General features: G+C 47.5%; 3 protein-coding genes and 1 long non-coding RNA gene across 4 annotated transcripts; all 4 read right to left on the bottom strand.

Annotated features, from left to right (window-relative positions):
* Window positions 1-13,754: 13,754 nt before the first annotated feature.
* On the bottom strand, window positions 13,755-15,122 carry ACTL9 (actin like 9). Its single transcript, XM_038384248.2, has one exon. It carries the CDS (start codon window positions 15,120-15,122, stop codon window positions 13,755-13,757), a length of 1,368 nt encoding a protein of 455 aa, XP_038240176.2.
* Window positions 15,123-48,157: 33,035 nt separating this feature from the next.
* On the bottom strand, window positions 48,158-51,081 carry LOC122457484. The gene is made up of 4 exons (XR_006277025.1): window positions 50,941-51,081; window positions 50,773-50,817; window positions 49,648-49,724; window positions 48,158-48,323 (listed from the first exon to the last, which is right to left on the bottom strand). It is a non-coding gene; the product is annotated as an uncharacterized LOC122457484 (long non-coding RNA).
* Window positions 51,082-51,829: 748 nt separating this feature from the next.
* LOC122457483 (mucin-16-like) lies at window positions 51,830-62,655 on the bottom strand. Its single transcript, XM_043502689.1, is given in 14 exon segments — window positions 51,830-51,897; window positions 52,052-52,213; window positions 52,730-52,884; window positions 54,338-54,405; window positions 55,138-55,299; window positions 55,650-55,819; window positions 56,226-56,293; window positions 56,417-56,559; window positions 56,731-56,757; window positions 59,496-59,585; window positions 59,588-59,667; window positions 60,061-60,125; window positions 60,218-60,354; window positions 62,184-62,655. Coding segments are annotated over 11 exon segments (993 nt in total). The 5' UTR covers window positions 60,072-60,125; window positions 60,218-60,354; window positions 62,184-62,655; the 3' UTR covers window positions 51,830-51,897; window positions 52,052-52,194.
* A 3,132-nt stretch (window positions 62,656-65,787) lies between these two features.
* LOC122457513 (mucin-5AC-like) lies at window positions 65,788-67,569 on the bottom strand. Its single transcript, XM_043502887.1, has one exon. It carries the CDS (start codon window positions 67,384-67,386, stop codon window positions 65,788-65,790), a length of 1,599 nt encoding a protein of 532 aa, XP_043358822.1. The 5' UTR covers window positions 67,387-67,569.
* Between the last annotated feature and the right edge of the window lie 3,470 nt (window positions 67,570-71,039).

Below are 71,039 nucleotides of genomic sequence, written 5' to 3'. Positions count from 1 at the left end.
ACCCCTTTCACACAGCAAGCCTCTGAGTGCGACACCGCCCCTCATACATTAAAAACCCTTTTTAATATATTTAACACCATTATAAATGCTGGAGGCAAAGCAGGGTTTGGGATGGAGGCTGACAGCTCGCGACCCCCCAAGTAATAACCTCACACTCCCTGAAGGGTCCCGACCCCCAGTTTGAGAACCCCTACTCTAGAAGGCAGAAAGTAGTCCAGTGGGTTAAACATCTTGAGTTGAAAACTTTTTTAAAAAAACAAAACAAAACTGACTTTTTGACAGGATGAACATTTTGATGTCAATTTTTTTCAATGATATGGTTTGGACTGAAATGAAAATGTTTGTTTCACTTTCAATTTGTTTTGTTTTATTATGGGTCTCCCCCCCCCAACTTCCTCTGATTTCATTACTCTTTATCCACCATGGGGAGAAAGTTTAAATGTGAGGCGGGTGGGAGCCCTCAAAAAAGAAACAAAAAATTTTCAAAATATTTTTCATTTTGATTGGAAAAAAGGCATTGAACATTAAAAAACAACCTGAAATTTCATTTTTTTCTGAACTTTTCCATGAAAATAAAGTTTAAAATATTGACCAGCCCCATCTCCAGCTAACTATGGTTTGCTTTCGCCTCAAGCAGAAGAAGCCGGTGCTACTGGAGCGTGAAGATCTGAATTTCATCCCCACTGTTCTTGTGACATTCTGAATAACCACAATGTGCAATTTACACTCAGCCATGAAGTCCCAGGTGGTCACATATTTGTTACAAGAGAATTAACTACACACACAACATAACCTCAGGAAAAATCCTATTTGTTTTAAGACTGCAGCACCGCAGATTTTGAAATGCTACAGAATCTCCCGACACACTTAGGTGAGGTGTGTGATTTCATTTAAAAAAACATTTAATTTATTTTACTGGTTTGGGGAGAATTTAGTGACCCATGACAATGAAGGGTGAATAGAATTGGCTAGTCCCCACACTAAATTCTATCCACGCACCTCAATCCGAACTCCCTAAAGGCTCAGAAACCAACAGCAGATCAAAAGAACCTAACATGTTGGACCTAAAAAAGCATGAGATTAAAACAATCTCATGATTTTGGGTGGCCTGATGTTCTCTGAGATTGTACGGGGTTGGCACTAGCGAATCAGTCCTTATAAAGCTGTTCCACAATCTCAGTTTGAGCACAAGGCTGTAAGGTTTTTGCACTGATGTATCAGCCCCATTGGTACCCACCAGCCTTCCTGTCAGGAAGCGTTGGTGGAGCTGTGAAACAGAAGTTATACAACTGACTTCCACATCTTAAAGGTGCCGATGTTTCTCTCTACTTATTAAAGTGCTGGCCTTTCGTCTCTTTGACTTCAGGTTGCATTATAAAGTCAGTTGCAGGCTGCTGGGTGCACCCCCTCTACACACTTACATTAAACACAGTTTAAGAGAAAGTTATCTCCTGGGCCATGCACCATCCTTGCCTGGGGGAGTGTCCCTTATGTCATTGCACCACTGCCCTCTAGTGGCTACAATGCCAGAGGTGCCAAAGCATGGCCCTGTCTAATGGCCAAAGCCTTGAGAGGACACAGCGGCCGCTAATGCAGATTCTTGTGGTTTAAATAGTAGGATTCCCCCATGAGCCTAGATGGAAGGGACACATTCCCCCCCCCCCCCCGCCACAGCGCTTCGAGGCACAGGCTGCAGGGCCTAGGGCTACATGGGAAGCTAGGCTCCAAGCCAGGGATTCTTTGACCGTTGCTCTGAGAGTCCGGTTGGGTGGTTGGAGAGCTAGCTTGGGAGACCTGGGCTCAATTGCCGGCTCTGCCAAAGACTTCCTTTGTGAACGGGGGCAAGTCATTTTGTGCCTCAGTTCCTGTCTGTACAATGGGGGATAATAGCACTGCACTGCCTCCTTGAGGTGGGTGTAGCGGGGCAGTTACCCCGCTCCTAGGGGAAAAGGGAGGCTCACTGGGGAGGCGGCCACAGGCCACAGCTGGCCCTGATCTGAGGCCTTGTTAAAGGCCTAAGAAGGAACTGGGGCTGTGGAGGGGCAGCCTGGGGATAGGCAGAGGCAGCTGGTTCAACCCCCTTGCCAGTGATGAGTGGCCATTACAGACTGCAGTGTGCCCCAGAGAATGGGGAGGGTAGATGATGACTGGCAGTAGCCACTGAGGCAAGGTGGGCATAGAGGGTTGGGGGTTCCCCTAGGAAGGGAGACCCAGAGTATGGGGGCACTGCTGTGGGGCACCATCCCAAGGTAAGGGGCACTGGGGTCTGGGAGGGACACGGGGGCCTGAGGCAGGAGAGACACTGGCCAGCAGGAGGCGCTCCAAGTGCTGGAATTGAGCTAATTCCTGGATGACCAGCAGGAGGTGCCCCACCCCCATTCCAACCCCTTCCCCAAAGTCCCCGCCCCAACTCCACCCCCTCTCTGCCCCTATTGGACTCCTTCCCCAAATCCCGGCCCCGGCCCGGCCTCTTCCCCACCTCCTCCCCTGAGCGTGCCGTGTTCCCGCTCCTCCCCCCTCCCTCCCACAGCTTGTTATGCCGCGTAACAGCTGTTTCGCGGCAGCAAGCGCTGAGAGGAGAAGCAGGGACAGCGTGCTCAGGGAGGAGGCGGAGGCGAGCTGGGGCGGGACAGGGAGCTTGGCTGCCGGTGGGTGCAGAGCACCCACTGATTTTTCCCCATGGGTGCTCCAGCCCCAGAGCACCCATGGAGTCGGCACCGATGGACTCAGGCATAGGGCAGTCAGGAGCTGTGTAAACTTCCTGGCTGGGGCTGGAGTCCAGGCTTCAGGGCCCTGCAGGGTGGGAGTGACACAGTGAGTGACCCAAAGTGATTCTCTCCTCTTTATAGTCTAGAAGGCCAGAGGACCACACTGATCATCTAGTCTCACCTCCTGTATAACAGAGACCAGGGGACTTCCCCCCAATTAATTCCTGTTTGAACTAGAGTGGAGAAATTGTTACACCCGTGGCATCTATTGACAAAGGGCCCAAGTCTTTACCCACTTTTTCCTCCTAATTTCGTATGCAACTACTCCCCTTCCACAGGTCTTCAGCACCCAGGACCCTGAGTTCTCTAGACCAGAGTCTCTCAACCTTTCCAGACTCCTGTACCCCTTTCAGGAGACTGATTTCACCTCATTTAAAAATGACTTGCTTACACAATCAGACATAAGAACACATAAATGTCACAGCATGCTATTCCTGAGAAAATGGCTGACTTTCTCATTTTTACCATATAGTTATAAAATAAATCAGTCAGAAAAGAAATGTTGTACTGACATTTCAGTGTATGGGGGGGATAGCTCAGTGGTTTGAGCATTGGCCTGCATAAACCCAGGGTTGTAAGTTCAAGCCTTGAGGGGGCCATTTAGGGATCTGGGACAGAAATTGGGGATTGGTCCTTGTGACAAAGTTCCTGCTCTACCTTGGTGGGTCTTGCACTTATTGGCGGATTTGCTCGCCTTGGAGCTTCACGGCAGCCCTCAGCTTGGCCGTTTTTCTGAACCCACAGTCCAGGTCAACGACTCCTGTGTCTGACCAGGAGTTGGGAGGATTTGGGGGGAACCCAGGCCTGCCCTCTACTCCGGGTTCCAGTCCAGGGCCATGTGGAATGCAGCTGTCTAGAGAGCCTCCTGGAACAGCTGTGCAACAGCTACAACTCCCTGAGCTACTTCCCTATGGCCTCCTCCCAACACCTTCTTTATCCTCCCCATAGGACCTTCCTCCTGGTGTCTGATAATGCTTGTACACCTCAGTCCTCCAACAGTCCACGTTCTCACTCTCAGCTCCTAGTGCCTCTTGCTCCCAGCTCCTCACACACACACACCACAAACTGAAGTGAGCTCCTTTTTAAAACCCAGGTGCCCTCATTAGCCTGCCTTAATTGATTCTAGCAGCTTCTTGATTGGCTGCAGTTGTTCTATTCAGCCTGTCTTAATTGTCTCCAGAAGGTTCCTGATTGTTCTGGAACCTTCCCTGTTACCTTACCCAGGGAAAAGGGACCTACTTAGCCTGGGGTTAATATATCTGCCTTCTATTACTCTCCTATAGCCATCTGGCCTGACCCTGTCACAGTCCTGCTTTGAGCAGGGGGCTGGACTAGATGACCTCCTGAGATCCCTTCCAACCCTGTGATTCAAAACAGAGCAGTATAAACAAGTCACAGTGTCTGTATGAAATTTTAGTTTGTAGTGACTTGGCTAGTGCTTTTTATGTCGCTTGTTTAAAACAAAGCAAATATCTAGATGAATTGATGGACCCCCTGGAAGACCTCTGTGTACCCCCACTATAGTACAGTCTCCTCCTCACTATAGCTATATGAGCAACTGCTCAGTAGCCCCCGGGAAGGGAATGGGGGGGCAGGCTTTTTTCTCGGGGGCCGATGTTCAAGCTGCCGTTGGGAGGAACTGGGCTTTCTCATGATGACTAAGAGATGCCAGGATTGCGTGGGTCATGGAAGCTGAAATGACCTCCCCGACCTGGGCCGCCGTAGGGTTATGCAGTTCCCTGCTCTGTGGCTGAAGGGAGGGTGTTTTCAGAGCTGCTAGTCTAAGATGATCCCTTTCACCATTTTGCACTGGTGTAAATGACAACCCTGTGGTGCAGGGCAATGGAGAGTCAAGGCCACTCAATGTAACGTAGGGGAGACTTTGGGCTCGGGGCGAGGGAGGAGTAGAGCAGCTTCGTGGCATTGAAATATGCTTCAGGCCTGAGCAGTCTTTCTCCCACCTGCAGTAGCTCTTTGCAGCCTCCCTGGCTTTGCAGGGCAGCTCTGAAGAGCCTGGTCAGCGGGGAGGCTTCGGTAACTGCATGTAGTTCTCTGGAAAATAAAGAGTTGCAGTTTCCCCGTCCTGTGTGGCGACTGATCTTGCTGAGAGTTGCCACGTTGCAGAGCTCGGCTCCGGTTATTTTTAGCCTGCCTGTGGCCGGGCAGCACAGGAAGTGATCTGTGTAGCTGGGAGACTCTCTTGCCCCCAGAAGAGGTCACGCAGCATCCTGGCAGCCCCAGAGACACCTCTGCATCTCACGTCACTCTGTGTGGTTAGGAGGCAGGGCAGGCCTAGGCAACTGAGTCCTGGCACAGGCACTGGCCAGGCGAGAACTTTCCAAGCAGGGCTGCAGCTCTGCCCAGCAAACAAAAGTGCCAGACAAGGGGTGGTGCAAAAGGCCATTGTGGGATGGTGTTAGTGACAACGGGCCTGACCAGAGCCGTCTGATCTGGACGCCAAAGGCCCCCTCCGTGCATGGATCATACCCCATGATGTGGCAGTTGCTACACCCCACCTCACCCCACCCCACCCCAAAAGGCCTGCTGACTGGCAGAGGGGCAGAGTCTGGGCAACACACATCCCCTTGTTGGCTGTGCAGAGATGAAAGCACTCGTATGATAGGATTGCCCCAGGCTGGAGCCTGGGTTCCTGGGGCAGCTGCTGCCAGCAGAAACCCTGGTAGTGTGGTTCCAGTGGAACTGGACTGTCCAGAAGCAGGAGAGGCCCTGGGGTCCCAGTGCCAGCCTGGAGGCAGAGAGGTTCCCCACCCAGTAAGCCAATCCCCACAGTGTCTGCAGGGTTAATGAGCAGGCCTGGCCTATAATAGCCATGGAGCGGGGCTGCAAATATCCTCTGGGCTCTGATCATCCAGCCATGGTCTTTTATCTCCTCTGTCAGGGGAAGGAGATAGACCTGTGAATCAGGATCTGTGTGTTCTGGCCCTGGCTCTGCCTTCAGTAGCCTTGGCACTAAATTCAGCCCTGCCGTGACTGCCCTGGACTTTGGGGTGTTCAAAATCCAGGGACACATTTTTCAGTATAAGCCCATTGCCCTCAGGTAACATCAACTATTATGTCCATTACAATAGAACCTGGAAAGCCCAACCAAGATCAGGGTCACCTCATGCTAGGTTAAGAGACAGTCCCTGCCCTAAATAGCCCAGACTGGCAAACAGTGATAGGGGAAAGGGAGGGGGGAAAGGATTTTTTCCCCTGCTCAGTGTCAGAGCCAAGAATGGAATCCTGCTCTCCGGGTTCCCATTCCAGTGCACTGGCCCCTATTGTTAAGCGCTCTGCAACCATGTCTGGACACACAGTCCCCACCCCAGAGAGCTCACAATCTAGCTAATCGGAGCTGAGTGCTGATTTCGGGAATTGCACTCGCGAAAGCTTGTTAGAGAGCATGCTAGGTTGGGGAAGACATGACAGAAGGAGAAGGGAATGGAGCAAAATGCTTGTGTCTGAAAGTGAATGTTTTGCCCTCGGGCTATAGAGGCCGCAGAGAGAGCAAATACCTTTGCTTTTGAATAACATTTGCTGATGGGTTTAATGGTACAGGTTTTTTTTTTAAGATTAATTCTCCTTAATATTTTCCACTTTCCTGGCCCACCCCCTGTCAAATACGAAGGCCAACAAGCATCATTGCGAGACCTCAAGTAGGCGTCATCTTTCCAGTGTAGTATCATCCGTTCACACATCCCACGTTTGTCGCCTCTGTCCTAGGCAGCAAAAGATGCCTGCTGATGGCATCAAAACAAGATTACAGTAGAGAAATACTTTCCATTAGGTTACCACAGGACTTTGACTAACCTCAAACTCTCTCTATTCTCTCTCCTACGTCCTTCTAATTTCTTTGAGATACATACATGGAGAGACATTTTTCTTCAGAGCACTTACTGACAGACTCCCCCCCCACACACACACACACACCATGTGAGGCTGTGGGCTAAAAACCTTTTATTGGCATGATTGCAGGCTTGTCTCACATGGAGTGTGTTCTGCAGATCAACCCCAATGAATATCATGCATTCTTCAGGTGCTACCTCTATTGCCAAGGGAGTGGTAGCTCACCAGACTGGGAGAACTGGGTTCTATTTCTGGGGCGTCGTCGCTCCATGCCTCAGTTTCCCCATTTGCAAAATGATCATCTTGACCTCTTTTGTAAAGTGCTTTGAGATCTTCTGATGAAAAGTGCTATTTAAGCAATAGGGATTAATATTGTTATTTGTAGTGGGGGAGGATTTTCAAAGTCATTATGGCATTTGGAGACCAAATTCCCATTCCTTTTTAATGGGAAATGAGTATCCGTATCTCTTAGGCAGCTTAGCAAATCTCACCCAGAGTATTTAAGAGATTTTAAAATATTTGGACTCTTTTTTTTTTCCCCATTTCTGCCCTGTAGAGCCAGGGGCTTTAGTTACAAGAAGCTCAACTATACAGGTTTCAGAGAAAGATTAAAAACGCTACGTCAAACCCCTCCAGCAATGACCTAATCTTGCTCTTTTAGGAATAAACATTCAATGTCTAGGCCTTTCCAGGGCTTAATGCCAGAAGCACAAAAGTAGCTTACTAAAAGTCTTTTCCATGAACGTTTGGGTTAAGGAGTTTTTGCTGGTGAGCATGTTCATGAAAGCAAAACTGCAGGAGTGAATAACCACTTCCAAGACCACAGCTGATAATGAAGTGTTGACGCGGCCAGTTTGAAAAATCTCTTGCTGCTTTTTTTTTTTTTTTTTTTACTGGGCCAAGACACTCCACAGCCAATTCTAATTCGTGAAGAAGGGAGTAAAACTGGCTCCCTCTTTTGTACAGGGGATAGGCCAGCCAACTAGAAAACACACCCATGCACAGGGCAGATAAGCCATTCACACTGACTCAATGGGCAACCACTGGGGGATTGTGTGAGTCAGGGAGAGAGCAGAGGGCATTAGCTTCCCCTTTTTTGTTGGTGCCTCTCCGCTATGATGGCCTCACGGGGAGCCTTAGACATTGGAGAGGGAAAATATCCTGACCTGCACCATTCGCTTCTCTTCCAGTGGTGTGGCCAAGGCGGCTGCTGTTTAAACAGAGCCATGTGCACCCATCTCTCCTGCTCAGTGGGAAGCCCCTGGGAAAACACAGCACTGAAGAATGTTGTCCTGCAGGCACGGGGGAGTAACTAAGCTTCACAACCTGCTGCCAAGGGCCCCAAGGTAGGACAACGAGCTGAGATCAGAGACTGCCTCTAAAGAATATCTGACCACCTCCTTGAGGAGAATGCCTTGCCCTTTTCATCCACACAGCTGAAAGGATGTTACAGGAGAGGTTATATCAGAACCTTTATTTCACAGGTGGGGAAACTGAGGCACCAATACTTGCCCATAATCACCCAACAGGTACATGCCAGAGCCAGTCCCAGCACGCTGGCCCTTTTCATATGAGGCCAAGGCCCTGTCCGCTTGACCACATCATCTCTCCTGCAGGGCTTGTCACTTTTACTGTTAAAGCCTTTAGGATCAGCTTGTGAGCTGGGCTGGATGCCGAGAGCATTCCTCCCGCCCCAGGCACCATTGCTGTCCCTGCTAGTACCCCCTGGGACACAGAAGGCATGTTTCTGCTTGCCCCGGTGCTGCCCTGAAGCACCACCCGTAGCTTCTGGGGCAGCCCCTGGGTGGGACCACACCCCAGCTTTGCTTTGGCCAGGGTGGACTCTGATTTCTTCCGGGCATATCATGCACCACGATGTGGTGCTGTGACCCACCTGTGATTAATTCCATCCTCCCAGCTGCGGGGCCCAGTCCCGCCTGCCTCCTGCAAGTTGGAAATCTCAGCTCGTGTGGGCCTCCGGCTGCTCAACAGGGAGGGGAAAACACCACTGGCCAAAGGATTTGGGGATTTAGGGTGACCCCACATGGTGATGCTTCCCCCCATTTCAGCTTTTCTTTATCCTTGGGAAGTCCAGGGAGGCCCCCACCCATCCCCAAGCATGTAAACCCCACATCCTTGGTGGGGGGCCACATGATTTAATAGAAAGAACAAAATTATGTAGAGAAAATGACCACTAGGGGGAGCCAAGTTGCTTGATATTTCGGTAGCAGTCGCTTGGTTTGGGAGCTTGCCAGCAATAAAAGCCTGCAGCCAATCGGCTTTGTCCTGCCCTTCGGGCCGAGGGAGGGGGCAGCCACATTTAGGCCGCTTGGTCTTTTGGGTGCACTTTTGCCAACCCTGGTGTTTTGCCTCTATCGTTCAGGTGTGTATCGCTTTAAGAGCAACCAGGGTCTGCCATTTACATGGGATCAGATTTTGAGAAGGGCTCAGCACGTGGGGTGCATGGGGGTGCCGAGCCCTTGCTTCATTCATAGCAGAAGCTGCAAGTGCAGATTTGCCTTTTTGGAACCTCTTAACTCCAGTGTGGTCGTGCCTTTAACTCAACCTGGCTGGCCCGAGATGGGGTATAGGCTGAAACTCCAGTGAGCACACCTCAGCAGCTGCTCACATAACCACGCTACAGTGTGGACACAGGCTTGAGGCTAGTCCTCACCCTTACCACCATACCTCCCCCCCCGCCCCGCCCTGGAAAGGACAGACAAGATCTCCCACAATTCACAGGGAAGAAATTGGTAGAGCTGCCCACCTTACTGCATTCCAAGGGGTTCACGGGATGCGACCCCCCCCCCCCGCCAGTCTGAGTGCCACGTATGAGTGAGTGCAGGACCCAGCAGCCCGAGGTTTATTTCACAGCACAGCCGCTCTCCCTCGAGCTTGGCTGACTCCAGAGGAGCAGGAGCGAGGGTAGCTTGCTCAGCCATGGAGACAGACCCTGGGGCTGCAAAGCCAGCAGGGCTCCTAAGCTCAGGCACTGATCCACTGTAGCCAGCTCTGCTTGCCGTAGTGAGAACAGATGGGGAGGAGGCAGCTGCATGTGTTCCAAGACGAGCTTGGTGATGTGGGTGTTGTCCTTTCACAAGAGCTACAAACCCGCCTGCTCTCTCTCGCCTTCCACCTGGGGCTTAGATTTCTAGAGAAATAAGAACTTGTTTCCTCTGGAAAGTTTTGGGGGAAATGAAAAGGTGCTAGTTTGACTCAATCTGAGAGCCCGAGAGGCTGTGTTAGGTGAGGAAAATTAAACATGAAGCAGTTATGCCAACCGAACCAAAGTCAGGCCAATAAAGGTTGCTGGGAAAGTCTCTGAACGAGATAAGTAGCATGAAGGAATACTTGTTTAAGTTGCAGGGAGTGAGAAAAAAAGGGGAGGACTGCGTTTCTGCATTTTTCTACCAGATGTTTTGGGAACGGTTTGTTGAGATAGGGGGGCACTGTTTTCCACTCCCTGTTCTTGTGTTATGTCTGTTCTTAACTCCTCGTCTCCTGGTTGACACCCATACCGATAAGAAAGTTAGTGAAGCATTACAATTTGCTAAAAGTTATCTACAATAAGGGGGTAGACATGCATGCATAATACAGAAAGAGGATTTTAACTAACATGGGGGGGGTGGGTGGGCTGCTTCATGAATAAATCTGTGACGCGACGGAACTGTCTATAAAAACCTATTAGTTTTACCTAGAGGCTGCTGGTTCTCTTTGGAGACGGGCTGCTCTCTATTGTAGTGTTCACTCTTCAATAAAGAGCTTTGTGTTCAGACCTTGCCTGTCTCTCTCCGGTCAGATAACGAACCGTGCCTTCTGGGGTTCGAGTCCTCAACAGCTGGATCCCATGGGCAGCCAGTGCACTTTGCTCGTCAGAAGCTTCCCGTGGGATTCTTGCTGCTCACTGCACCTCCCCACTCAGCTGGGTGTCACGAACCTCCTCCAACCCAAATATAACCACAACCAAAGCAAGCTGAGATAGGGTGCAGGGGAGGTCACAGAGGGGGAGCCTCAAAAGTCACAGCATCGAGAGGTCACGCGGGCTCAGCAACTCTGGCGTGAATAGCCAGGGGGGTGCCTTTGGCCAACGTTCGCCGTCGAGTTTGGGACGTTTTGAGACATTTTCCCTCTGCTTCCCCCCTGTTTGCAGTGAGAACTGAGTGTGTGTATGTGTGTGTCTGTGCCTGCCTGTCCATGTGTGTGGCATGTGTCCGCAGGAGGGGTGTGCATAGAGGGCTAGGTAATGTAGGGGGGTATCTGTGGGTGCTGATAGACATGCTGTGCATTACACACAGAGATTATGTTAAAAGAGCTTGAAGCTTGCAAAAGCAAGCGCCAGCTGTCCAGAAATGCCAAGGTGAAACCTGCTTACACAACTGTCACGCTGCCCTCTCCAGAAGATGCACTGAGTGTGTGCAACCCTCCCTCCCCACACCGACACACTGGACCTCCTGAGCCCAGGACCCCAAACCAGGCTTTCCCTGCCCTCCTCCTGGGACTGAGAAGGAAGTGGGGTCAGCAGAAGAAGGGGGCAGGTGGGGGGACATGAGGCAAAAACTGAGAAGGAAAAGGGAACCATTGGCCCCAGGATTGAAGGGAAGGGGTGCAGGAGGGGATAGGAGTGCAAGGGATGGCTTAGGACGGAGGGCCAGGGGCTTCTTACCCCTTGTTGCTGCAAACCCCCTCATGAGGTACCGGAGGGTCCCGCAGGGGTAGATTTGAGAGCGACAGAGCCCCTGACTCCAACTCTGCAGGAGTGTGGGGGGAGGAGTCTGGCTGGCTCTTCCCCCCCCTTTCCCTGTTCCTGGCCCCCTGATTCCCCCAGCTGCCCCTGCTGAGGTGAGGACTCTCCCACTCAGATCCAGCAGGGGGAGGTGGCAACCGTTGTTTTTCACCCTCTTTTCTGAGCTGGGAATGACAAATCAGGGAGCAGACAGAACTTCTCCTGCTCCCCAATCCAGGGGTCCATGTGGCCCCCAATCCCAGCTCCTTCCATTGCTCCTGGGGGGCGGGTTCCCCCCCCCCAGCGCTTCATTCCCCTCAGGCTGGGCAGAGGGAGAGGTCACTGATCCGTGGTGCTCAGAGACACAATCTCCCAGGGTAGCAGAGGGTTAGAAACCCCCCGGCTCCATTCCCAAGGGCAATGGACAGGACCCAACCCCACAGGTGCTTGCTGGATGGATCCTGCATATGGCAATGGGAGCGTCATGGATGAACAAGCCCCGAGAAGGGAGTGGAGGGGGAGCTGGGGCCTTCCCCTGGGGAGGGGCAGGAAGGGGAAGGTCCCCGGGCTCTCTGGGTCCCAGAACTGGCTGGCAGGAGAGACAAAACCAAGTCTCTTGTTCCCGCTGGGATCCTTTACCAGGTTTTCTCTCTTGCATGCTGCCATTAAGCCCTGCCTCCAGGCCACTTGGGAGCGGGTGGGGATTCCCTATATCTAGGCGAGTCCATAGCTCAGCTGTAGGCTAGTGCTTGGGTGGTGGCCAGGTTCACCTGTGTCTGTAGAAATAACCCCGGTGCCATCCGCCCTTTGTCTCCCTCCCCGTGAGGGAAGCAGGTGGTAATTCCTTGCCAGTGAGGCAGCGAGGAGGCTACGGGGCTCCTGGCTTCCCAGGCGTATGATCTCAGCTGGGGGAGCCCCTTTAATGCCCTGGGAGCCTGTGGCAGAGGCTGGGGAAGGGGAGTGAGCTAAGTGCAGTGGGGCTCGGGGGCAGAGCGGAGCGGCTCCCTGCCCAATCTGGGAGCTCACTGCTGACCCTCGGGCTCCGGATGCTGGGTTGCGTTCCTGGGTCTGCGGCTGGGTGACCGAGCAGGAGTCCTTTCCCCTATCTGTAACCTCTGTTTATGTACTATGGGGATAATGCTGCCTGTGTACAGATGGAAAGAGCCATGTAAGAGCTCAGCATTGTTATTTAATCCCTCCCCTGCTGCTGTGTCAACAACTGTTCACTTCCTGTCCCATACTGTTGTGTCGCACTGCTGTTAAACCGCCAGCCTGTCCCACCCCAGTTGCAGCTGCATTCTAATAGGTGAGAGAAGCTATCACAGTTGGCAAAGGCTGTGGGGCCAGAGAGAGGCTGGGGGAGCAGAGATGGTCATGGTTATCCCTTCGTGTAGCTACTCCAGAGACCACACGGGGGTTTGGGACAGGAAGGGCAGGGGGAGATAGGCATCATACAGCAGCCTGCATATCCCACCAGGATGTGCCGGGGCAGGGGGAGTAGCGGGGATAGCCAGAGACAGAGGGGGGAAATAATGCACCATGTACATTAGGGGCGGTGTTTGCTAGGAGATGGCAGCATGGCTTGAATACTAAAAGGCATGAATGAGGCAGCAGTGACTTCAGGGACAGCAAGTGGCTGACAGTTTGCCTGGAGGACTGGCTGGCTCGGGGACTGGGATATGGGGCCTTTCCCTTGTAGAAGGTTTTAGTTCTTAGCTAGCATCTGGTCAGACGGGTGCTGGCTCCATGCATAGGGAAGGGGAAGTGAGACACTTTCTGCTTTCAGAGGTGCTGGGTCCAATCTAGCCCCAGGGCAGGGGATTGGCTGGTTCTGGAGGTCTGGGAATTGAATATGACGCCTTTCCCCTTCAGAGGGAGCCAGTTCCAATTCAGCCTCAGCACCTGAATGTCATTCTGATCTGACATCCATTCAGCGGCCCCATCTGAAACAAGGCGTTGGGTCTTCACCTGGGCAGGACAAGCACCCATATCTCACACATACCCCCATCTCCATTGGGATGAACTGCCTCTCCTTGTTGGCAGCCTTAGTGGAGAGGCCAAGGGTGGACAGAACCAGGGAGATGGAGCACCCTTCTCCTCTGTAAAGGGGAGCCCTCCCCAGAGCAGTGCTAAGGCCTAGGGTGTGGTGGGATGCTGTGTGTCAAGGTGATGCTTGCCCTGCCATCGAGCCCATATTTGCTACTGGAATTCAATGAGATTTGGGCTCCCGAACTTGTTAAGGCTCCTCTGAAAATTCCAGCCTGGACTGTCCTTAGATCCTTGAATGGATGGCACCATCTAAGACAAAGACATTTATTAATTGTATGACTGTCCACTGCCCAAACAGGAACCAAGAGCAAATTACAATTTCGGTACAAACTCACTTCTCCTGATGGCTCCAGTGTCTGCAGTTTAACTCAGTAGCACTTCCGATGGACAATGTACGGCCCATGCTCTTTGTACTGCTCCTTTCGAATCCAACATGACTGGAAGTTCTTCAAGGAAGCCAGGATGGAGCCTCCTGTCCAAGCAGCATAGTTCCTCAGCGGGATGGAGGAAACTCTCAGCTTGGTGTTAGCTGGCACTTTCTGAAGGAGCTCACTGGAAAACCTCTTCTCCAGCCCCTCAAAGAGAGAGGAACCTCCACAGAGAAGTACATTTTGGTACATGTCTCTCCTGGCTTCTTTAGGGACTTTCTTTAAGCTTCTCTGGGCCATGCTGTGGATGCCCACAAGGGAAACACCGGGCAAGTTGGGGGGGTTGAATAATCTCTCTGGGCACTGGAATCGCTCTTTCCCTAGGCTGATGATCTGGCCATCCGGCAGCTGGAAATCTACCATGTATTCCTCCTTGGGAAGATTGCACTCACTTTCAAAGTCAGCAGCGACGTAGCAGAACTTATGCTTGATGTCTTCCACAATATGCATCATCCTCTCATTAAACACATGCCCAGTGTCCTTGAGAAGCTGTAGCAGAAAGGAAGTCAAGTCAGATCCGGCAATATCCATTCTCTCAGTGGCATGTGGCAAGTTGTAACCTTCAAGGACCGGCACACTGTGGGTCACTGCATAACCCGTATCTACCACCAAGCCACTGATTTTCCCATGGGCATATACTGACAAGACAGAGTGATAGGCAATGTACATGCCAGGAGAGTTCAGAGATTCAAACACCACTTCCACCATCTTCTCTCTGTTGGTGGTAGGGCTGAGGGGTGGATCTGACATCAATAGAGCATGCTCTTCTGGAGGAACCTTAAGGTCATGATAGAACATGTGTCTCCAGAGGACTTCTGCTGCCTCCCAATCAATGATGATGCCATTCCTCACAGGCTCAATGATCTCCACATTGGGTTGCACTCGGGCTCTTTCTCCTATAAAAGTGTCTGGTCCAGTCCTTCCCGACTTTATTGACCTCTCCGAAAGATGGCCAACCAAAGTACCAACAATGGATTTGGGTTTCTGCTGCCCAGCAAATCCTGCTTTACAGCTCCCAGTACCCGTTTCTATCACAACGGCTCCTGTCTTCTTCACAACAGGGTGGTCTTTCACAGGGGAGCTAGACCTCTCTCTAGTGAACCTGCTTTCTTCTGCTGTTCCTTTAGCCTTGAGGTACTGATCTGGAGAATGGGCTCCAGATCTTAGAGAGGGGCTCCTTGTCCATAGACTGCCTGATTGTGGTTTCATTGACCTTGAAGTCTCCCTTCCCTCGTTCATCATTCTTGGAGTCATGGGGTCTGGACTGGATAGTCTTGAGCTAACTGTCCTTGGACTGTCTGAAGACATTCTAGCGGAGGCAGGAACGGCCTCCCTAGAGGTAAAATGGGGAGTGGCTTTTAGGGGAGTTACCTTAGGTACAGGACAGGTTTGATCACTGTTGTCATAGCGAGAATTATGACATCATTCCAGCTTCCTCATTGAAGCTGTTTCAACAGGATACGCTGATCACAATGGATGATGCATTTCCCCAACCTGGTGGTTTGGCTGACTGTGTTAGCATTCCATTCCCTTCTGGATCCTGTTTGCCTTCAATCTCTGCCTTTCTTCCATTCCTGCCCCTCTGATCTAAAACAAGACTTTTTTTGGTTGTTCGTTTTCATGGGCCCAACTCCCATGAAACCTGGGCATCTAACTCCCTTTACCTCTGCTGACAATCCCAGGCCAGCTCTCTGCCACTTGAGCCAACTGAGAACTCCTCTAGTTGTGAGAAAGTAGCCGGCTATCCCCATCCCTAGGACTGCCAACTGGAGGGAGACCTGGGCAGAGGCACCAATGTCAGCTTTTAAAGGTGTTTAGGTGTCTAAAGATGTAGATAGACACCTAGTGGGATATTCAAAATCACTTAGGTGCCTTTAAAAATCAGTCCCTAAAACAATGGATTCTTCTATTCAACCTTTAAAAAGAGAATGGAACCTGATTTTGCCACCTGCCCCTTATAACTGGACACAAGTGACACTGCACAGAGCTTGGGAGAGACATCTGCCATGGGCTGTGTGGGGGAGGAACCTCCTGAGAAACAGTGTCTTGCAAAGGAAGCTGTTTTGAGCGTCCGATGAAGTGAGCTGTAGCTCACGAAAGCTTATGCTCAAATAAATTTGTTAGTCTCTAAGGCGCCACAAGTCCTCCTTTTCTTTTTGCGAATACAGACTAACACGGCTGCTACTCTGAAACCTGTTTTGAGCTCGGCAGACTGTGGACACCCTAGACACGCGTTGCTGATCACCATGACCACCAGGTGTCACTACTGCACCGCAAACAGTAGCAGCTATAGCAGAAAGTGACGGGTGTCAAGCGACCAGCACCACTGGCCTTTTTCATGATTTCTTTTAAATATTGCAAGTGTATCGAAGGCTTGTAAAGAGCGACAGCTCTGGAGACAGGGTTATTTAGTATTATGACAGCAGCACCCAGAAGCCATGTGCTAGGTGCTGTACAAAAAACGAGGCGAAAGAGAATCGCTGCTCTGATGAGCTTACAATTGAAATCGGCAAGGCGGGACACACAGAGATAGGAGGGGGAAACAGAGGATGTGACTTGCCCTAGGTCACACAGCAGCTCAGTGGCAGGGCAGGAAACAGAGTCCAGACCAAGGCATTGTCTGCTGGACCGTGCTGCCTTTGAGAACAGTTTTCTGTTAAACCACAGTAAGGCACATCCCGGGCAGCAGCATTGCAAGCTTCCTTTAGGCCCCCAGTCCTGGCCTGGGTGGCGGGGCTCAGGCTACAGGCACTGGTGCTGAAGCTCTTGGGCTTCCCAGCGGGGCTCAGGCTTCGGTCCCCCTACTGGGGATCGTGTAGTAATTTTTGTTGTCAGAAGGGGGTCGTGGTGTAATGAAGTTTGAGAAGCCCTGCTCTAATGCAACAAAATCCCTGGCACGTCTCCGCAGAAGAGTGAGCAGCTCTCAGGCTGCAAGGCAAACACGTGGGCTGCAGCCACTCTGCCCCATGGGTCCTTGGACCCAACTCCATGCTCTTCCCTACATGTGTCATTGCACCCTGGAGGCCTTGTCTCAGTTAAGGGTGGCATGCCTTGTATTTGCCTTCCCAAAGGCATATCAGAGAGGGTTTTCCTGTGCTCTTTTGACATCAGTCCTGTCTGAAGTCAACCCTGGACTCTAGAGAGAGTGTGTTTACAAGCTTGGGATCACCTTGGGCAAGTCACTTCCCTGGGATCACCTTGGGCAAGTCACTTCTCTGCATAGCCTTGGTTTCCCCATTCTGTAAAATGGGGATAATGCTGCTGACCTCCTTTGGAAAGCCAGGTGATATCTACTGATGGAAAGTACAACGTAAGAGGTAGGCATTATTATTTCACAGGCTCCCATGAATCTGGAGCACACGTTAGTGCATGCCCAACGCAGGGTCTCCTGTTTTGTCCATTGCATTTCTTTGTCGGCACAATTGTGGGCTAGCAGCTGTTGGGATCTGTTGCCATGGTGAAGGAGTGTCACGATGATGTCACGAAAGCATTTGCAATCAGCAAGGTGCTGAATTACTCAGGACTCAAGCTCGGTGGCTGGCAGGGGAGGAGGGGTCAGAAAGCTGTAGCTCAAGCAAGGCTGCCCTCTGCGTCCGTCCCGTGTCCTGAGAACCATGTGGTTGTGTGCTGAGATGGGTCAGGTGTACTGCAGCCTGTGCAACTCGAGGCTACAGCATAACTGAAACTAGGATCTTGTCACATCAGGGCTATGTGAGTTGGGCTGTGTCGACACTGCAGCCTTTGTCGGCACAACGTATGAAAACACCACCCGCCTGAGCGACAGAAGTTACAGTGACATCAACGCTCGTGTGCACAGGAGCACCATACGGAAATCATCTGGGACACGGTGGTTAATTTCTCAAATGGATGTAGCCAATTGGCTACAGGATTCGGTGAAATGGGCGAGGCTTGAGTTTTTGCAAGCCAGCTAGGGGAGGGGTGGCGCACATGGGCTTTGCCATCTCTAATTGCTCTGGGTTGCCTGAGCCAGCTCCTACAATGTGTAACTCTTTGAACACTCACTAAAGATTATTGGTACTGAGCTCCCCCTGGAGATGCAGGTCCCATCTGGGAAGGCGGTGGGGCCTAGTGGGCAAGTCACTTCCCCGCTCGGTGCCTCAGTTTTCCCACCTGCAAAATGGATGCTGGTTTCCTTTGTAAAAGGCTTTCCGACTTATGGATGTAAGGGCTACGTACCATTATTGTGGTGCTAGGTGCAGTACAGTCACAAAGCGGGAGATATGTCCTGCCCCAAAGAGTTTACAATTTACATAGTCAAAACAGACAGTAGGTGGGAGGGGAAACAGAGGCACAGAGCTTTGCCCAATATCACGGAACTGAGGAGTGATAGCATCAGGAGCAGAACCCAGGTGTCCTGGCTTGCAAGCCAGCACCCCGTGGCCCAGCCTGCCACCTGCTACCCTTTTGTCTGCAGCGTTCATTGTCTCCATTACCTTTATTTACTTCTCCCATTTGTTCTGCGGGCTGACACGCTCTGAATAGCAGAGATTATAGTGACAGACAAAGAAATGTCAGCACCAACAAGCAGTAAACCAGGGCGGGGTTCGGACCAAATACCCTGGAAAGGGCAAGTGTTGCAATAGGTTCTTATCTCAGATTCACATTTCCTTGATGCCCGCTGAGGAATGGTTGATCCCTTTGACGGGATCTGAGGCTCTGGAATGGAGCAAGGCCGTTCTAACGAGTGGGGAAACAGTAAAATGCTCAGACCTCTACACTACATGCCCTGTTATCCTGGCTCTGGCGGTGGCCAATAGCCAATGATTCAGAAGAAGAAAAAATAATCCCATAATGCACCTGACCAGCTGTGCAGTTCTGTAAACAGAGGTTGGAGGAGGGCCTTCCTGATCCCTCAGGCTGTCAGTTTAAGCCCTGAAGCATGAGGCTTAATTAGCACCCTGAACTCTATCAATGACTGTGCTGGGTTCTCCTTGCCCCACTAGCTGGGCTGCAGGTTGGAGGGCATGGTAGAGACAAACGGAGGGAATGGCTAGGGGAAGTGGTCTGGGGGGTGGTACGGCCTCTAGACAGTGCTGAGGGAGCGGGCACTCCTGGGTGAGGATTCTGGCTTCCTGGGAAAGGACTGCTGGATTTTAAGCCAATGTGGTCTCTTCCCCCACACTCAGTAGCCCTGGCGTTTCGTTCATCTTGATTAGAAACCTAGGGCAGCCGGGTTCCAACCCCCTGCATTCAGCTGTTGCAATGCAAGACGTGAGCTGAAGGTGTTCGCCACCGCTGGACCACAGAGCAGGCAGGAGGAGGAGGAAGGGGATCAGAAGAGTCCAGGTCCTTGGAAAAAAGTGGTGCTTAAAACCTTTCCCCCAGATCATTTCCTGTTAGGAACTTGGGAAGGGCTGTGCCACAGGGGCAGTGAAAGGGTTAACTGGAGCCAGGGAGCAATTAGTGCAGCTAGTTGCCCTTGGAGGGTGGGCCAGGCCTGGTTCAGAATGAGTGCTAGCTGCGGTGGGGGTGGGCAGGGAGTGAAGGGAGCCATAGCCCTTGGGCTCCTTTCCTGAGAAGGGCACATGGGAGAGAGGGGTCCGGTGCTCCTGGAGTGAGCCCCGACGGGAGTGGACAAGCTGCCTCTCTGGGTCACAGCCCTGGGAAGTGTCCCTCAGTGCAAGGAGCTGCAAGGGACTCAGCAGAGCTTGGAAAGGGCTGAGGCAGGATGTAATCCAGGAGGCTGAGGGGAGCGAGGACTGCAGGCAGCCCTAGGGGAAGAGGGGGGACGAGGACAGCCCAGAGTGGGGACTAAAGTTGTGGCCTTAGGCTATTAGATAGTTGTTTGCAGGGAGAGTTTTGACACCATTGAAAGGCTGGGCCTGCACGGAGCTATGAAAAGAAGCAGACCCTGGCCTGGGACATAGCAGCTGTCCGCCAGGTGCACCAGAGGAGGACAGCCAACTACGCCAGACCCAGCCATTGGGGGGGGGGGCATGCTGGCTGGCAAGTCACTATTTTTCTCAGCGGAAGGCTACATTACTAAAAACACTCTGAATGCTGGCTTCCCGGCCATCGAGGGAATCGAAGTTTGAAATCCAGAGGCATGGCTGGAAAGACCCACATTACAATATTTCTTTGCTTACCAAAGCCCGTGGGAAGCACTTGTGAGTTCAAGTAGGAAGCAAAAAGAAAGGATGGTCCAGTGGTTAAGGCACTGCTAAGGGTTTGGCAAATTTGGCTCCAAGTCCTTGCTCTGCCACTGACTCCCTGTCTGACCTTGGGTGAGTCACCTAGTCTCTCTGTGCTTTAGTCCCCCCTCTGTAAAAAGGGGATAATAAGCATTTCTGGACTGCACAGAGGTGTTGTGAGAATAAAAATGCTCAAGTGAGAGGGCTGTATACGTGCCTGAAATAGAACTGCCCTAAAGCTGCTTTAATTTACACGGGAAGATGGGCAGACTCCTGCGAGACCCAGAAACAGGGGCCCTCTGTGCCCATTGTGAGCACAGAGAATCATCAGCCCTTATACATTTTGTTCTGTGGCTCGAAACACCAGGCAGGCACCAATGGCTTATTGCTTAATCCAGCCCAGATGCCAGCCAGTCCCTTTGGAACTCTGTCCATCCAGACGGGAGTTTTCTCCAGATACAGAGCGTGGAATGCAATCCCTGTAACTCAGCACTGCCATCCAGTTTCATTACCTGCCCGTCCACCCTGCGCCCCGCTGAGCCAGTCAGAGTAGTAGTGACTGATGCCACCAGGTGAGTTTTTAAACCCTTGTTTCCTCCAGCTTAAACCTTTTTTGCTTATACATAACTCAGAACACACTGAGCTTTCACCATTTGACATTGTCATAGAATCATAGAAGATCAGGGCTGGAAGAGACCTCAGGAGGTCATCTAGTCCAACCCCTGGCTCAAAGCAGGACCAACCCCAACTAAATCATCCCAGCCAAGGCTTTGTCAAGTCAGGCCTTAAAAACCTCTAAGGATGGAGATTCCACCACCTCCCTAGGGAACCCATTCCAGTGCTTCACCACCCTCCTAATGAAATAGTTTTTTCCTAATATCCTACCTAGACCTCCCCCACTGCAACTTGAGAGCATTATTCCTTGTTCTGTCATCTGCCACCACTGAGAACAGCCGAGCTCCATCCTCTTTGGAACCTCCTGTGATGTTGCACTCCATATAATTTTATGAAAATATTCTAATGAGTGTGAATATAATGTAACTGGAATATGCTTCATGCAAAAGGTCTCTTGTAAGCTATCATTACAAAGCTTATAATCCGCTGAGTGCGGTCATCCTATTTGTATAAATGTATCCTTGTATCTGAAACTAAAAATATAACTCTAAGGTCCTATTGTAATTGTGCAAATTGTGGGCCATTAATGGTGGTTTGGAATCTTGATGGCTCCCATCACCTAGGACAATTGGTTGTAAATGGCTCTGTTTACTTGCAAGCCTTCCTGTGAGTCAGGCCAGGAAGAATGAAGGCTTGGGGTCTCACAGGACATGTGACCATGCCGCCTGGTGCTGGAATCCATCTTAAACCTGGAGCTTTTCCATTTAGAAGGTGGGAATGGGGACCCAAAAAGAAAAAAGATTCCTGCCTTGTGCCAAAGCTATATAAGGGGGTGTAACAGAACAAAGGAGATTCCAGTCATGAGAAATCCCCTAGTTACCATCTGAGCTGGAGCTAACAAAAACTGTACCGGGGAAAGGATTGGGCCCAAACTAAGAAGGAGTCCAGTCTGTGAAAGAAGCTTATTGGAACATCTCTGAGGGTGCAATTTACCTGTATTCAGTTTCCTACTGTATTAGGCTTAGACGTGCATGTTTTGTTTTATTTTGCTTGGTAACGTACTTTGTTCTGTCTGTTATTACTTGGAACCACTTAAATCCTATTTGTTATATTTAATAAAATCACTTTTGCTTATTATTGAACCCAGAGTTAGTGACTAATACCCAGGGGAGCAAACAGCTGTGCATATCTCTCTGTCAGTGTTATAGAGGGCAGACAACTTATAAATTTACCCTATATAAGCTCTATACAGAGTAAAACGGATTTATTTGGGGTTTGGATCTTATTGGGAGCTGGGTGTCTGGATGCTGGAGACAGGAGCACTTCTTTAGCTGTTTTCAGTTAAGTCTGCAGCTTTGGGGCGTGTGGTTCAGACCCTGGGTCTGTGTTGGAGCAGACTGGCATGTCTGGCTCCACAAGGCAGGGTTCTGGAGGCCCAAACTGGCAGAAAAAATGAGCTCAGAGGTAATCTCAGCACATCAGGTGACAGTCCCAAGTGGGTTTCTGTAATCGAACTCATCACACACACCCCGTCAGGTAGTTGAAGGCTGCTATCAAATCCCCCCTCACTCTTCTCTTCTGCAGACTAAACAATCCCAGTTCCCTCAGCCTCTCCTCGTAAGTCATGTGCCCCAGCCCCCTGATCATTTCCGTTGCCCTCCGCTGGACTCTCTCCAATTTGTCCACGTCCCTTCTGTAGTGGGGGGACCAAAACTGGAAGCAATACTTCACACCTGAACCAGCCAAGAGCCTGTCACAAAATAATCTTGAAATGTTCTGCCTGAAGTCAATGACCTGGCAGAGCCAGGCACTGACTGGATCTCCTCAATCCCAGCCCACAAGGCCATCCTTCCTCTGGGCCCTGAGAGCACATCTGGTGTTCTGTAAGCTAAGTGCTTAAAGAGTCCCATGTATCGGCCTCTGTCAGCCGATGGCACTGGAGGCAGGGCATCGGCTGAGAGGGGAACACACCTGGCACTCTAGGAGGAAGTTGGATTAATTTGGTTTAAGATGGTTGGTAAGAAGGTTGTGTTGAGTACGGAGTGTTGCCAAAAAGCTACCTTCCAAGACAAGGCAGTTGTTTTCACAAATCAGACCCCTCATTCCCTCCCTGACCCACAGGGCTAGGGGAATAGTTCTACCTAACAGTGCTTCAAACAGTGGCCGAGGGAAGGGAAGATGCAGAAAATAAGAAGTAGGGATCCCTTCACCAAGGAGACGTAGAACTCTGTAGCAGTAGCCAGGGATGGGCATTATGTGCCTGTCTAAGTCTTTGGGGCTCAGATTCTAGAGTCCTGTGCCAGGTGAGGCATTGGTGGCTGCTAAGCTCTGTGCAGGGCTGCTCCTGGAGCAGTTGCCCTCAGTGCAAACTTCCGGTGGGACCAAATCAGAATCTGGATGGGTTGGGGGTGCCACATCTCCCTGTCTTTTTTCTTGGACTGTTGGTGTGGGGGTGGGGGTGGTGTGGTGCCCTGAGTAGCAAAACATCTAATGTTGGCCCCAGCTTCTTCCCTCCCTGAGATTGTTGTCCTTCAGTGTGTCACTGATCCAGAGGCCAGGGTGCAGGAATCCCCAGGTGGAAGTCTCTGGCCTTTGACCAGAAAGAGGTCAGACGAGATGCACACAATTATTTTGATCAACCGCCTCCTAATAGGGGGTGCTCTGGTCTGATGTCCGGGAACTAAGGTCTAACCACAGTCCAGTCAGAGGTGGGACGGCAGCTTTGATTGAGCTAGCTTGGGTATAACAACAGGCGCTGCAGTTACACCCCTGATTGCAGTGTAGATGTAGCCTTTCGACTGGTTCTGCTGGGGTGGTGCCCACGATGAAGTGAGCTGTAGCTCACGAAAGCTTATGCTCAAATAAATATGTTAGTCTCTAAGGTGCCACAAGTCCTCCTTTTCTTTTCACCTCCTCTGTGAATCAGGCACGGAGGTTGATCCACACTGACCCATGGTCACAGTGAATATACAGTGTAGTTCTACACAGGGCTGCTTGAGGACATCGTTTGCAATATATGCTGCAGGGGGGAATCTCTAAAGAGAAATCTGGTCAGGGCAGCCAGCCCTCCTTAGCTTGGTGCTCTCATTTGAATGCAGTGTGTCTTGCTTGCTGCCTGCTCCAGACATGCGCTGCACTGCCCAGCAGTGGCCAGGAGATGGCAGGAGACACCGGCAGGTCTATGAACTCATGCAGCTCAAAAAGAAAAGGAGGACTTGTGGCACCTTTGAGACTAACAAATTTATCCGATGAAGTGAGCTGTAGCTCACGAAAGCTTATGCTCAAATAAATGTGTGAGTCTCTAAGGTGCCACAAGTCCTCCTTTTCTTTTTGCGGATACAGACTAACACGGCTGCTACTCTGAAACCTGTCATCATGCAGCTCAGTCTCCGCAGACACAGCTCAGAAATGCTTCCCACCCAGTAGACAGCCTCAGTCTTCTCACATCGCTTGCCATGGAAAAGCTGAAGGGCTGGACTGACAGCCAGGTCGGACGCCCGCCCAGAGCCGGGAGCTCAGCAGGGTACACATGAGGCCGTGCCCATCGGCTGAAATGTGGCGGACAGAGAGTGATTCACAGGGAGGGTATTTGTGGGGAGGGGCAGGGCGATGACGTTGTGGTGTCCATGAGCACGGAGCGTGCAGGAGGCCCTCCACCCTCTGCCAAACACCTGTCAGCTGATGGAGGCGCAGGCTCAAGGAGGGGACATGAGTGTCCTCTGCCGAACCAGCCCAATTATAGAAATTCCTGCCCCGGCCAACTTCTGCTGGGCTACAGAATGTTCTAATGCGTAGCGTGACCTATATTTATCAGAGGCTTTTCTAGCACCTTCCACATTAAATCATTAGCAGTAGGGGAATCCCTGCCGGGCAAAGTTGGGGGCTTAGCTGACAGACTGAGGGATCTGTGCAGCTGCATGGAGCACACACAGCCAGCAGCTAGGTCCCCGCTCCCCTCCAGAAAGCTGTACCTATGCACCTCAATGCTGACCTTCAGCACCCCACTGTCCACTTGGCCTAGTCACTTTTATTCAGACCCACCTCCCCGGCATTGCTCCGATTCTGGGCCCTCCACCCAGCTTGGCCTGTGCACTGCGGTGGATCTAACCAGAGAGCTCTCCGTCTCATCTGGAAGTTGTCTGCTCCCATCACCGTGGTCTCTAGGGGCTTGTTACAGGGCCTGAATGGGTGGGTTGGTGCACCCCTCACTCAGATGCACACTGAAGTTCCCTTATTGATTCTGCTCCTTCACGACTTGCGGGGGGGGGGGGGGAACATCAGTGATCAAACAGCACACTCAGGGGCTACCAGTGTCCTGTTCCCTTAATGGGGGTGAGGATTCAGGAGACAGAACCCAGGAGGAGGGTAGAGGTTGGGGTAACTGAACTCATGGGCCTGGGTTGGGCAGATACAAAGCTGGGTGGGGGCTGAATTGATGCGGGGGAAGGGCAGGTAGATGTGGGTGCTGGGCGGGGGAACAGGATTGACTTGGAGGTTGGGGGCAGCGGGGGAGGGACAGAGGCGGGGGTGAGAACTCCTGCAGGGTGGGAGGGGAAGTTGAAATCCGCTCTCTGGGACAGCAGGCACCATGAAGCATGGCTCAGACACCCGCTGAGGATGGGCGGGGGGAGTTCAACAGTGGAAAGCCAGAGCAGCAAACACAACGTGGTCATTTTAAAAAATGCATCTCTTGGCTTTCTGGGGGATCCAACTCGTGCCTTTTGATCCCTTGCGGCTGGCAACACTGGGAGAGCAACGCAGCACAAACCAGGCAGCTTCTCATGCTGCTCGATCACCTGGTCTCAAAGGGCGAGGTCAACCATCAGCCCTGACCCGCCGTGCCCTTTGCTTTCCGATTCCTGTCTCACCCTCCACCCTGCTGTGCCAGGCCAGGGTCTCTCTTGAGCAGCTTGGGCCCATGGCTGGCTCGTGCCAAGACCATCACGGGCAAATGCTGGCCAAGGAGTCTGACGACTCTGTGCAGCAGGTGGTGATGTAGTGCAGAGGATGGCCAGAGAGTCGTGAACTGTGATGAGCATGTTGCTCCCCACTGGCTCAGGAAGGAGAAGCTTGGAAGGGGTGCAAGCTTGCCACTACCATTTTCCTTCTCTCTCACACACACAGAATTGTACTGTCAGCTGGAAGGCTAATGACACAGGTGACTGGTGGGTGCTGCCAGGGTGTTTGCTGCAACGCTAACTTCTTGCTCTGGACAAGAAGAAAGGTGACAAAACCATCCAGCTGTGCACGCTTTCTCAGCTCCCGTCTCCGTGCCGGGGGATGGGCCCCTTTCTCTCTCTTACTTAGAATCTTGTCCCTGCCTTAGCAACGATTTAAAGCACAGAATTGGGTTGGATGCAAAAGTCTCCCAGCAAAGGCCGGGAGGCTTGGTGGCAAGAGAGAAGCTTCACACGTGACTCGGCCTGTCAGCCCGGGATGCTTCTGTATCGCATGGGAGGGTGTCTCCACGCTGCAGCCCCCCGGTCCGAGTGAACAGGCTCACGCAAGGAGGGCTAACTGTTGTAATGTGGATGTTGCACCCTGGGCACTTAAACTCACCCAAGGCCTGGGAGCCTGAGCTGCAATGCAATTTTTAGCCTGCTCGCTCTAGCCCTGCTAGCATGAGTGTATCTGCCCCTTAGAGATCCCAGTGCTCTGCCTGGGAAAGCAGCTGACCGGGCTGTGAAGGCAGAATAGCGTAGTGATGGGAGGAGAGAACTGGGAGCCAGGACTCAGGGGTTCGATTCCCAGCTTCGGTGGCTTGGTTGTATGACCCTAGGAGCTTCACTGCATTAAAAATAAACCCTCCCTGGCCTTCCTCCCTGCCATAAGCTCTGCAGGGAGTCAGTTGGAAAGCTAGGAACTGGACCCAAAGCTTCTGCTTGCCAGGCTTGTGCCTTAACTACAAGAGCCTCCCAAGCAGAATTATAAAGTGGTAGGGCAAGAGAATTTTTGGGTGCAGTGCCAGGGACACAACTTTCTCCTGATGCCTCAGTCCCCGCGCTTTATAGTGGGTGTGTTCCTAGGGTTACTTTTCCCTGGGAAAGCACATCTCCTCTGGAGGATGTCAAAGCACTTTCCTGACTGTATGGCCTGGCTCTGTTGCAAAGGAGTTTGGAAACCAGTCTCCAGAACATGGTTTAGCCAGCCACAGTGGAGGGGCCTGAACTGCCCTGGAATCCTGAATCCCAGCACGTTCCAGTCTTGATCCCTCCCTAGCCCAGAGGGAGGGGCTCACAGCACAGTAGTGGGAGCTGGCTCCAGGATTTGATTCAGCCCGTCTTGAGAGAGGGGCTAGATGCTGAGTGTGACAGGAGAGCGATAGGAAAGAGATGTCTGGGTATGGAGTTAGCTAACCGAGCACCACCTCCTGGCACGTAGGAAGAGCCAGCATTAAGTTAGTGGCTTCAATAAAGCTACGGTTTTGTGCTCTGTAAATGACCCATCCTGAGTCCAGTTTTTGATGTGCAGTGCGGATAGGGTGACCAGATGTCCCCCACCCACTGTCCTCATTTTTCACACTTTGTATCTGGTCACCCTAAGTGCGGAGCTAGGGCTCGGGTGTGAATCCATCCATTGAAACAGCTGTGTATATAAACCTGGCTCTCCCCCGTGTTGTCTGTCCCTACCGGTCGCACAATCCCAGTGCCTTTAGGTGCTGCCGGAGGCCCGACATGGAGCGAGTCAGGACCTATAGGGCGCTTCGGGTGAAAACGCCAGCTAGAATGGCATGGTTGGAATGTATGGCTGAATAAAACAGCCTCCTGCCCCTGGACTCACTGGGCCAGATCCTGGTGTAACTCACTGGGGTGGGGTGGGGGGGTAAATGGGTGTTAATTGTTTCCATCAGTAGAGGAGCTGGCCCTTTAATGCAGTTAATTAGTCCACAGCCTCCCTTCTTCACCCCCAGGCTACAGGGCCATGAGCTATGATTACACCTGAAGCTAATGAAAAGTCCCTCCACTGCATTCCCCACTCTGAGGGTCTGAACATCCCGGGCTCTTTCAACACCAGGATGCTGTAACAGCAGTGACTGCCCAGAGGGCTCTGAGGGGGTGACGTGGGAGGCGACAGGAGGGAGGCAAGGGCGGGGAAAAGCAAGCACCCCATTGCAAAACCCTCCTACGCTGAGGGCCCAGCTTTCTGACCTGTGAAGTCTGCAGTACATTGAAGGCAGACTCAGAGCTGGCCAATGTGGCACAGAGCCACGGTGAAGGCTGCTGTGTTAGCCTCATGTCCAACCATCTGTGCAAGAGGCACGCCCAGGAAAAAGAAGGCAAGGCCAGGGCACCACTGCGCTCCCGGTGCTGCCCCAGAAATGCCCTCTGCTAACATCTCCGCCTTTACCCCAGCAACTGCCCTGGGGCCCTGATGTCATACACGGAGCCCTGGAGCCAGTCGCAGAGGCTGGGCTTGGAGTGTCCTGCCAAACCGGTCAGGCTGGAGCAGGGGAATGTGTTGCTTTTGCCTTCTTCGTGGCTCCACGGCCATTCTCCTTCTCGGCCCCTTGACTGCGTCGCAGATTGTGTTCTTATCCTGGTGACGCTGGGGAGGGGAATGCAAGAGCTGATCTCCTTGAGCGCTGTCCTAGCACCACCCTCTGCCCCCTCTAAGCACCCTGCTGGAGCTCAGCCCCTGTGGGCTCCTGCTCCAACTGGGTGCTGTTCCCCCGAGCTACCTCTCTCGTTCAGATGCGCAGCGAATACCTCCGGAAGGGGGACTCTGCTCTGTTGTCCTTAGTGACAGGCTGCAGTTTCCATTTCCCCTTCCCACCCTCCCGCCACTCCAGGGGCAGGCACCGTTCCCTGAGGACTTGCCAGCCCTAAGGCCATCCGGCGTTGTGTGTTGGCTGGCTGGCTCGTCCCCCATCCCGCTCGGTGGCACAGAATGTCACTTTTCACAGCTCAGGGCCTGGAGAACGTCCGCTCAAGGTGGCTGGCCGGCATGTGCCCCAGGCTGGGAGTAAGTTGTCTTCTGAGGAGCTGCATGAAACTGCAGGGGACTGGACTAGATGATCTCTCGAGGTCCCTTCCAGTCCTATGATTCTATAACGGTTTGAGTGGCGCGCCTCGTAGTCATTGTCACAAGAGTCACCGCCGCACATGGCCCTACCAGACCCCTTTTGCTGGAAGCCTTAGCAGAAGGCGAGGGGAGGGCATTCCTGGAAGAATGGGCCCGAGGCCTGGGTCCCTCCAGAGCCACTTTGGCTGGAGGGGACATGGAAAAGCTTGTCTGTTCTGTGGATAAAGTGAGGCTCTGAGTCTCCAAGCATCTCCAGGCATCTATCCCCATCCCAGTACTTAATTTGTAATGAAAGAGGTGCCAGGGCTCAAGAAATTCTTCTACATTCATAACTGATGCACCAATCCCAGAGGTGCCGGGGCTAGGAACTGCCAATCCCAGAGGTGCCAGGGCTAGGAACTGCCAGGCCTAGAGGTGCCGGGGCTAGGAACTGCCAGACCTAGAAGTGCCAGGGCTAGGAACTGCCAAGCCTTAAGGTGCCGGGGCTCAGCTCTGGCAGCCCAGGCACAAATTAAACACTGTCCCATCCCATCAACTTTTAATTGAAGTGGCGTAGTGGAGAGAGAGGAGAAACCCCACTGAAGTGAGGCAGAGTTCAGAGAGGGTGCCCGGGCAAGGGAACGGGTCCAAACTCGATGCCAAGCTGACAAAACACAAAGTGGTGGTCGGAAAGGGAGAACGGACTGAGTGGGAGGGAGGGGGATGGGATGGCTGGTGTTTCGGCGAATAGAGTGTGAAAACGAAACCTAGGAACTAGAGACCATGAGGCCCGGGCTCTGTCCTGGTATGTGACACACCTGCCTTTGGATACAGCTCTCGCCCCAGGGATGGCGTGACTCAAACGGCTGCTCAGAGACCTGGATTCTATTTTCATTCCGTGCCCTTTACTGCTGGCGTCAACTGAAAAAGTCAAAAATGTTAGGAAAGACAGAGAAATAGAAACCTTCCCACCCCTGCGCATTAGAGCTCCCTGCCCCCTTGTCTGTGCACCTCAGACCTCCCTGCCCCCTCGGCCAGACATGCTGGCCCACAGACACTGTGCGTTAGCCCAAAAATGACCACCCAGGAGCCTTTCCAGTACGATGTGCTCTCCACGACAGTACTGCTCACTGGCGTTCATAGGAGTTTTGATTATCTGTAGTCTGATACATAAATAGCCCAAGATTGGGGCCCTTGGCATTAGTCCCTGCCCCACAGTGCTTCCAGTCTGAAAGGATTGAGAGACAAAGGGTGGGAGGGGAAACAAAGGACTCATTTAAGGTCACAGTCGGGAATAGAACTGAGGTCTCCTGCGTCCCAGTCCAATCCAGTCCCCCAGCCAGGGGCCCTCTTTGGTGCTTTGAGCCTGTAACACGGGGTGATATTGCCGGTGAGTTGTTCCCAAAGTGGTGGGCACGTCCTAAGGCTCCGGTGTGTGTAATGTGACTTGCGCTGCTCTGCCCCATGGGAATTATGGTAGGGCCTCGATTGCTGAGCGTGGGAGTCCTGACAAATTCTATTGAAATCACTGGACCCTCTCCTCCCACGACTCCCGAAAGGTCTGCATGCACCACTGCCAGCCTCTTTCGCAAGCAGCTGGAAAAACACGGTACGCTTTTGTAGCTGACACCGTGTTGGGTGTTGAAAACCTTGTTTGTCTGTAACGGATCAAGCAAGCAGGTTTATAATCCTCTGCCTGTAAAGTTCGAATCTTCATTTAGAAACCAGTCCCAGGAGCTGAATGGGAGCCAAGCTGCTGCTGCTCGCTAGTTTAGCTCCAAGGCCGTTAGGGAGGTTTGATTTGCCAGGGGAAAATGTTAGCTCTGACGGAAAGATTCAAGCCCATTATATCACGGTTGCGTTGGTGCTAATGCTTCTATGCCCAGTGGAGTGGAGTGTTCATTTAGTGATCATATCACACCATTAAACAGAGCCAGAGGTGGGGGAAGCTTCCTTTCCCCATCAGTGGGGGCCACCAGCACCCGAACCATGGCCCGACCCCGCCCCTTCCCCCCTGAGGCCCTGCCCCCGCAAGGCCCCTTTTCCCTGAGGTGCCCCCACACAGCCCCTTGCTCCTGGAGACCCCATCGCCTCCCCCCGCCTCTCAACCTTAGGGCCAATAAAAAGTGGAAGGGCAAAGCCATCCCTCTTTTAAAACTGGGGAGGCTCATGGCCCCCAGACTCCTCTCATGCCCACCCCGTTCCGGCGCCCCTGCCCAGAGCCCTGGCTTGAATTCACTTTCCTCCCAGCTGCATCGCCTGTGGTAAAACCCCACCCTTCCGTGAAACTGTCATCGGGAGAGGGAAAAGCATGTTTCATTTCTAGTAATGATCATGCTTCAAATTTGGAAAGCTCATCCAGGAAGAGCTCGGGAATCTTGCTTGGCTTTTCACAGGAAACTTTATACATCCCATTCAGGGACAGATTCACATCCCAGTCAGGCACCCACCCAAGCGGTCTGCTTCCAGTGTGACATGAAGGGGCAGATCTTCACATGGGCTCAGCACCCATCCTGGACCTAACATGCCCAGATGGAAAATCTTTGGAAAATCTGGGCCCAACGGTATATGCTGAGCACTTGAAAATTCAGTCCTGAGCTCTCTGGAATATCTGGTTCACAGACAACAATGCAAATGATTGACAGGCCCAGACAGGAGCTCCCTAGGTATCTACTGCTGCATGGATCTGGATCTGTCAATTACCATTAGATGCTGACCATCGGAGGATGTCCCTGGTATCTGGGGGTCAAAGATCAGATGCAGGAGGGCTGTGCATAAATCTATTATGATTTGGGACGAAAATTGTTGCAAGGTTTGACTCAGGTGAAAGCAAAGAGTTTTTCCATCTTTCTGACCATCTCGCTGAGCTATTTGTGTGGAGGGCCCAATGGATCAGAAGATCCTTCAGTGTTTCAGAAGGTTTATCTACTCCTTGCCTGGAAGCCTTGTTTCATTTAAGCCCTGGATGGAGCACAGGTAAACTGCCAGGCGCTAATGACTTTGTAATGGGTTTTCAGGCTTGCTGCATGGATGAACTCTGTGTTCAACTCATGGCTTTGTGCGTGCACCCGGCTGTGAGAGAGAGAGATTGCGCACGGGTGTCACAACCCCTTGGGCTAAAAGGTGTGAGTTAAGGAAAAACCCTTCAAGTCTTAATGAATTGTGGCTCAACATTGGCTAAACTGTATAAAATAATAATGATTTGATTTTTACTATGTTTTTTGCCTAGTACCTTGCCTTGCAAAAAGCCCCACTAACTTGCATAGGACTGCTTGAATAAGGCGCTTCTCATAGAGTACAGTGGCAGAATCAAGCTCCGATATTTGATCTTTACCCAATGTGTTTCAGCCCGAAGGATCCCAGGCTCACCCTGGAAATAGAGCACAGCAATAGGTAGATGGCACGCCATGACACTCGGAAGTGAAGAGTGCTGTGAACAATTCAAACTGCACAGGGGGATTTAGAGAGGCAAGAGGTGGTGACCCCAACTGGAATTTGACCAGGACAATGAGGGGAAAGCTCATTCTTCAGGGAAGGCTCAAGGGATCTTCATGCCCAGAAACATGCAGGATTTGACTTTTAGATGCCCTCTGAAGCATGGCCCCTTCAGAAGCATAGTGCCCCTAACGCCCTGCTGGGGCACTGGCCAGAAGTGATTCAGACAGAAGCCCTCTCCTGAATCCACAGCTTTCTGAATCACCAATACCTGTCATGTGATTGATCCATGAATGAAGATGTCTTTAACTAGCCTTGACAGATGGAGCTGTTTCAGCCAGCTGTGTCACTGAGGAGTGTCTAAGCAGGTCTTACACAATGCCCTTCGCTGGTCCATGGCACAAGAGACTCACTTTGCAATTACTATTATAAATCCTGGTTATTACGGTATTGACTCAGAGCCAACTAAGAGCGGGGCCCCGTTGTGCCAGGTGCTGTACTAATGTACTAGTGGACAGTCCCCGCCCTGAAGAGCTAGATCTTCTGCCACAGGAATGGTGGAAGGGGTTAACCAACAGTGGTTTGTGCTCTTCCCTGTTCCGAATTGCTTGGTTCAGTCATTCACTCTGAGGTTTGCCTCCCTCTGAAGTTCAAGTTCACTATCATTCCCAGTTACCATGTGTTTAAACCCTTTGTGGTGTCGATTCTTCACTGAAAGCTGGGACTGTTCTGAGGTAAAGAGCAACTCTACGACCCTCTCTGTGTCACCATCTTGGATTGCTCCTTACGCTTCAATGCTGCCAGGCCCCAGGTACACAGATGAAGGGAGGGTGTGTGGAGAGATCTTACCCTGGATGGTGGCTCAGCTCAGAGCTCCATGGCACCAAAATGCCACAGCTGAAGCATAGCTGCTTTTGGCAGCTAGTAACCAAACATTGACTCAAGTGAAGGTGGATAAAGTCCACCACCGTGATAACATAAGAACGACCACACTGGGTCAGACCAAAGGTCCATCTAGCCCAGTGTTCTGTCTTCTGACAGAGGCCAATGCCAGTTGTTTCAGAGCAGTGGCTCTCAACCTTTCCAGACTGATATACACCTTTCAGGAGTCTGATTTCTCTTATGTAGCCCCAGGTTTCACCTCACTTAAAAACTACTTGCTTACAAAATCAGACATAAAAATACAGAAGTGTCACAGCATGCTGTTATTGAAAAATTACTGACTTTTCCATTTTGTCTGTATGAAATTTTAGTTTGTTCTGACTTTGCTAGTGTTTTTGATGTAGTCTGTTGTAAAACTAGGCAAATATCTAGATGAGTTGATGTATCCCCAGGAAGACCTCTGTGTACCCCAGTGGTACATGTACTCCTGGTTGAGAACCACTGCTTCAGAGGGAATGAACAGAACAGGTAATTATCAAGTGATCTATCCCCTGTCACCCATTCCCAGCTTCTGGCAAACAGAGGCTAGGGACACCATCCCTGCCCACCCAGGCTAATAGCCATTGATGGACCTATCCATGCATTTATCTAGTTTTTTTTTAACTCTATTATACTCTTGGCCTTCACAAAATCCTCTGGTAAAGAGTTCCACAGATTGGCTGTGCGTTGTGTGAAGAAGTACTTCCTTTTGTTTGTTTTAAACCTGCTGCCTATTCATTTCATTGGTTGACCCGTGGTTATGAGGAGTAGGTAACACTGCCTTATTTACTTTCTCTACATTAGTCATGATTTTACAGACTTCTGTCATATCCCCCCTTAGTCGTCTCTTTTCCAAGATGAAAAGTCGCAGTTTTATTAATCTCTCCTCATATGGCTGCTGTTCCATCCCCCTAATCATTTTTGTTGCCCTTTTCTCAACCTTTTCCAATTCCAATATATCTTTTTTGAGATGGGGCAACCACATCTGCACGCAGTATTCAAGATGTGAGCATACCATGGATTTATATAGAGGCAACATGATATTTTCTGTCTTATTATCCATCGCTTTCTTAATGATTCCCAACATTCGGTTAGTTTTTTTGACTGCCGCTGCACATCGAGTGGATGTTTTCAGAGAACGATCCACAGACTCCAAGATCTCTTTCTTGAGTGGTAACAGCTAATTTAGACCCCATAATTGTATATGTATAGTTGGGATGATGTTTTCCAATGTGCATTACTTTGCATTTATCAGCATTGAATTTCATCTGCCATTTTGTTGTCCAGTCACCCAGTTTTGTGAGATCCCTTTGTAGCTCTTTGCAGTCTGCCTGGGTCTTAACTACCTTGAGTAGTTTTGTATCATCTGTGAATTTTGCCCCCTCACTGTTTACCCCTTTTTTTCAGATCATTTATGAAGATGTTGAATAGGACTGATCCCAGTACAGACCCATGGGGGACACAACTATTTACCTCTCTCCTGATCCGATCCTGATCTGCCTGTTTATCATTAACTAAATATCTTTCACTCCCCCTCTTTCTGTGCAGGGCAAGCTGAGGGAGTGGGAAAGTGAGCCTGAGGCTTGTTTTATAAGGAGTCATTTTTAATCCTGTCTCAACACTTGGGCTGGACTAGAGGACCTCTTGAGGTCCCTTCCAGCCCTCCATGTCCATGATTCTGTACTTGCTACCTAACCAACAGGTGTGAGAGGCGCTGCTTGACCCTTAGCAAAAGTAAAAACCTTCCCAAGCCAGTCAGCTGTTAGCTCTGTAATTCCCCAAGAGGATTATTGAGAACATGTTGTAATTTCTACCCTTTCCTATTACATATTATTATTCATTGTGTGAGAGCAACTTCGGGCCCCACTTGTGGCCCAGTACCCCATTGTCCTTGGCGCTGTACAAACACAGAACAAAAAGGCAATTCCAGCCCGTACGTACGTCCCCTCTAAGGATATAGCTCTTAGGTGACAAACCTTCCCTGGAATATGAAGCACTGTGGTGGCTGTTTTCTGTGTGTTGCCAGGCCTGAAAGGCATGTGGGTGGCCCCAGGCTCAGCCAGCTCCCATAAGATTGGCACAGGCAGGGGATGGGATGGGATGGGATGGGGCTGTGAGACGTTATAGAAAAGCACAAGCCAGGTGTTTCAACCCCAAGAATAGAAAAATCTGCCATCATGTGGCTTCTGATTTGCATTTGCTCCCTATAGCAGCCAGGGATTGCAAGGGCATAGGGACACATTAGAAGGGTTGCCACTTTTGGTTGGACGTATTCCTGGAGGTTTCATCACATGACCTAATCTTTCATTAAAGATTAATCTTTAATTCCTGGAGACTCCCAGTCAATCCTAGAGAGTTGACAACCCTACGGCTCTAGCCCTGGCTTTAGGCATGCCCACTACTCTGTCATCCTTTCCCCTGGCCGCATGCACTGTCCCAGCAGCTGTGTGCTACCCAAGGGTCCATGTATGTAGGGGAGACCCTCCTGTGCTCAGAGGAGCTGACTTTAGCTCACCTTTGTGTCCATGGCAGGATGCAAAGCTGTCCTAAGTCACCAGAGGATCTGGCCCAATATTTTCACTTCCACATTTAGAAGCGAGATCAAAGCTCTGCCTCTTGGAGCCTCTATCCCTTGCAGCAGACATAGCAGCCCAGAGCTCCAGGGGTTGCAAATTGGATGCTATTTGTCACACTGGATTCTGCAATATGAGCTTGCACATATTTGTTTGTTGTTTAACCTAGGTTCTTGTAGGGCTGCTGACCTGTTTCCCTAGCCATGGAAGGACTGAGCACCTTGCCCAGAGTCTGTCCAGGCCCTTCCTTCGAGATACAGTTTATTCTTCAAACAAAACTCACAAAGTAACATGAAAAACAAGCTACTCCCCTAACCAAGGCAGGCTACAGGGGCCCCCTAACAGGCCAAACCATCCTGATATGGCACTGCTTTTGTTCATGGAGGTTGAGGCTGGAAGAGACCATTAGAACATCTAGTCTGATCTCTTGTATATCACAGTTCATTACATTTCTTCCAGTTACTCCTGTACTGAGCCCAATAACTTGAGTTTGGCTAAATCATCTCTTCCAAAAAGGCATCTAGTCAGGATCTGAAGACCTCAAAGGATGGTGAATCCACCACTGCCCTTAATAGTTTGTTCCAGTGGTTAATCACCCTCAAAGTTTAACAATTTGTGTCTACATTTCAAATTTGAATTTGTCTGGCTTCAACTTCCAAGTGTTGGTTCTTGTTCTGCCTTTCTCCACTAACGAGCCATTGAGTATTTGGTATTCACTCCATGTGAAGGTACTTGTACACTGTAATCAAGTCACTATTGACAACTACTTTTGAGATCTGTCACTTAGCTAACTCTTAACCCTACCGTGTGCTTTAGTAATATTGTGTAGTGCTATTTTTTTAATCAGAATGTCAAATGCCTTACGAAAGTCTGAGTATATTGTATTTACACAGTTAACTTTATCAGCCAAACTTGTAATCTCATCAAAGAATGAAATCAGATTTGTTTGACAAGTCCTACTTTCCATAAAACCACATTGACTGACCTTAATTATATTCCTATCCTTTAGTTCTTTATTGAGTAAATCACCTATCAGCTTTTCCATTGTTTTGCTCAGGATTGATGTTAGGCTAACTGGCCTATAATTACCGAGGTCATCCCGCTTGTCCTTTTTTCAATATTGTCACAGTATCAGCACTCTACAAGTCTTCTGGAATTTTCTCAGTATTCTAAGATTTATTGAAAATTAACACTAGTGGGCTAGAGATCTCCTCATCCAGCTCTTTTAGGAATCTTGAATGCAAGTTTTACAGGCCTGCTGATCTAAAAACGTTTGTCCTTAGTACATGATGTTTAACATCCTCCTTAATTACTAACGGACTGGAATGTAGTACATCATCCTCATGCGATATGAGAATATCATCATCCTTCTTCTTTCCAAATTCAGTATACAGAACAGAAATATTTATTGAACACTTCTGCCTTTTCTGCATCATTATTAAGTTTTACCATTTCCATCTAGCAATGGGCCTAAACTAGAACTTCTTTTGTTCCTAATATACTTAAACTCCTCCTTTTTGTCCTTAACCTTGTCAGCTATGGATTATTCCCTGATATCTTTAGCTTCCCTTATCAATTTTATACACTCCATAACTTCTAATGTATACCGATTGCTATCTTATTTCCCCCTTTTTTCAATCACATTTTTCCAGCAAAATTTTTCATCCCAATCAATTTCATTCATAGTTTTCCACAGCTTTGGGAGATTAGTCCTTTTGAAGCCATGTGTGTGCATGTGTGTGTAAAATATTACTGGTTGGGCCTGTCTTGTTTGCTCACATTGAATGTAACCAGATGTGGGCTGCTATTTTCAATTTCTCAGACAGCCCTGTTTTATTATTAAAGGTGGCTTTCCATAGAAGGAAAAATCCAATTTAATAGTCTACTTGCCATCTTTAAGCTCTGCTGTGCAGAAGGGGTTGTTTGATGACCTGCAAGCTGGCCGTTTGTTTGATGTTTGCAGTGTTGTTGTAGCCGAGTTGATCCCAGGATATGAGAGTGACAGTGTAGGTGAGGTAATATTTTTTATTGGATCTTTATTTGCTTGAAGTTAGTTCTGAAAGACTCGGCTGATTTTCTGTTTCCCTAGACTTTGATCAGTCAGTGGCACCAGAGAAAATTTTGGGTGTAAAATGCTCCCAGCTAGGAATGGCAGCAGCTCACACTCACGTTGCACTGCTGTGAATGGCTGCACTCGGTACAGGGCAATGGAGAATCAGGACCTCAAAGTTACAAGTAAAGAGGTGACCACAGGTCAGCCTGTTTAATCCAATTGTACAAATACAGTGGCCAGCTCCCTGTTGATTAAAGTGTACTGTATGAGCTGTGCGCTAGTCAAAGGAACAACAGTTCTGGGGTTAGGGCACTAGCCTAGGAGGTGGGAGACCCTCCTCTGCCACAAACTTCCTGTGTGACCTTGGGCCTTTACAAATCTGGTTGGAGTTCTGTGTCTCAATCCCCTTCCTGTAAAATGGGGATAATCGCATTTCCCTGGCTCACAGGGGTGATTGTGAGGATAAATATACAGCAGAACCCCCTTTATCCAACTTAATTGGGATCGGGGCCAGATTGGATAATCCAGAGGATGGGAAAGTGCAAGGCTGCAACGCTCTCTTGCAGTTGCAGGAGAGATCACCTCTGATCTGGGTCAGCTGATGGAGGGTCAGATAAATGGGGTCCTACTGTATTAAAAATTGTGAGAAGCTCAGATACGACAGTGATGGGGCCATATAAGTACCTAGGATGGATCATCTAGGGCACTCAGAAGAGCCAGGGCCTTTGGCTCTCGAGGCACCGTGACTGTGGTGGAGGAGAAGAGCAGCAGCCGAATGACAGAGGCGCTTCTGGAAGGTTGGGGAGAATTGGTTTAATTGTAACTTGTTCTAAACATGGGAATAACCCCAGACCTATTCAGCGAAACACACAGCCTCTTCCCTCTGGGATTTCAGCACATGTGCCCAAGTCCTTTGCTGAATCGAGGCCTTTCGGGGGGTGTGTGTGTGTCTGAAGTGACAGGTTTCAGAGTAGCAGCCGTGTTAGTCTGTATTCACAAAAAGAAAAGGAGTACTTGTGGCACCTTAGAGACTAACAAATTTATTAGAGCATAAGCTTTCGTGAGCTACAGCTCACTTCATCGGATGCATTTGGTGGAAAAAACAGAGGAGAGATTTATATACACACACACGCACAGAGAACATGAAACAATGGGTTTATCATACACACTGTAAGGAGAGTGATCACTTAAGATAAGCCATCACCAACAGCAGGGGGGGGAAGGAGGAAAACCTTTCATGGTGACAAGCAGGTAGGCTAATTCCAGCAGTTAACAAGAATATCAGAGGAACAGTGGGGGGTGGGGTGGGAGGGAGAAATACCATGGGGAAATAGTTTTACTTTGTCTAATGACTCATCCATTCCCAGTCTCTATTCAAGCCTAAGTTAATTGTATCCAGTTTGCAAATTAATTCCAATTCAGCAGTCTCTCGTTGGAGTCTGTTTTTGAAGCTTTTTTGTTGAAGTATAGCCACTCTTAGGTCTGTGATCGAGTGACCAGAGAGATTGAAGTGTTCTCCAACTGGTTTTTGAATGTTATAATTCTTGACGTCTGATTTGTGTCCATTCATTCTTTTACGTAGAGACTGTCCAGTTTGGCCAATGTACATGGCAGAGGGGCATTGCTGGCACATGATGGCATATATCACATTGGTAGATGCGCAGGTGAACGAGCCTCTGATAGTGTGGCTGATGTGATTAGGCCCTATGATGGTATCCCCTGAATAGATATGTGGACAGAGTTGGCAACGGGCTTTGTTGCAAGGATAGGTTCCTGGGTTAGTGGTTCTGTTGTGTGGTGTGTGGTTGCTGGTGAGTATTTGCTTCAGATTGGGGGGCTGTCTGTAAGCAAGGACTGGTCTGTCTCCCAAGATCTGAGAGAGCGATGGCTCGTCCTTCAGGATAGGTTGTAGATCCTTGATGATGCGTTGGAGGGGTTTTAGTTGGGGGCTGAAGGTGATGGCTAGTGGCGTTCTGTTGTTTTCTTTGTTGGGCCTGTCCTGTAGTAGGTGACTTCTGGGTACTCTTCTGGCTCTGTCAATCTGTTTCTTCACTTCAGCAGGTGGGTACTGTAGTTGTAGGAATGCATGATAGAGATCTTGTAGGTGTTTGTCTCTGTCTGAGGGGTTGGAGCAAATGCGGTTATATCGTAGCGCTTGGCTGTAGACAATGGATCGAGTGGTATGATCTGGATGAAAGCTAGAGGCATGTAGGTAGGAATAGCGGTCAGTAGGTTTCCGATATAGGGTGGTGTTTATGTGACCATCGCTTATTAGCACCGTAGTGTCCAGGAAGTGGATCTCTTGTGTGGACTGGTCCAGGCTGAGGTTGATGGTGGGATGGAAATTGTTGAAATCATGGTGGAATTCCTCAAGAGCTTCTTTTCCATGGGTCCAGATGATGAAGATGTCATCAATGTAGCGCAAGTAGAGTAGGGGCATTAGGGAACGAGAGCTGAGGAAGCGTTGTTCTAAGTCAGCCATAAAAATGTTGGCATACTGTGGGGCCATGCGGGTACCCATCGCAGTGCCGCTGATTTGAAGGTATACATTGTCACCAAATGTGAAATAGTTATGGGTCAGGACAAAGTCACAAAGTTCTGCCACCAGGTTAGCCGTGACAGTATCGGGGATACTGTTCCTGACGGCTTGTAGTCCATCTTTGTGTGGAATGTTGGTGTAGAGGCTTCTACATCCATAGTGGCTAGGATGGTGTTTTAGGAAGATCACCAATGGACTGTAGTTTCCTCAGGAAATCGGTGGTGTCTCGAAGATAGCTGGGAGTGCTGGTAACGAAGGGCCTGAGGAGGGAGTCTACATAGCCAGACAATCCTGCTGTCAGGGTGCCAATGCCTGAGATGATGGGGCGTCCAGGATTTCCAGGTTTATGGATCTTGGGTAGCAGATAGAATACCCCAGGTCGTGGCTCCAGGGGTGTGTCTGTGCGGATTTGTTCTTGTGCTTTTTCAGGGAGTTTCTTGAGCAAATGCTGTAGTTTCTTTTGGTAACTCTCAGTGGGATCAGAGGGTAATGGCTTGTAGAAAGTGGTGTTGGAGAGCTGCCTAGTAGCCTCTTGTTCATACTCTGACCTATTCATGATGACGACAGCACCTCCTTTGTCAGCCTTTTTGATTATGATGTCAGAGTTGTTTCTGAGGCTGTGGATGGCACTGTGTTCTGCATGGCTGAGGTTATGGGGTAAGCGATGCTGCTTTTCCACAATTTCAGCTCGTGCACGTCGGCGGAAGCAGTCTATGTAGAAATCCGGCTGCTGTTTCGACCTTCAGGAGGAGTCCACCTAGAATCCTTCTTTTTGTAGTGTTGGCAGGAAGGTCTCTGTGGGTTAATATGTTGGTCAGAGGTGTGTTGGAAATATTCCTTGAGTCTGAGACGTCGAAAATAGGATTCTAGGTCACCACAGAACTGTATCATGTTCGTGGGGGGTGGAGGGGCAAAAGGAGAGGCCCCGAGATAGGACAGATTCTTCCGCTGGGCTAAGAGTATAGTTGGATAGATTAACAATATTGCTGGGTGGGTTACGGGAACCATTGTTGTGGCCCCTTGTGGCATATAGTAGTTTAGATAGCTTAGTGTCCTTTTCTTTTGTAGAGAATCAAAGTGTGTTTTGTAAATGGCTTGTCTAGTTTTTGTAAAGTCCAGCCACGAGGAAGTTTGTGTGGAAGGTTGGTTCTTTATGAGAGTATCCAGTTTTGAGAGCTCATTCTTAATCTTTCCCTGTTTGCTGTAGAGGATGTTGATCAGGTGGTTCCGCAGTTTCCTTGAGAGTGTGTGGCACAAGCTGTCAGCATAGTCGGTGTGGTATGTAGATTGTAATGGATTTTTTACCTTCAGTCCTTTCGGTATGATGTCCATCTGTTTGCATTTGGAGAGGAAGATGATGTCTGTCTGTATCTGTGCGAGTTTTTTCATGAAGTTGACAGATTTCCACTCTATACGGCTAAATTCAGTGCCTTGCATAATCACAGGTTTCAGAGTAGCAGCCGTGTTAGTCTGTATTCGCAAAAAGAAAAGGAGTACTTGTGGCACCTTAGAGACTAACAAATTTATTAGAGCATAAGCTTTCGTGAGCTACAGCTCACTTCATCGGATGCATTTGGTGGAAAAAACAGAGGAGAGATTTATATACACACACACGCACAGAGAACATGAAACAATGGGTTTATCATACACACTGTAAGGAGAGTGATCACTTAAGATAAGCCATCACCAACAGCAGGGGGGGAAGCAGGAAAACCTTTCATGGTGACAAGCAGGTAGGCTAATTCCAGCAGTTAACAAGAATATCAGAGGAACAGGGGGGGGGGGGGGGGAGGGAGAAATACCATGGGGAAATAGTTTTACTTTGTGTAATGACTCATCCATTCCCAGTCTCTATTCAAGCCTAAGTTAATTGTATCCAGTTTGCAAATTAATTCCAATTCAGCAGTCTCTCGTTGGAGTCTGTTTTTGAGCTTTTTTGTGAAGTATAGCCACTCTTAGGTCTGTTATCGAGTGACCAGAGAGATTGAAGTGTTCTCCAACTGGTTTTTGAATGTTATAATTCTTGACGTCTGATTTGTGTCCATTCATTCTTTTACGTAGAGACTGTCCAGTTTGGCCAATGTACATGGCAGAGGGGCATTGCTGGCACATGATGGCATATATCACATTGGTAGATGCGCAGGTGAACGAGCCTCTGATAGTGTGGCTGATGTGATTAGGCCCTATGATGGTATCCCCTGAATAGATATGTGGACAGAGTTGGCAACGGGCTTTGTTGCAAGGATAGGTTCCTGGGTTAGTGGTTCTGTTGTGTGGTGTGTGGTTGCTGGTGAGTATTTGCTTCAGATTGGGGGGCTGTCTGTAAGCAAGGACTGGTCTGTCTCCCAAGATCTGAGAGAGCGATGGCTCATCCTTCAGGATAGGTTGTAGATCCTTGATGATGCGTTGGAGGGGTTTTAGTTGGGGGCTGAAGGTGATGGCTAGTGGCGTTCTGTTGTTTTCTTTGTTGGGCCTGTCCTGTAGTAGGTGACTTCTGGGTACTCTTCGGCTCTGTCAATCTGTTTCTTCACTTCAGCAGGTGGGTACTGTAGTGAAGAAACAGATTGACAGAGCCAGAAGAGTACCCAGAAGTCACCTACTACAGGACAGGCCCAACAAAGAAAACAACAGAACGCCACTAGCCATCACCTTCAGCCCCCAACTAAAACCCCTCCAACACATCATCAAGGATCTACAACCTATCCTGAAGGACGAGCCATCGCTCTCTCAGATCTTGGGAGACAGACCAGTCCTTGCTTACAGACAGCCCCCCAATCTGAAGCAAATACTCACCAGCAACCACACACCACACAACAGAACCACTAACCCAGGAACCTATCCTTGCAACAAAGCCCGTTGCCAACTCTGTCCACATATCTATTCAGGGGATACCATCATAGGGCCTAATCACATCAGCCACACTATCAGAGGCTCGTTCACCTGCGCATCTACCAATGTGATATATGCCATCATGTGCCAGCAATGCCCCTCTGCCATGTACATTGGCCAAACTGGACAGTCTCTACGTAAAAGAATGAATGGACACAAATCAGACGTCAAGAATTATAACATTCAAAAACCAGTTGGAGAACACTTCAATCTCTCTGGTCACTCGATCACAGACCTAAGAGTGGCTATACTTCAACAAAAAAGCTTCAAAAACAGACTCCAACGAGAGACTGCTGAATTGGAATTAATTTGCAAACTGGATACAATTAACTTAGGCTTGAATAGAGACTGGGAATGGATGAGTCATTACACAAAGTAAAACTATTTCCCCATGGTTTTTCTCCCTCCCACCCCACCCCCACTGTTCCTCTGATATTCTTGTTAACTGCTGGAATTATCCTACCTGCTTGTCACCATGAAAGGTTTTCCTGCTTCCCCCCCTGCTGTTGGTGATGGCTTATCTTAAGTGATCACTCTCCTTACAGTGTGTATGATAAACCCATTGTTTCATGTTCTCTGTGCGTGTGTGTGTATATAAATCTCTCCTCTGTTTTTTCCACCAAATGCATCCGATGAAGTGAGCTGTAGCTCACGAAAGCTTATGCTCTAATAAATTTGTTAGTCTCTAGGTGCCACAAGTACTCCGTTTTCTTTTTGCGAATACAGACTAACACGGCTGCTACTCTGAAACCTGTGATTATGCAAGGCACGGAATTTAGCCGTATAGAGTGGAAATCTGTCAACTTCATGAAAAAACTCGCACAGATCCAGACAGACATCATCTTCCTCTCCAATGCAAACAGATGGACATCATACCGATAGGACTGAAGGTAAAAAATCCATTACAATCTACATACCACACAGACTATGCTGACAGCTTGTGCCACACACTCTCAAGGAAACTGCGGAACCACCTGATCAACATCCTCTACAGCAAACAGGGAAAGATTAAGAATGAGCTCTCAAAACTGGATACTCTCATAAAGAACCAACCTTCCACACAAACTTCCTCGTGGCTGGACTTTACAAAACTAGACAAGCCATTTACAAAACACACTTTGATTCTCTACAAAAGAAAAAGGACACTAAGCTATCTAAACTACTATATGCCACAAGGGGCCACAACAATGGTTCCCGTAACCCACCCAGCAATATTGTTAATCTATCCAACTATACTCTTAGCCCAGCGGAAGAATCTGTCCTATCTCGGGGCCTCTCCTTTTGCCCCTCCACCCCCACGAACATGATACAGTTCTGTGGTGACCTAGAATCCTATTTTCGACGTCTCAGACTCAAGGAATATTTCCAACACACCTCTGACCAACATATTAACCCACAGAGACCTTCCTGCCAACACTACAAAAAGAAGGATTCTAGGTGGACTCCTCCTGAAGGTCGAAACAGCAGCCTGGATTTCTACATAGACTGCTTCCGCCGACGTGCACGAGCTGAAATTGTGGAAAAGCAGCATCGCTTACCCCATAACCTCAGCCATGCAGAACACAGTGCCATCCACAGCCTCAGAAACAACTCTGACATCATAATCAAAAAGGCTGACAAAGGAGGTGCTGTCGTCATCATGAATAGGTCAGAGTATGAACAAGAGGCTACTAGGCAGCTCTCCAACACCACTTTCTACAAGCCATTACCCTCTGATCCCACTGAGAGTTACCAAAAGAAACTACAGCATTTGCTCAAGAAACTCCCTGAAAAAGCACAAGAACAAATCCTCACAGACACACCCCTGGAGCCACGACCTGGGGTATTCTATCTGCTACCCAAGATCCATAAACCTGGAAATCCTGGACGCCCCATCATCTCAGGCATTGGCACCCTGACAGCAGGATTGTCTGGCTATGTAGACTCCCTCCTCAGGCCCTTCGTTACCAGCACTCCCAGCTATCTTCGAGACACCACCGATTTCCTGAGGAAACTACAGTCCATTGGTGATCTTCCTAAAAACACCATCCTAGCCACTATGGATGTAGAAGCCTCTACACCAACATTCCACACAAAGATGGACTACAAGACGTCAGGAACAGTATCCCCGATACTGTCACGGCTAACCTGGTGGCAGAACTTTGTGACTTTGTCCTGACCCATAACTATTCACATTTGGTGACAATGTATACCTTCAAATCAGCGGCACTGCGATGGGTACCCGCATGGCCCCACAGTATGCCAACATTTTTATGGCTGACTTAGAACAACGCTTCCTCAGCTCTCGTTCCCTAATGCCCCTACTCTACTTGCGCTACATTGATGACATCTTCATCATCTGGACCCATGGAAAAGAAGCTCTTGAGGATTCCACCATGATTTCAACAATTTCCATCCCACCATCAACCTCAGCCTGGACCAGTCCACACAAGAGATCCACTTCCTGGACACTACGGTGCTAATAAGCGATGGTCACATAAACACCACCCTATATCGGAAACCTACTGACCGCTATTCCTACCTACATGCCTCTAGCTTTCATCCAGATCATACCACTCGATCCATTGTCTACAGCCAGCGCTACGATATAACCGCATTTGCTCCAACCCCTCAGACAGAGACAAACACCTACAAGATCTCTATCATGCATTCCTACAACTACAGTACCCACCTGCTGAAGTGAAGAAACAGATTGACAGAGCCAGAAGAGTACCCAGAAGTCACCTACTACAGGACAGGCCCAACAAAGAAAACAACAGAACGCCACTAGCCATCACCTTCAGCCCCCAACTAAAACCCCTCCAACACATCATCAAGGATCTACAACCTATCCTGAAGGACGAGCCATCGCGCTCTCAGATCTTGGGAGACAGACCAGTCCTTGCTTACAGACAGCCCCCCAATCTGAACCAAAATACTCACCAGCAACCACACACCACACAACAGAACCACTAACCCAGGAACCTATCCTTGCAACAAAGCCCGTTGCCAACTCTGTCCACATATCTATTCATGGTATACCATCATAGGGCCTAATCACATCAGCCACACTATCAGAGGCTCGTTCACCTGCGCATCTACCAATGTGATATATGCCATCATGTGCCAGCAATGCCCCTCTGCCATGTACATTGGCCAAACTGGACAGTCTCTACGTAAAAGAATGAATGGACACAAATCAGACATCAAGAATTATAACATTCAAAAACCAGTTGGAGAACACTTCAATCTCTCTGGTCACTCGATCACAGACCTAAGAGTGGCTAGACTTCAACAAAAAAGCTTCAAAAACAGACTCCAACGAGAGACTGCTGATTGGAATTAATTTGCAAACTGGATACAATTAACTTAGGCTTGAATAGAGACTGGGATTGGATGAGTCATTACACAAAGTAAAACTATTTCCCCATGGTATTTCTCCCTCCCACCCCACCCCCCACTGTTCCTCTGATATTCTTGTTAACTGCTGGAATTTAGCCTACCTGCTTGTCACCATGAAAGGTTTTCCTCCTTCCCCCCCTGCTGTTGGTGATGGCTTATCTTAAGTGATCACTCTCCTTACAGTGTGTATGATAAACCCATTGTTTCATGTTCTCTGTGCGTGTGTGTGTATATAAATCTCTCCTCTGTTTTTTCCACCAAATGCATCCGATGAAGTGAGCTGTAGCTCACGAAAGCTTATGCTCTAATAAATTTGTTAGTCTCTAAGGTGCCACAAGTACTCCTTTTCTTTTTGTCTGAAGTGAGTGGCCCCACAGAGGGAAACTAGGACATGCTCCTCCTCATGAAAGCACGGTTGCATTTGGTGAAGTGCTAACAGCCTCTGCTTCCATTGTTTGCAAGTGTTCTCAGCCCAGTTCCCTTTTCGGGGCCTATAATGATTGTGTCTGTTGTTTGCTGCCCTGGGGTTTATTTTGTAGCAGATTCTATGAAATGTGTACCTGCAGGGACAATGCTTTTGGAAGCAGACTTTCATGGGTGAATTTCAGGCTGATGAAAAGGTATCAGATCAACAGTCCTGGAGTGGAGACTGTTTATCCACAGAATAGAGATAGCGTGAATGACAGCCAGGCTGGTTTCCCCCCATCTTGCCCTGGCCTGTGTGCCTCAATCTTGTTCTGCCAAGATTACCTCTGAGAGGTGAGAGAGGAATCCAGTCTCCATGATCCAGTCAGTCCCTGGTATCTCTACTGAGACTGCCAGCAAAAGGGAACAGTACTGCTAATCTGAAGGTGATTTTTGAAGGGAACAATGTAAGTCACATAGACCAAAAAACAGCTTTCAGATAGTATCAACTTTCAGCCACTGCTGACTGGGCTTGCAATCCTGGGAAAATGCTAGTAACTCTCTTGTTAATAACAATCTCCCCTGGAAGGACCAAACTGATTTAATTTATTTCAAGGCTTCTTTAGGGGCCAAACTTAGACATCTTTTCTTTGATCTCACCCCAAAGACTATGCCTCTTTGACACCCAGCCAAAAGCAAAGAGAACCTCACAAAGGGATTTTTTTAGATGCTGAATAAAATAAACTCCAAACCTTATTGGGATGATTTCTGATACTTTATTTCTGAATTGCAGTCTGTGTTACAGTATCTATCCTGAGTGACATGGGACAACAGTCTCACAAATTCACAAAGAAGTATATTTAACAATGCATCTTTAACAAAAAAAAAAAAATCTCCTGGCATCATTTAAAATATAAAATTTCTCATTTGTTTAAAATATATACACACATATTTTTTTAATTATAAAGCAGAAAAAAACCCAAAGTAGAATTAAAGTGCTTTTTTTTTTTTTTTTTTTTTCATTTACAATAGTCAGAACCTAAACACCATAAATGAGCATAATTTTAATCTCCCCCTTCAGAAAAACTACATAACACGGTAGACTGCATACACCTAGTGTTCACTTCATTTTCTGTTTTATTTTTTTGGATGTATAACATTTGCTCAAAATCTCACAGTGCACAAAAAAATAAATATCTATCCCCAACACATCTTCATTGCTGGCAGTTTTCCACAGTACAAAATAATTCCTGGAATCAGTGCAAAGATTTTCTGTATAAAGGCCACAAGGAAAGATGTGTCCCAGGCTAATCATAATTTACTAAGGGAAAAATAGAACATTCTTTACAGCAGCTGTAAACATTTTTTCTCTCTTGGTGGATGAATGAGTCAGTGAGAAGAGACACTTCTGAGTGCAAGGAGTTCGTCTCAGCAATGTGTTCGTCAGTGCATTTTTCTCATGTCCAGATGTGGGAAATAGACCCCGTATACGCTCTGTTGGACGTCGTACATGCCTCCCTTCCTTTCTTCTCAGACAAAGGCAATCTGGTGGGAAGAAAGCAACGTTAATGCGAGAAATGTGAGCCTTTGTATCACCTTTCCACTGAGGGCCTAAGAGTGCTTTATCGAGTTAGTAAATATTATCCTCATTTTACAGATGATGTGACTCAGAGGCAGAGGTAAAATGACTGACCCAAGGCCACAAAGCCAGTCCCTGGCAGAGCCTCCAGTTTCAGCCCTTAAGGGCTTGTCTCCACTTACTGGGGATCAAAGCACAGCACTTGATCCACTGGGGATCGATTTAGCGGGTCTAGTGAAGACCCGCTAAATTGACCATTGATCACTCTCTCGTCAACTTCCGGTACTCCACCGGAATGAGAAGCATAAGTAAGTCAATGGGAGAGTTTTCTCCCATGAAGCAGCACGGTGTTGACCTAAGGTACGTCGACTCCAGCTACATTATTCACTTAGCTGGAGTTGCGTAACTTAGGTCAATTTAGCCCCATAGAGTAGAACTGCCCTAAGTCTCTTTTCTTTCCAAAGTTCCTTGTTCAGAATGGCCAGCTGTTCCTTCTTGAACATCTGAGTAACAATTAACCAGTTTCCCTTTCTCTTTGCAACCTTTGTTGCCTATCTGGAAAGCAGGATACAGATCTTGGATTGTGAGAGCCTGGGAACAGAGGACACTAAAAAGGAGCAGCTTTCCCCCCTCCCTCAGGTCCCCAGTAGTGTCCCTGCTGGGAGATTAGAAGAGGATCCACCCATCCACATCCTGTGTAGCAGAAATGCAGCTGGAGTCTGACCCTGGAAGGGGACTTCAGCTTTCTTCCTATTGCTAAGAAGTTGGAATGGGAAGTATTCAGTGTGATTCCCGAAGCTGGTAATTTGTATAAAGGTATTGAACCTTCTGCACTCAGTAGCTCTGTGTCCCCACCATTCTGCTGAGATTTAGGGATGGGAGAGTGTTTAAGAAGAGCAAGAAAAAGAAGCCAATGGTCTTTTTTGGGGTGACCTTACCTCCACTTTCCTGGTTTCTTCATATCCCTGCTTTATGCTCTTCAACCTTCTTCCTTAATAATGTATTCAATGGGCCATATTCCTCTCCTCACTCATGTGAGCAGTCCCAATGGAAGTCATGCGAGTAAAGCAGGGAGGATTTGGCCCAAAATGCTTATTGTTTTTCCACGTGTGTTGCCAGCCCGCTTGTGTTCCCTATTTGCTCCTAGCTTACTAGTTCATTGGTAGGATTTACTTTCAATGTGTCTAAATCAGACCGGGTGCCCAATTCCCTAATTCCCCTCTTTCCACTCACTGGACCACAAGGGTACCTGTGAATCTAAGGAGGCAGGACAACAGAGTAGCCACTTACCAAGAAGCTCATGAGGAGGAGGAGAATCAAGCCAAGCAACACCGAGAGCAGATGAGGATTATCGCCCAGATGGAGCTCTGGGAGGACAAAAGGATGAATTACAGATCTCTAAATTCACAGTCATTTTGGTCTGAAACAAGATTACACGCAAGGCCCGGCTGGTGATTTGGCAGAATTCTTGCTACAGCCAAATTTCAAGGGCACTTCTCAACTTAAAGGGGAGGTTTGAAAATGTGGGAAGGGAAAAAAGCTGGAGGTTAAACGCTCCCTATGTCTTTTCAGGTTTACTTCTCTTTATTTAAGTGCCGTAATCAAGATGGATGTGCAGTGGCCTGTAAGTTTCTAGTGCGAAAATGTCCACGTCAGTAAAACACACTACAGCGGGCACTAATTGGGCCCTCTATGGCAGCTGCAGCAGAGAGGCCCAGGACTGAATGGTTCCTGATAGCAAACTCCCCTCTTCGCCATTGATCAGGTCTCTCGGTGCATCTCCATCCTTCCTGTTCTCTGCCTGTGGCATGTAGTAGGTAGTCTCCTGAGGCCTGTAACACTTGGATCTAATTCTAGCTGGTGGGCATGGTGAGGGGTAGCTGGCGGGGGAGGGAGGGGGGCTGGTGGCCTGTGATGTACAGGCAGTCAGACTAGCTGGTCCCTTCTGGCTTCAAACTCTGACTCTCTATAGGTCTGAGGAGAAGCCTGGTGTGCAGGGGATGCAGGTGCTACGCTCTGTTTGGTGGATAAGCTGCAGTGCTGGGTGGATAATGTCAGAATTTCCCATGAGTTCCACATGTGTAATGGATTCACCATGGCCAGGCTTATTGCTCTTTTGCATTTGTTTGCTGCCAGTATTGGCGAGGTCAAGTTTGACAGGCCCAAATGGTGACTGGAACCATTGTCAGAGTTGTGCTATCCCCAGGGGATCTGTACCTGATATTCATCCATGACTCTAACTGCCCCTGTTTGAGTTGCTGGCTCCCTGCTGGGAGAGCCAGTTCTCTACACTCTTGTCCCCAAAGCCATGGAGACATCAGTCTAAACCCATGTCTGTGCATGTTCCGTACTAACTGTCTGACGCTAACGTCTGTTCAGTACCTTTAATGCGGATTGCTTCTCAAAAACACTTACCCGATCTACCTGGCTCTCCTGCCGTTGTGTTGAGAGGAGAATAATCTGGAAAGAAAAGAGGAACTTGTGAGGAAAAGGAGAACAGCAAGAAAGCAGTTTTCCAAAATTCCAGCAGAACCTCAACCGCAGCAACTTGCTCAAGGTTCCAGGGCTTGCCCTGCCACTCACCATTAACAAGCAAGCTATCCGTGTCTAGAGTGTAGCTGTTCCGAGCTGAGTGATTCCGTTGGTGAGACGTTTAAACTCCTCATACACTTCTTCTCTTTGAAAGGCCCTGGAGGTGCTGTCCAGCGTAAATTTGCAGACGGCATTAATACCAGTGGATGTTTTTCCGGAGATGGGCCTGGAAAATGCAAACCACAAGCCATTGATGTAGGGGGAGGAACACAACAGAGCATGCTGAATTTACTGAGTGAGATAGGACCAGGAGGGGTGAAACAAGGATGAAAGTCAATTGAAAGAGTGATGAACAGGTCAGGGCGATGTTCATACTCAGCTCTCAGAGCAATCTTTTGTTAGCATGCAGGCCAGTTTTCACCTTTAAGTTACCTCTCTTTTTAGAAAAAGAGGGAGGCGCTAGACAAGTCACTTTCTGCTGGACAAGTCAGACTCATGCCTTCTCCCCCCCGCCAACCTATTATCATCCGGGCTTGTGGAGAAGGGTGGGTTAGTGGGTTTGTAGTCTGGGCTGGTCAGTTTTCATTACGCTTTTGCAAAGCTGCTTAATTTCACCCACATCTATATTATCTGTTTTTGCCTAGAGATTAGTTGTGCATGAAAATGACTTTCCCAGCACAAATAAAAGCCCTTTTTTTGCATTTGTAGAAACATTTGAGGCAAGGCACAAAAATGAGCGAGTGTGAATGTGATTTTCTTTTCCCTCCAGCGAAAACCCTCCATGCATCTCACTGAGGTTTGGGCTAGGATAGACAGACGAATGCAGTACCCTCAAATTACATGAACCAGCATAGGCTCCTGAGTGAGACTTTCAATAAACATTTCATTGGAAGTTAAAGAATAACAATTCTTGTGTGACAGCCCGTGAGAAGAGACATACCTAAAGCTTTCAACTGAACAGCCAGTGAAGTACTTCTGGATGCTGCTATTTCTGAAAATATTGTCAAGCTGGGTGGAAAAGCAAAAAGAATTATTGCCATGTGGGCACAAACAGAGTGTATCAAATTATGTTTGAACAAGAGAAAGGAATACTAGTGGAAACAAAGAGCAAAATTCCTGTGGAACCAGGATCGGACCCCGTTGCAGACTCTTAGAACTTTACCGCTTTCTCAATCTTCTGCTTATTCAGTCGATGAGAATTTGAATTGGGTTGTTTCAGTTCTGACGAGTAGAAGAGGTTAGTGATGGTGAAGAGTAACCTGAAAGTCTCTTGCTCAGCACTGACGGGGAGGCTGAGTCACTGGCTTAATAACTGGCTCCAAAACTAAGAAGTAAGAAAAGAAACCAGTCAAAAATACAGTGAAGAGAAGCAAGCAAAGGCCCATTGGACCAGAGCTGTCCTGGTTTAAGATGGGGGAGACCGAAAGGAGCCTTGAGGCATATAGCTGAATTTGAAATTCAGTGGGATTTGGGTGCCAAACTCCCTTACCCACTTTGAAAGCCCCAGTCTTCCTGTCATTTCTTGGGGATTTTGCATATCAGTTTTTTAATTCAAAACATCCAAACTTTCTGAAATTCTAATGAATGGTTCCAATACCCCTCCCCTTGGTCTAACAATGAAAGACTGAGCGTGTAACAGGGGACCCGACATGTTGGATTGAGCCAAACATGATGGGCCAAGAATGGGCACATGCGCTCTGGGAATTCACTGGCTCAGAGCAGGGAGGTAGAGACGTCTCGGTGGAAGAGAAGAAAGGCAGAGACTTTCTCATCAGCCATGGAGATTTGGATTAACCAGAATGAAAGTTGGGCAGCCAGCTCTTCTGTATAGCTTACATACCATTCACCCTGGCTCCCTGCAGCTGGTAGCTGTCCCCCAGCCATTGTGCGCTTGCATTCTTCGTTCCATCCTGAAATGTGCTTAGAACGGTCTCCTCGCTGTGATTGGGTGCTGACTTGAAGTAGCATTGGCAGTCGACCACTACAGAGCCAATCCTGGGGGCAGAGAGGGTCAAGGCTCTTAACAAATCGGCCCTCAGAGATCATCTTTTTATGGGCCATGCTGCTATTTGAAATGTTACTGGAGGTTTTACAGTAAGATGGTGCTGGATACAGCCCTGGAGATACTAAATCGCTCTTTAGCCACAGACCAGCCACCTGCTCCCCTTACAGAGTCTCACACCAGCGTTCCTAAACCGGAAGGGGCCAGCTCTGTGGGGGCTAAAAGAAAGGAGGGGTTTTGTCGGTATGATCCATTCCATCCTTGTCCTCTGCTGAGATTGCCAACAAGCGCTGGGATTTTCAAAGGGGCCCTAAAGGTGCTCAAATCCCCATGAAAGTCAATGGGAGTCAGATCATAGAATCATAGAATCATAGAATATCAGGGTTGGAAGGGACCCCAGAAGGTCATCTAGTCCAACCCCCTGCTCAAAGCAGGACCAAGTCCCAGTTAAATCATCCCAGCCAGGGCTTTGTCAGCCTGACCTTAAAACCTCTAAGGAAGGAGATTCTACCACCTCCCTAGGTAACGCATTCCAGTGTTTTCACCACCCTCTTAGTGAAAAAGTTTTTCCTAATATCCAATCTAAACCTCCCCCATTGCAACTTGAGACCATTACTCCTCGTTTCTGTCATCTGCTACCATTGAGAACAGTCTAGAGCCATCCTCTTTGAAACCCCCTTTCAGGTAGTTGAAAGCAGCTATCAAATCCCCCCTCATTCTCTCTTCTGCAGACTAAATGCTTAACTCCCTTTGAAAATCCTAGTCAAGGATACCTGTGGGGTGGGGAGCGGGAAAGATTTGATGTGGACACTTGTCTAGTGGGAACTAGAGTAAGAACCACCCAACTCATTCCCCATGGACCACCGACCCTCCATGGAATACAAATGACTTTTGGTCCCACACCAACCTGGGACAGATTCAGACCAGTTCCCTGGAGGTGAGGGTGGGGGGTCTCGTGACCCAGCCCCTGAGTCTCCCTATGACCCCGGTTTTGTGAAGAATGCTAATTGCATGAAATGCCAAATAAGGAAACAGGTAGTTTGGTGACAGTTCTGTTGGCACGAGCAGCACTTCCAGGGGCCAGCAGAGCTGAGCCCAGGCATGTTTCTTGGAGGGCAGTCCATCTCCGCTCATCTGTCCCTTAACAGCCAGCGTTCATGACTCGCTCTCAGAAGTAGAGTCTGGCCCCTTGGGGATCAGCTACAACATGGTGCACGGCCTCAAGCCTTTTACTGAGTTTAATCGCTGATATTTAAACCCCTGGGCATGAGAACGAAGAGGTAAGGGAGTGGCTCCTGTGAGTTATTCAGACAGGGGGTGTGAACTAAACTGCACGTCACACTTTGAGCAGAGAGGAATTCTGCCAAGAGCAAGGGAGCAGGGTACACAGGGAAAGGCAGGAGCATCCACGCCCTTAATAAACCCAAGCGGAATCGTAGCACAAACCTCAAGCCTGTGACGCTGCAGATCAGGAATCTGCCTGAAGTTCACTCTTTTTGTACAGCTGGTTACATCTGAAAGAAACACACATTAGATATTTTCCAGCAGTAAAGGGGTGACTTCATGCCGTATGCTTTAGGGCAATAGAAAGACCGAACATGGCTGAAGATGTGACTGATTTTATATTTGAAATCTACATCATGTGGTAAGTGTTCTTATGGTTCCAACTTGACTTTGAGCGTGGCAACCCTTCTCATTTTATCCCATCACCAACAGAGATTACTAGCTGCCATTTTAGTTAACACTCCAGGCATTGAATGGGCAACCTGCAAAGCTAAGAGCATCAATTGCTCTTTCTCTAGATAGTGATGTAACAGACTCAGTACTCTGTGGGTTAGGCCTGGAGGAGGACCTGTTACACACTCACCGGTGGGTTACACCTGCAGATGTTGGGATCAGTTTGTGCCTACTCCTAAATTTGGTCATTAAGGTATAGGTGCCAACAGGCTGGGTTTAATAGATGGCCTCCACCTTGTCTCTTTTAGAGATGACCAAGTCTTGTGATTGCTCTGAAGCATGGAGACCCCCCTCTAACATAACAAATCCTGCCGCTTCTCATGAATTATGTTACACAATGCACAGGCACTATCGGGACTGGCAGCAGCGGAGCTGGTTGAAATTTGTAACCGTGACAGTTTCTTTGTCCACATTTTGAAGGTCAACAATTAAACTAATCAACTGTTCATGGAAGTTGGTGTGAAAATCAGATGGAATAGCCAAGATGGCTTCTGAAGGCGGCATCTCACCTTGTCTGCAATGTCTTTCTGTAATGCTTGATAGGCCAAAGACTTCGGGTCTGTGTTGGTTAGGTTTACATTGATTATTTTGAAGTTGAGCAGATACCCCACATTCTCTGGAGCCACCGTGGGAGGAGGTTTTGTAGTTAGCTATGTCTGAAAGGCGGAAGCCTAAATAAATAAATTTGAAAAAAAGGGTTAAGGGTTTTTTCACAGCAGTTTTATCCACCTAACCAATGGCAATCAGAGTGGGTCCTTGTTTGATTTGGATGAAGACAGCAGTGAGCTTTTAACATAGCTATTAGCTAAATGAAGAACCTCCATGACAGCACCAATACGCTGGACTGGCTTAGTCCTTGTGCCAAAGCCTGTGGACTGCCATAAACTGGAAAACATCATTGACGAAAGGGGAAGTTCATCATGTGCTACTAGAGAGCTCAAGCCCTGACGAAGATAAAGCATGAATTAAAGTCTCCAGGTGACCCCTAAGGCAACTCCGGATGTTCTCTCTGGATATTTACCATTCACATAAAGGCTGTTAATCTCCAGGGTGTAGGGTCCTAGCTTGGTGATGCCCTTTGTCATGCCACTCAACTCACGATAAAGCTTCACTCTGTCAAACGTGGCGACTGTGGGGTTGTTTTTGTAGCTGCAGACAGCAGCAATCCCAGTGTCCCTGTTCTTCACAGACCTGGAGAATCATAGATGTGCTATAGAACACGGCTGACATGGACAGAAAATCACCGGCCTTATTTATGTTACTGTGAAAGCTGACATTTGAGAAACCCAGCAACAACCAGTCTTCATTCACAATCACAGCCGTTGTATTGCACAGTTAGGGGGTTTTAATTCACAGACCTAATAATGAAATGAGATCATGAAAGGGGATGACTTGGATTGACTTTCCAAATTGCAATATGAACATTAATATACAGGAAACAAGGAAGGAAGAATTAAGTCATAAGGATACATGGGCAGATCTCAGTTGGGGGAAACATGGGTTATAAAAAATGCTGCTGCTTTACAATCTGCCGGGGGCCTTGGCCCAATTAGTGTCTGTCAAAACAATGGAACCACCCCCACAACAGAACTCTTACCTAAACGCCATCACTTTGCATCCAGTGTAGACAGGGCCAATGCTGCTGTTTCTGAACAGAGGCTCAATCTGTCAAAGAAAAGATCATTTCCTGAGTCTGACACAAGTGTGGGAGAGAAAAGGGTGTGCAAAGAGGGAGAGCATAAGAGCCAACAAATGAAACAGGCCAGGCAGCGTGTTCGTCAGACTTACATAATACAGTATTCTTTTCTCTGTAGAATTGAATTTGAGGGAACCCGGTGTCCCCATGTCTGTGGTGTAGCGGAGGTTGGTTAAGGTGAAGTTCAGTGGGAAATGCACAGCTGTTGGACTTTGTGGGGTAGTTAGACTCAGAGCTGTGATATAGGAGAAAGGATCATACTAGCAACATACAAAGCCTTCTTCACCCTCAAAGACACCCTCAATTCCAACAGAACTCTATGCTTCTACAGGGGCTTTCAAGAATTCCTTCCCCACTAATTTTCCTTTGATAGCTTTAATATGAATTAATTTGATAAAACACTTACTTGGTCCAAGAAGTGCTTCATTGTATTCTGGAAAGGAACAGAGATTATCATTAAGAAGCACGGCTATGGACAGAGAAAATAAAAATGAAAGAGGATCATAAAAGAGAGACTCAGGAATGGACCGCAGAAGCCAAGCCGTGTAGATATGTATCTATCAAATGAGTAATCCTGCTGCTTAAGAATGGGTATATTGAACTATAATGTCAAAGAACTGCAACTCAGAGATAAAAGCTATGTGTACTATTGGGATGAAAAGCTCCAAATACCTAATTGATTTAGGAGACTAAATCCCATTGATTGTCACTGGGACCTAGTCTCCTACATCGCTCAAGTCCCTTTTAAAAATGGGACTTAAGAAAAAATTGTAGAAATGCCTGCAGACTCAGAAGCCTAAATCCTACCATCTACAGGACTTGGTCTCCTAAGTCACTTAAGTGTTTGTGACCGTTTTACCCATGTTCTTAAATCCAGCTCTGATTCAGCAAAGCTCTTAGGCTCATGATCATCTTTTGCATGTTTTATTCCATAAACATCAACGGGACACTTCTGTGCTAAGTAAGAGTTAAGGTTATTCCATAAACTCAACGGGACACTTCTGTGCTTAAAGTTAAGGACGTGCTTAATGCTCTGCTGAATGGGAGCCTAGGGCCCAAGCAGGCCATGTCTCACTTTCCTGTATTTTCCATGTCCCCTTTCCATCTCTTGGGGAATTTATCTTGTCCTACTATGGCAGCTCTCACCCCAATGAAGGAGTGTTTTCATGGGCTGCAAGGAAATCAGCTGTTTTCTGAGCTCAGAAATATTTTACGCAAGTCTGGACTGACTTCTCTGCTGTGTGGATGTCAGTTTTTGCTGTTATATTTTTCAGGAGTTTCATCTTTTTTATTCATGCGTGTTAAATCAGGAACGATGGGAGCGCTCCCTGGAGGTGTGAGACCAACATCTGATTACCATTGACATAGAGGCTCTCTTATCCAGGTTGTATTGCCCTAACTTGGTGATGTCCTTTGTCATGCTGCTCAGCTCACGGTAAACCTTCACTCTGTCAAACGTGGGAGCTGTGGGGTCATTCTTGTAGCTGCAGAAGGCGTCTACTCCTGTGTCATCCCAGTTCTTCACCGACCCTAGGAAATCAGACATTATGAAGATTTCTGTTAGTTAGTGCCATTGTCGGTTTTCGCTCCTCAATGTGATATTAAAAAAAACCAACTAACTCAAGCGCACTATCCAGAGGGACAGGATAATTGTTTGAATTTGGGTTTAAGAAGCTTATGAAAAACTCCCAATATAATTAGGAAATGAATTTATGAAAAAGGGTATCTAAGAAATCAAAGCAGCTTTCACTGTAATGACACTGGTTCCCAGGTTCTAATGCCAGACATGGTGGTAGTTAGATACACGGAACTTTTAATATTAAGGAAAAGGGAAAAGGGAAAGGAACTATCCCTTGTTACTTATTAGCACGTGAATAAAATGTACATGAAGCCCTACACTGTAGCGTAACTGAAGAAGTATACCATCCTTACCTAATGCCATCACTTTGCATCCAGTGTAGACAGGGCCAATGCTGCTGTTCTGAACAGAGGATCAATCTGTCAAGAAAAGATTTCCTGAGTCTGACACAAGTGTGGGGAGAGAAAAGGCGTGTGCAAAGGGGAGAGCATAAGAGCCAACAAATGAAACAGGCCGGGCAGCGTGTGTCTGTCAGCTTACATAATACAGTATTGTTTTCTACTGTAGAATGAATTGAGGGAAACGGTTGTCCCCATGTCTGTGGTGTAGCGGAGGTTGGTTAAGGTGAAGTTCAGTGGGAAATGCACAGCTGTTGGACTTTGTGGGTAGTTAGACTCAGAGCTGTGATATAGGAGAGAAAGGATCATAACATAGCAACATACAAAGCCCTTCTTCACCCTCAAGACACCCTCAATTCCAACCGAACTCTATGCTTCTACAGGGGCTTTCCAAGAATTCCTTCCCCACTAATTTCCTTTGATAGCTTAATATGAATTAATTTGATAAAACACTTACTTGGTCCAAGGAAGTGCTTATTGTATTCTGGAAAGGAACAGAGATTATCATTAAGAAGCACGGCTATGGACAGAGAAAGTAAAAAATGATAAAGAGGATCATAAACCAGATAACTCAGGAATGGACCAACAGAAGAGCTGTAATGTGTATCTATCAAATAAGTAACCCTATTGCTTAAGACCGGGTGTATTTTACTATAATCTCAAAGAACTGCAACTAGAGATAAAAGCTATCTGTACTATTTGTATAAAAAGCTCAAAAATACCTAATTGATTTAGAGACTAAATCCCATTAATTATCACTGGGACGTAGTCTCCTACATCGCTCAAGTCACAGCACATGCATTACAGAACAGTGCTTATTTGGTGACTGTCTGCTATAATGTTGCAGTAAGAGGGTTCACACATCCCCAGAGTGCAGGGCCCTCAGATACAATGTTCCAGTTCAGCTCCATCTCTCTTTCTTATATGATGATCTAATTTATTCTATTGTACATCGACAGAGCAACACGGGGCCCATTTAAACAAGATTGACCAGTGAGCTTCAGATGCACCCAATTGAAGTCAGATCAGGAAGACATTTCATACTCTTCAGATTCCAATGGTGCTTCATAGCTCTGGGAATTTCTTGGTGTGTCCATTTATTGGTTTGTCGATCAAATATATCGTGTTTCTATTGCTACATCAGTGCAATGAATTATGTAGAACGAACAAGCTGTAAAGAAATCATATGGTTACCATTGACATAGAGGCTGTCCTTGTCCAGGGTGTAGGGGCCCAGCGTGGTGATACCATTTGTCTTGTTGCTGATTTCATGATAACGCCCACTCTCTCAAAGGGGGGAGCAGTGGAGTCGCGCCTGTAGGTGCAGATGGCATCTACACCGGTGTCATTCCCAGCTCTCACTGCTCTAGAACAGAAAAGCCAATGCCAGATTTGATCACATGTTTAAATTGTTTGCTAATTTTGAAGTTAGATGTTTCATCCTGGGATATCATTGTTACCATAACATGGTAATTCATAAGTAAACCCATTAATGGAATGTAAAATACTCCCCATAACGACGTTCTATCAATCAGTAATGCAAACAGGCCATTTATGAAGCGCTAACCATTCAGAGTTCCCTGGAAATCTCTGCTGAAATTAACACGTTCCCTTCTTCCATCCACAATGGCAGAAGTATCGTAGGGCTTAATTATGCAAGAGGGAAATATTTACGCTTCATTATGATGCCAAACCACTTGATGGTAAATGCATGCTCAGACGTTGTATTATAAATAAATATCAGGTGCCTGGACCTTACCTGTAAGTCATCACTTCACATCTAAGTAAGCTGGGCCGATGCTGCTGTCCTCAAAATGGGTTGAGCTGATAAACCGAGAATGTCATTAGTCTGTCATACTGCGATAGCACCAGATATCCCCAAAATGCCAGGAGGGTTGTGAGTCAGTCACACTTACCAAAGAGATCAAGACCCTCTCCAGTAGCATGAACTGGTAGAATGAGGAGTCCGAGTTTGAATCATACTGGAGATTGTTTAGGTGAAGTTCACTGTGAAATGTTCAATTGCTGGAGCGGGGTTGAGGTTGGCAAACAGCTGCAAAAATGAAAGAAAGAATGAAAATCAATGAACTCCCCCTACAGATGCACTGAAACACATCTCTAATTCCACAGATGGAGCTTTATGCAAATCGCAAATGGATTTTTATTCCCGCCTCAAGGAACAGCAGACCGTTCTCCTTTGAGGGCCAATTCCATTCCATTGTGGCAGAGTCATAGTTCTAGACAACCACTATTCACCACCTGTTGGAATATCAAACTGTCTCTAGTCATGCAAAATAACAATATGCACCACTTTTTTCATACTATTTGGAAGCTTCGTACACTGTGCTCTGCCTACGATGACATTGATAGCGTTTCACTAGCAGATTAAATCTAATCAAACAACTGTTCTCCTATACTAGGGTTGGCAGAATTTGATTTTAATATTTTATAATTTTGACAGATTATATAGATGTTAATTTTTAAGCATTTTTAATGTTTTTATGATTTAAATGTTCACATTTGTGAAAATTGAGTTTTAAGCTTTAATTTTTTTATTAGCAGGTTGTCAATGGGGGGTGTCAGACAATAGTTATTTAAATCAAATTCTGAGAAGTTCTAAGCCAGCATTTTTCTGACTTTGCGTATCTGTATATTTCCTTTATTATCAATGGAAATATTATTTCCTCAGTTTGTGTGTGTACGGTGGAAGTGACGTTTACTGACATAAAAATCTCATCCTTCCAAGCCTATGTATTACTTAGCAATTGCCTGTGTTAAATTTCATCTGACATCATGTTCCTAACACTCAGAGGACCAGATTCTGCCAGGCTTGGTCTGGCAGAATAATCCCCTACTCTAAGTATATTCCATTGACTTCAATGAGACTAGTCAATGAGTAAAATACTGTTCACCATGACTAAGGGTAGCGTGAAGCTCAGATGACCTGTATATTTCCTAAGTAATGCGGCATTGTATGGGAGGCTTGTGAAAGTGAAATTGACCCCAAGACACACACAGAGGGGGCACAGGTTGCCATTCACCCTGCTGCTCCTTTACACCATTTGAACTAGAACTGGTCGAGATGTTTTGAATTTTTGAAGATTTTTGAGCACAAAACATTAATGAAAAATTTCAATCTGGTGCGGGGGGGGGGCAATTTCCCCCCCCCCCATTTTTCCCACTGGCCTTAATTTCCACAGATGTAGGGACCACTAGATCCATGTAAATCTAGATCTCATGGCCTCTTCTTGGCCTTCCAATCTGTGCCCTCCAGGCGTGCTGTGCAGAGCTGGCTCAGAGATCTCCTCCATGCACACTCCTGGAAGGCTGTATGACCTTCACACTCACACAGCCAAGGCGGGAACTCAGCCCCAAGAAGTCTGCATTCTAACTCATCCAACAAACAAATTTGAACATAGAGAGTAACATTTTCAGAAGCATGTAAGTGATTATGTCCTACTGAAAACTGGAAATACTTAGGTGCTTTGGAAATGATACCTTTCAAAGACCAAAGCCTCCCTATTAGCATTTTTTGGTCCTGTCTAAAGAAGCTAGCCCAAGAAAAGGTCTTGCTTGTTGGCGGGGAAGTGGTGGCTGGGAAGAAGGAAGTTGTCATCTGAAGGGAAGTGCAAGCAGTACGTAGAGTGGGTTGTGGTACTTTTGAGGATGCCACCTCTAAGTTGGGCAAAACAACGGATGACATGAATATTACTTCTAATATGAATAATGGCAACACCTTGTAAAATGTAATCTATAGTAAAAAGCAGGGGGTTACCATTACCTAACCATCTCTCTAGGCATTCATACCTGAAGTAAGCATTGGAGAAACTCATACAGTTTCCCTCTCTACTGTAGAGGTACTAATTACTACTGTAGTCTCACCTGGGAAAGTGGTCTCTAGAGGAGATGCGGATGTTTCTGCTGTTCCAGAGATGGCTGCAATTGTCATAGCAGATGTTGAACTAGCAGGAACAGCTATTTTGGTTGGAGGTGATGCAGAAGTGCTAATTAGTGCTGTGGGCTCAGCTAGGGAGAAGGTTAGACGAGCAGAAGTGGAAGTCTCTGCTAACGTAGAGGTAGCTGCAGTTTTAGTCTCAGCTGGGGAAGTGGTCACTGGGGCTGCGGTGATGGATTCTGCTCCTGTTGTGAGATACGTTACTGAAGTCCCAGGTTTGTTTGGGATCACAGGAGCTGCTGCTTTGGTTGTACTCTCTAATGTTGTGCTTTTGGTGGTTGTGGTGGTGGTGGTGGTGGTTTTAACCACAGGAGTAGTCTGTGTAGTTGTGACATTATTATCTTTATTTTGTTCCACTGGCTTAATGGACTTCTGGTAGATTATTTCAGTTATTTCACGATCTGTGTAGAGAAATGTATCTCCATTATACTATTTTACATCAGGACTTATACCACATATGAGTGCGAATCCACGGATTATGCTATCAATAATATGTGGTCATGTGAATATACAGGGTGTTTGTTTTAGCTTAAACATTCCAACATTTTTTCTCCAGTTGTGAATTTTTTCCATCTATGTTCTCACAATTTATATGTAGAATGCATGAGAGACTCACTCTGCAGTTCCTTTGGAATACATTTTTGGATTTTGGATTCACTGGGCCTCATTCCTGATTACACTAAAGGCCCCATACACTGCTCCTAAAGTGGCTGCAACTATAATCTGCACTCTCTTCAAGGCCCCAATATTGAAAGATTCTAAAGCCAGAGGGAACAACTGTGGTTATCGAGGTCTGACCTCCTGTAAGCCATAGAACTTCCCGAGAATAACCCCTTTTGAATTAGACCCTATCTTAAACAACCTTGATTTTAAAATTACCAGTAATGGAGAATCCACATCAACCCTTGGTAAATTGTTCAATGGTAAATTATTTTTCACTTATAAAAATTAACAGTTTTTCCCAGCTGAATTTGTCTAGCTTCAACTTCCAGCTATTTGGTCTTGTAATACTTTTGTTTGCAATATTAAAGAAGCTATTATCAAATATTTCTTCCTAAGACAGGTCCTTACGGATTGTTATCAAGTCACCCCTTAACCTACTCTTTGTAAAGCTAAATAGACTGAGCTCCTTGAGTGCATCACACTAATGCATGTTTCTAATAATTTAATCATTCTCTGGGCTGTTCTCTGAAACCTCTCCCATTTATCAATATCCTTCTTGAACTGTGCACAACAGAATTGGAGACAATATTCCAGCAGAACTTCCACCATTGCCCCATATAGAGGTAAAATAACCTGAGCATGCCTCCCAGAGCAGCCTCCTCAGGTCAGTTCACCCAAAACAGCTTTGGGGGGAGAGGAGGAGGAAGAGGAGGTCCTCCCTCATAACTTTTAGCCCAGTGGTTTGGGTCCTCACTTGGGACGTGGAAGACTGACTGTTGCACTGTGGACAAATAATAAAAGAATCATTTGTGCAAGGGATCTGGGTCCTGAATCTCCCACGTCCCGGGTGAGTGCTCTAGTGAAAAAGATATAGAATCACTCTTAGGCATTCTCTCTCTCTCCTCCTACCCCTGCACACTCATTGTGTAGGTTTCAGAGTAGCAGCGTGTTAGTCTGTATTCGCAAAAAGAAAGGAGTACTTGTGGCACTTTAGAGACTAACAAATTAATTTGAGCATAAGCTTTCGTGAGCTATCCGATGAATAGTGAAGCTGTAGTTCACGAAAGCTTATGCTCAAATAAATTTGTTAGTCTCTAAGGTGCCACAAATACGCGTTTTCTTTTTACTCATTGTGTAGGAGCCTAGGTGTCTAACTGAGGCTTCGTGAATCACACTGATCTTCTAACTGCGTAGAAGAACATCACAGCACCACAGCTCCATTTGTGCATTCAGGCTTTAACTTTTTAAGTTTGAACTTTTCAGTGCGGCTGACTTCAGTGAGACAGCTCAGTTGCTTGAATGCTTTCCTGAAAGAGACTAACTTAGTCCTATGCGAATGTTAAGCACGTGCTCAAGGACCTAAATATTTTACAGAATTGGGGCCTTAGTACTTAATGTTTCCATTTCAGGCTTTCAAGATAGTCTTGTAAATAGGAAATAACTACCAAGAAAAATTCAGAGAATTCCTGTTTCAATATCTTTTTTGTCAGTTTGTATCCCCTTTCCTCCTATATTTGTTTATGTTCATTAATAACTTTCAAGAAGATTATTTAACTTCAGTTAAGCAGGCACCATTATTATAATAAGACACTCCCATATGTACTATTTATTCTTTCTTTTATGTTCATATCTCCCTTGTTTCCAATACCCATTGAAAGTCTAAATTTTGCCACCTCTATCCCAAATAACATCCAATTACTCTAGGTAGCATGAAAACTTCATTTTTTTAATCCACAAAATACCTCCATTTCTAAATGGATAAACACTAAGAAAATATTTCTTTTAATATGTGACTTCAAAAGGATAACAACCCAGACCCCTCCTGCTTAAAATGGGTCTGGACTCATGGGGAAGCAAATCTGCAACTACAAAGAATACGCAAGATGAAAACAATGCCCTTACTTGTCCAAAGCAACTGTGGTAGGTGAAAGCAATGTGTGGTTGTCACAGCTGCTGTTGTCTCTCCTCTGATCGGTATGCCTAGAGCGGTGTGGTCTCAGCTGGGGAAGTTGTAAAAAGGGCAGGTGTGGTTGTTCCCTGTCTTGTAGTGGAGGTGTAAGTTGTTGCAATGGGTGATGTTTTAGTAGTCCCGGTTAGAACAGCGGTGACAGGGGATGCTGTGAGTATCCCCCGTTCTGTGGTGGTGCCCAAAGCTGTTGGGATCTCAGCTGTGGAACTGGTCTCCAGAGCAGATGTGGATGTTTTAGGACCTGCTGTGGTGGGAGTCAGTGTCACTGTGGTTTCAGCAGAAGAAGTCACCGTAACAGCAACTGTGGATGTCTCTGCTAAAGAGGAGGTGACTGCACTTGTGGTTGCAGTGGGATAAGTGACAAGAAGGGCAGCTGTGGTTGTCTCAACTTCTGTAGAGGTGCTGGGAATTCTTGTGGTCTCAGAGAGAAAACTTGTCTCAAGACTGACCGTGGATGTCAACGGTAAAATAGAAGTGACTCCAGTTGTGGTCTCAGTGAGAGATATGGCCACAGGGGCTGGTGTGGTGATAGCCAGAGTGGTGGGTGTTTCAACTGGGGAAGTAGTAGGAAAGGCAACTATGGCAGTAGTTCCTGCTGTCATCTCTGAGGAACCGGTCTGTAAAGGAGATGTGAATGTTTCTGCTATGGTAGAAGTGGTTATAGCTGTGCTCTTATGGGTTTGAAGAGGTGGAAAGGGCAACCGTGGTTGTCTTTTCTGCTATAGTTGTATTAGTTATTGCTGTAGTCTCAGGCAGGGAAGTGGGCACCCGAGCAGATGTGGAGATCTCTCGAATAAGAGAAGAGGCTACTGTTGTGCTTTTAGGAAGAGAAGTGGTAGGAAAGGCAACTGCGCTCGTCTCTTCTAGTGTAGTGGCATTAGCTATTGCTGCAGTCTCAGCTAGGAAGTGGTCTCTAGAAGGGCTGTGAGGGTCTTTTGAATAACAGAAGTGGTTGAAGCAGTAATCCCAGGTAGTGAAGCAGTAGGAAACGGAACTGTGGTTGTCTCTTCTGCTGTGCTGGTACTAGATATTTCTGTAGTCTTAGCTACAGAAGTGGTCTCTACAGGAGAGGTGGAGGTCTCTGGTCTACTAGAGGTGGCTATAACTTTGCTTTCATAGGGTGAAGTTGTAGGAAGAGTAATTGTGGTTGTCTCGCCTACTGCAGTGGTATCAGTTACTGCTGTAGTCTCATTTGGGGAAGAGGTCTCCAGAGCACCAGTGGAGGTCTCTGAAGTAGTAGAAGTGGCTGCCGCTGTGGTCCTAAGAAGTGTAGTGGTAGGAAGAGGAGGTTTTGTTGACTCTTCTGCTCTAGTGCTACTAGTTATTGTTGTAGTTTCAGCTGCAGAAGTCATCTCTGGAGGAGAGGTGGATGTTTCTCCAGTGGTTCTGGTGGATACAACTGTGCTTTGAGGTTGTGAAATTGTAGAAATGGAAAGTGTGGATGTCTCCTCTATTGTAGTAGCACTAATTATTGCTGTAGTCTCAGCTGGGGATGTGGTCTGTAGAAGAGCTGTGGAGGTCTCTGGAATAGTTGAGGTGGCTCTAGCTGTGCTCCCAGGTAGTGCACTTGTAGAAAGAGGTTCTGCGGTTGTCCCCTCTGTTGTAGTAGTACTAGCTATTGCTCTAGTTTCAGCTTCAGAAGTTGTCTCTAGAGGAGATGTGGATGTTTCTCCTTTGGTAGAGGTGGCTGCAGCTGTGCTTTCAGATAGTGAACTTGCAGAAAGGGGAAGTCTCGTTGTCTCTTCAGTTGCAGTGGGACTAGTTATTGCTGTTGTCTCAGCTGGAGACATGGACTCTACAGGGGATGTGGAGGTCTCTAGTATAATGGAGGTGGCTGCAGCTGTGCTCCCTGGTGTTGTAATGAGAGGAAGAGGAATGGTGCTTGTCTTTTCTACTGAAGTGGTCGTCATTATTGTTATAGTCTCAGCTGTGGATGTGGTCTGTAGAGGTCCCGTAGAGATCACTGGTGTAGTAGAAGTGACTGCAGCTGTGGTCTCATAGAGTGAACTGCTTGGGAGGACAATTGTGGTTCCTTCCTTGATTGTGTTAGTAGTTATTGCTGTTGTCTCCGTTGGAGAAGTGGTCTCTGGAGGAAATGTGGATGTCTCTTCCCTAGCAGAGGTGGCTGCAGCTGTGCTCTGAGGTAGTGAAGTGGTAGGAAGCGCAACAATGGTTGTCCCCTCTACTGTCCTGTTACCGAGTATTGCTGTAGTCTCACCTGGGAAATTGTTCTGTAGAGGAGATGTGGACATTTCTGTTGTTGCAGAGGTGGCTGCACCGGTCATAACAGATTTTGAACTAGCAGGAAGAGCAATTGTGGTTGGCTCCGATGTGGAAGTGCTAATTAGTGATGTGGGCTCACTTAGGGAGGAGGTTGGATGGGCAGAAGTGGATGTCTCTGCTAACGTAGAGGTAGCTGCAGTTTTAGTCTCAGCTATGGAAGTGGTCACTGGGGCTGCAGTGATGGATTCTGCTCCTGTTGTGGGATATGTTGCCATGGTCCCAGGTTTGTTTGGGATCACAGGAGCTGTTGCTTTGGTGGTACTCTCTAATGTTGTACTTTTTGTCGTGGTGGTGGTGGTTTTAACCACAGGAGTTGTCTGTGTTGTTGTGACATTATTATCTTTATTTTGTTCCACTGGCTTAACAGTCTTCTGGTAGATTATTTCAGTTATTTCACGATCTGTATAGAGAAATGTATTTCCATTAAGGTATTTTACATCGGGGCTTATTCCACATATTGAGTGCAAATCCACAGAATATGCATATCAATAATATATGGTCATTGTGAACATACAGTGTTTTAGCTTAAACATTCCAACATTTTCCCCCAGTTGTGAATTTTTTCTGTCTATGTTTATCACAATTTACATATAGAATGCAGGAGAGATTCCACCATTGCCCGATACAGAGGTAAATAACTTGAGCATGCCTCCCAGAGCAGGCTGCTCAGGTGAGTTCACCCAAAACAGCTTCAGGGGGAGAGCAGGAGGAAGAGGAGGTCCTCCCTCATAACTTTTAGCCCAGTGGTTCGGGTCCTCACTTGGGATGTGGAAGACTGACTGTTACACTGTGGATAAATAATAAAAAAATCATTTGTGCAGGGGATCTGGGTCCTGAATCTCCCACGTCCCGGGTGAGTGCTCTAATGAAAAAGATATAGAATCATTCTTATGCATTTTCTCTCTCTCCTCCTATCCCTGCATACTCATTGTGTAGGAGCCTAAGTGTCTAACTGAGGCTTCGAGAATCACACTGATCTTCTCACGGCCTAGAAGAGAATCACAGCACCACAGCTCCATTTGTGCATTCAGGCTTTAACTTTCAAGTATGAACATTTCAGTGCTGCTGACTTCAGTGAGACAGCTCAGTTGCTTGAATGCTTTACTGAAAAGAGACTAACTTAGTCCTATGCTGAATGTTAAGCACGTGCTCCAGGACCTAAATATTTTACTGAATTGGGGCCTTAGTACTTAATGTTTCCACTTCAGGCTTTCAAGATAGACTTGTAAATGGGAAATAACTACCAAGAAAAATTCAGAGAATTCCTGTTTCAATACCTTTTTTGTTAGTTTGTATCCCCTTTCCTCCCATATTTATTTATGTTCATTAATAACTTTCAAGAAGATTATTTAACTTCAGTTAAGCAGGCAACATTATTATAACAAGACACTACCATATGTTCTATTTATTCTTTCTTTTATGTTCATATCTCCCTTGTTTCCTATACCCATGGAAAGTCTACATTTTGCCACCTCTATCCCAAATAATATCCAATTACCCTCAGTAGCATGAAACCTTCATATTTTTTTATTCTCAAAATATCTCCATTCTAATTGCATAAACACCAAGTAAAATGGTTTCTTTTAATATGTGACTTCAAAAGGATGACAACCCAGACTCCTCCAGCTTAATTGGGTCTGGACTCACGGGGAACCAAATTCTGCAATGACAAAGGATACGCAAGAGGAAACAATGCCCCTTACTTGTCAAAGTAGTAGTGGTAGGTGAAAGCGATGTGGTTGTCACAGACATGGCTGCTGTTGTCTCCCCTCTGATAGGGATGCCCAAAGCAGTTGTGGTCTCAGCTGGGGAAGTGGTCACTGGGGCTGCAGTGATGGATTCTGCTCCTGTGTGAAATACGTTGCCATGGTCCCAGGTTTGTTTGGGATCACAGGAGCTGCTGCTTTGGTGGTATTCTCTAATGTTGTACTTTTGGCGGTGGTAGTGGTGGTATTAACCACAGGAGTTGTCTGTGTAGTTGTGATATTATTATCTTTATTTTGCTCCACTGGCTTAACAGTCTTCTGGTAGATTATTTCAGTTATTTCATGATCTGTGTAGAGAAATGTATTTCCATTAAGGTATTTTACATAGGTGCTTATACCAGCTAGTGAGTGGAAATCCACAGAATATGCATATCAATAATATATTGTCATTGTGAAGAAAACCACACTGTTTTAGCTTAAACATTCCAGCAATTTTTTCCCAGTTGTGAATTTCTTCTATGTTTATCACAATTTACATATAGAATGCAGGAGAGATTCACTGCAGAGGTAAAATATCCTGAGCATGCCTCCCAGAGCAGGCCACTCAGGTAAGTTCGCCCAAAACAGCTTCGGGGGGAAAGGAGGAGGAAGAGGAGGTCCTCCCTCATAACTTTTAGTCCAGTGGTTCGGGTCCTCACTTGGGACATGGAAGACTGACTGTTGCACTGTGGATAAATAATAAAAGAAACATTTGTGCAGGGGATCTGGGTCCTGAATCTCCCACGTCCCGGGTGAGTGCTCTAATGAAAAAGATATAGAATCACTCTTACGCATTCTCTCTCTCTCCTCCTACCCCTGCACACTCATTGTGTAGGAGCCTTGCTGTCTAACTGAGGCTTTGTGAATCACACTGATCTTCTAACAGCCTATAAGAGCATCAGCACCACAGCTCCATTTGTGCATTCAGGCTTTAACTTTTCAAGTTTGAACTTTTCAGTGCCGCTGACTTCAGTGAGACAGCTCAGTTGCTTGAATGCTTTGCTGAAAAGAGACTAACTTAGTCCTATGCTGAATGTCCTATTTTGAGTCCTATTTTGAGTGCTCTAATGAAAAAGATATAGAATCACTCTTACGCATTCTCTCTCTCTCCTCCTACCCCTGCACACTCATTGTGTAGGAGCCTTGCTGTCTAACTGAGGCTTTGTGAATCACACTGATCTTCTAACAGCCTATAAGAGCATCAGCACCACAGCTCCATTTGTACATTCAGGCTTTAACTTTTTAAGTTTGAACTTTTCAGTGCCGCTGACTTCAATGAGACAGCTCAGTTGCTTCAATGCTTTCCTGAAAAGAGACTAACTTAGTCCTATGCTGAATGTTAAGCACGTGCTCAAGGACCTATATATTTTACTGAATTGGGGCTTTAGTACTTAATGTTTCCATTTCAGGCTTTCAATATAGTCTTGTAAATGGGAAATAACTAGCGAGAGAAATTCAGAGAATTCCTGTTTCAATACCAAAAGGAGTACTTGTGGCACCTTAGAGACTAACAAATTTATTTGAGCATAAGCTTTCGTGAGCTACAGCTCACTTCATCGGAAAGCTTATGCTCAAATAAATTTGTTAGTGTCTAAGGTGTCACAAGTCCTCCTTTTCTTTTTGCGAATACAGACTAACACGGCTGCTACTCTGAAACCTGTTTCAATACCTTTTTTGTCTATTTGAATCCCCTTTCCTCCTATATTTATTTATGTTCATTAATAACTTTCAAGAAGATTATTTAACTTCAGTTAAGCAGGCAACATTATTATAATAAGACACTCCCATATGTTCTATTTATTCTTTCTTTTATGTTCATATCTCCCTTGTTTCCTATACCCATGGAAAGTCTACATTTTGCCACCTCTGTCCCAAATAATATCCAATACTCTAGGTAGTATGAAACCTTTGTATCTTTTTATCCTCAAAATATCTCCATTCTAATTGGATAAACACTAAGAAAAATGGTTTCTTTAATATGTTACTTCAAAACGATGACAACCCAGACCTCTCCTGCTTAAAATGGGTTTGGACACATGCGAAAACAAATTCTGCGACTACAAAGAATACGCAAGATGAAAACAATGCCCTTACTTGTCAAAGCAGCTGCGGTAGGTGAAAGT

Source organism: Dermochelys coriacea, chromosome 25 (genome assembly GCF_009764565.3).
Source record: "Dermochelys coriacea isolate rDerCor1 chromosome 25, rDerCor1.pri.v4, whole genome shotgun sequence".
NCBI classification, from domain to species: domain Eukaryota; kingdom Metazoa; phylum Chordata; order Testudines; family Dermochelyidae; genus Dermochelys; species Dermochelys coriacea.
The sequence above is the reverse complement of the archived record's forward strand: the minus strand, read 5'-3'. Positions and strand labels throughout refer to the sequence as shown.

What these genes read in the sequence shown, in the direction of transcription:
- ACTL9 (XM_038384248.2), bottom strand. Translation starts at nt 15,122, where the DNA reads ATGTCTTCAGACAGTCCAAGGACAGTTAGCTCAAGACTATCCAGTCCA.
- LOC122457513 (XM_043502887.1), bottom strand. Translation starts at nt 67,386, where the DNA reads ATGGCAACATATCCCACAACAGGAGCAGAATCCATCACTGCAGCCCCA.